General features: G+C 45.2%; 1 protein-coding gene across 1 annotated transcript; it reads left to right on the forward strand.

Moving 5' to 3' along the window:
* The first annotated feature begins 25346 nt into the window (after positions 1-25346).
* Positions 25347-53666, forward strand: LOC114690371 (aromatase). The gene is made up of 9 exons (XM_028865130.2): positions 25347-25714; positions 31965-32115; positions 38474-38628; positions 43149-43325; positions 46096-46210; positions 46779-46893; positions 47613-47775; positions 50454-50695; positions 52263-53666. The coding sequence occupies exons 1-9, from the start codon at positions 25570-25572 to the stop codon at positions 52512-52514; spliced, it is 1515 nt and encodes a 504-aa protein (XP_028720963.1). The 5' UTR covers positions 25347-25569; the 3' UTR covers positions 52515-53666.
* Positions 53667-72089: the final 18423 nt, after the last annotated feature.

The following is a 72089-nucleotide window of genomic DNA, read 5'->3' on the forward strand; positions in this document are numbered from 1 at the left end:
AAAGGTGTGTACCATGCTTAAGGAGTCAAACTTAGAAATTAAATATTTGAAGTCAAACTTTTGAAATTCTTGGACTAATCAAGAATGGCCCTAGTCACAGGGGATAGCTCCTAATCTCAGACTAATTTCTGAGAAAGCAATGGAAGGGGCATCGTGATTGGACGGAGGGAAGAAAACTAGAGGATGGCAGTATCATCAGATGTAAAGAGAAATGTGGGGTTTGCTACCTGCTTGGGTAGAATTGTAGGCGTACTGGCCCTCAAAGTTTGGATTTTGTAAATGTGCTTATCCAAGTAGGAATCTTGCTTGGAAACACTAAGCATCGTCTCCTCCCCTAAAGTCTCCCCTTCCATTTGGTTGACCAAGTGACTACTGAGAGAGTTCTCCAGGCTTTCCCACAGCCCATAGCCTCTCTGCTCAGTCTACGCTCGGAAACTGCCTATCTTCGTTTTTTACCTGGATCAGAGGGCATGTTTTTTTTTTTCCCTAGTTCTAAAAATATTAGTCTGCCTCTTGTTTGCCCCATGCATGTTCTTTCCTGACTTTGTTACATCTGGGCCTGCATCTGCAAGAATTACTAGAGGACGGGACACAAATGGACACCGTGGCGTAGCTCCAACGTCATATTCTCCACACTCACTAGTCTCCTTGGCACTCCTCAGGAGTTGGTCATGTTTTCCTTCTCTCCATCTTCAGAAGCTCCCTTCTTTGACAATCACTTCTAGAGTTTGAATGCTCCCAACCCCTCCACTCCCAGAGAAAAGATTGGCAAGAAAATACAATGCCTTCTACGTCCCTCCTCTAGCTAAGGCCAGGTTCTTGACACTGCCCCTCACTCCCTGGCTGGAGGCCTCTTCGGGTAATGATATACTTTGTAAATCTTCACCTTCTTTCTCACTACTGTTTTCCTGCCTTCGGCTCTTAAATATATACCAGAATCTTCTTTCTACAACAGACTCGAGCCAATAGACGCCCATCAATGCCACATCTCCCGCCAGCTGCCATGCATTCTGTCTCCTCCCACTTGTAGCTACTTTTCTGAGACTTGGGTAGAAATCAGTTCCTCTTAGCTTCCTTCCTCCCATCAGGTCTGGCTTCCAAGTCACCATATCAAAGAAGCTGATCTTGCTGCAGCCACTTGGAGCATCTTGCTTTAGCCAAATTAGCTTCGGTTCAGCCTTCATCTGACCTGCTTTCTGAGAAGCATTCATCTCCCTATCACACTTTCCTTCTAGAAGCCCTCTGTCTTTTTGCCCTCCAAGATAAGACACGATGTCTCACCTGTCCACTCATTTTTCCTCCTAATTTCAAACCCTTAAGTTCTTAGGAAGCCTTGTTCACACAATCTCCTTTGGCCATTCCATTTTCTCCCATGGCCGTAAGCACCATCTCTATGGTAACTGAGGTTAGGTACCTGGCTTAATCTTGGCTAAAACATTACCCTATCATATCAGTTATGTACTTACTTGGCTGTTTATCTGTGAAGTATTTCTCTCTCCTCTAGACTATTAGAGCCAAGGGCATGCACTGTGTTCTCTATTCACTACTACTACAAGCTGTCAGATCAACTTAGAAAGTAGGTGACCAAGCTTGACGACTAACTTCTGCTTGGTGGACCCATGGCTGTCTCCATGGCACTATCTAACCTAGGAGATGTCACGTCTGTGTTTTCTCTAGATTTAAGTGGGTGGCTGTTTTTATTGTAGAACAGACATTCGGATATTTCCTTTTGCTAGAAGTGGGGGACATTCTATATTAATGTTAAGAAAACATTACTATCAATTGGCTGTGTGTCTTCTTCAGTTTTAGGGTACCAAGAGGAGCTGCACAGTTTTGACAACTTGTCAGCAGTATCAGGAGTATTTGTGGTTCTGTTCCAAAAGAGGGTTGGTGGAAGTCTTAGGTCACAGGTGTGACTGATATTAGAGACGGGGACAGATGAGACTTTCCGAGATAAAAGCAGACTTCTGTGTGGGAGTGAGTTGGTAGGCAGTGATAGACTACCGGGTTCTCGTACCTTTCCTCCTTCTCCTCCAGGCCATCCATACACACTGCTCTTTCTGTTTGGAAAGGCCAGCTCCCCACCCTTCTCTTATTGGGATCCTGTCCCCCTCCTCACATCTTTATGAAGTTCTATGTGCCACACACACACACACACACACACACACACACACACACACACAGAGAGAGAGAGAGAGAGAGAGAGAGAGAGAGAGAGAGAGAGCTCTCCCTCACCTCCCAGCACTTTGTTCAAGTGGTTAATAAGAATCACTATAACTTTATGTTGACTTTATCAAAGCATTGTGCCTACTATCTGAAGTTAAATGGCTATTCCTAACTGGAACTGACGAAAAGACATCTTGTAAATCTAAGAAGGGATGCTTACTGTTGTTAGTAAATGACGGTAAGCAGATGATAGATGCATTCTTTCCCTTGATTTTAACACAACTTCTGATGAAGTCTGTTAATAATGCCTATTAGTCATTTCTCTGATTGTCATGAACATGCTCTGTCAGAAACAGAAACATGCTTATGTCCTACTACAATGTCAGAATTGGTTGAATAACAAGAATTTCACAAGCCACGTTTGTTTTCGGCAGCAATGTGCCAAGCAGTACCACTTTCTTTGATAGGTCAAGAGAAACATAGATTCTTTTATCCAAATCTTTAAAATCGTGTGTGTGTGTGTGTGTGTGTGTGTGTGTGTGTGTGTGTGTGTGTATGAGTGCAGGCTCCTGAAGACGTCAGAGGCACCACCAGATCCTTGGAGGTAGCCTTTGCAGGTATTTGTTTACCACATGACGTGGGTGCATCAGATGGATCTGAACTCTGGTCCTCTGCAAGAAGAGTATCTCTCTTAATCACTGAGTCCTCTCTCCTGTCCTCTTTTGTTCAAATATTAATTACTAAAATTAACTCTCACATCTTAAAATTACCTTTTAAGATAGTAAATATAATCTATGGATATAGGTTACAGAATAGCTACAAAGTGTCTAGAAGGTCACAGCAGAGTTCAAAGATGCCTGGGAGGCCGAAGTTGGGAGACCCATAGAGATGCAAAACAGTACTGGTGTGTGGGGGGCAGGGTGTGCATCTCCGGGGGTGAGAGTCAGAGAGCTACCTCTAGTGGGGTTCTGCTGTAAGCACCTCTGATGCTGATGCCGCCTTTGAGTCCTTTCAGACTCAGACTAGAGCTGCTCGAGTGAGGTGCAGTGCGGGCAAGGGAGTCTGCCTGCCTGGAGGCAGGGGAGTCCAAGGGCAGGGCTGGGACCAGGCAAATGAGCCAGTGGACCAAAGATTGAGATAGAGATGGATGAATAAGCAGACAGGCAGATAACAATCTGCGTTGGATGTATCAACATCCGGGAACCTCGCGGAGCTGAAGCCCTGGGATAGTAAGAAATTCTCTGTCAATATTCTGGTGTGCACACCAGCTGGTGAGATGAGACAGGTGATCGGGACCACGGTCATTGCCACGGCACGTGCTCCCTCTTTATGGGGTACCAGCGAGGGGCTTACACATTTTCCTCAGGCTGGTGTGCCTCAGGCCTGGTTTTCCTGATCTCGTTTTGGTACACCCATGAGCACATCCTATCGTCCCATGTTATTTTGATACACTTATAGAATGGCATCCTTACCGCTTTCAGGAGTAAGGTACCAGTCAATGTCATGTGGGTGGTGCTGGATGGATGGTGTTTTATGTGCCCAACAAGGTGTGCAGTCACCCTCCATCCTCAAAATAAAGACAGAAGTTGTCTGTAAGATGATCTGTGAGACAGAAGGCAGTGTGAAAAAGCAGTACTTTACACATTATGAAGTAATGTAGGGCAGGCCACAGACTGATCTCAACACGGGTGAGGTTAACATAAAGGCCCTGGGTGATCCTGGTCTTCAACTCTGATTGTAGAGTAAATCAACCAACTCCAGACTAGTCTGAGATACTACCCCTGAGCATCTAAATCGCTTTATATCTTACTAGGCTCACCGGTTTCCGCATTTGCCTCTCCCCAAGCCGTCTATGTATTCATGCTCCGGCAATCTGGGTAGCCTTTTAAATGGGACAAGACACTTAGTCACACCAGATGTATACTGTAGCATGATTCAAGTCAGATATGCTCTGGGTTGACCCAAGCAGATTCCCTGCGCCCCCTCCCCCCACTTCAAGCACAAGTTTGGTTCCTTTCACTTTTAATTTTTCTTTAGATGTCCCACTGTTGACTAAGGCTTTAGCAACTCTTCAGGACCAATGTTTCTGGGAGAGCACTCAAGATATGTTTTCATTTTTGTTCCACACCATCAGCATTTACTCTGAGCAGATTTCTGGTTCTTGTACACCAGGTAGAAAGTTGCTCAGGAACTGACTCTGATTCCTTTTGCCCTCCTCGGAGCAGGGCTAACCTGTCCATTGTTACTCTTTGGTAATTTGCATGCTTCCTTTCTTTGGAGGTGTATCACATAACCCTTGCTCTTTATTTCCCCTGGGCCTTAAAGCAGAAATAAGGCTGTCTTGTGTTGCTCCTCTCCATCCCCCGCCTCAATACTGGACGGTTGACACTCTGCCTCACACTTCGCTGGAGCTTGGAGTTCAAGAAGTGAGTCAATGAATCACAAACGTACGTGGTTTGGGCTATTTTTCTCCCTGACAAAATGCATCATTTGTCTTGCTCACAGTGAAAGTCCTCCTCCTTCTCTCTGCCCACACACCCTGGCTTCCTGTGGTTTCTGCCCATCTGCCTGGCATTTTCTTCTTACCTCTAAAGCTTTCCAGGCTCCTGTGGCCCTGGCACCTGCACCAGCGTTTCCTGCTTCTGGTTCATTTTGCAGCTAGTGAATCAGGTGGACCACAGAGTCGAGCGCTCCGTGTGTGCAGAATTGTCCTATTACTTTCTGTGCCTCGTGGCCTGTTATGGTCTCCCTCTCCCAGCCCAACCCATTGCACCTCCAAGAGGAAGCCTCTTACGAGCTGCTTCCTTGACGAAGGAGCTGTTTATCCTGGACCGACAAACCGATGTGTAATGTCCAATTTGCCCCTCCCAAATCTCCCCTGAAAAGGGACTGGAGCACAAGATGTCTCTCAAGTTCTTGTATTACATCATATTTCCTTGCACTTAGCCAAAAGGAATTATCCATCTCTAAGTATTTCTAAACAGAATGTACTCTGAGAAGCAATAGTTATGTAATAAACACACCATTTCTTTTTAAAGCAAGAAGGGAAATTTGGGGGCTTTGGTGATAGTATTATTTTTTTCTGTTGCTGTGATAAAATACCATGACCAAAAGCAACTTAAGTGAATTCTTATGATCCCGGAGGGTTAGAGCAGGAGTGAGGAGCCAGCTGGTCACATTGCAGGCACACACGGGTGACATCCTTCCTTTAGCAAGGCTCCACCCCCCTAAAGGTTCTATAGCTTCCACGGAGAGTGCCACACGTTTTGAGCACCACATGTAAAGAAGTTCAATAAGCACCTAGACTGCATAGGGACATAGGCATGGCCGAAATGTCACTAAGGATACATACACCAAGTTCTGAATTGAACTGTCGACATAGAATCTAAGCAACATGGCGTGGGAGAAGCTGTTGGTAGGCTGAGAGAATGCCAAGCTTTGTGGAGAGGAGACTGTGACTTGGAAAGTGGGCAAGCCTCCCTGGCAGGAGACAGGGCCCCTGGAGTACTAGTTAGGACCTGTCTGGGGAGCCCCCAGTCCTTCCGAGGTAGGAAGGATGTGAATGTGTGTCGGCCACAGTGCACAAAGAACAGGAAAACCAGACAAGAAGCTGCAGAGAAGAGAAGACCATGGTTCCAGATGCTCTGGGTCAGGCCTGTTCCGCTACGCACTGGGCAACTTTGGGCAAGCTGGCCTGAAATCATACCACCCACCTCAAGTCAATGTGAGAATGAATGGAGAGTACCGCTTAGAACTACAGCACAGAGTAAGTGCTCAACAAACAGCCGCACGGAGTACATGGGTGTGTGTACGTCTGCCACTGTGTACACACACGCACACACAAGTTGCCTTTTGTGATCCCCATGGGAAGCATGAAACTGAAGTAATGCTTCTGTTGGCTACCAAGTCAAGAGTTCCCAGGCCTACGCGCCTCAACCAGAGGTGTTACGGGAATTCTGCATTCATGGCTCTGGGATCCTGGGAGACAATTGGATTCCTTACTACGGGAAAGTTACAGAGTGGGTCTTATCACAGGATCACCACTGTACCATAGAAGTAACGCTGCCCCTGGCGTAGGTAAGGAGGTCGAGTTGTGAACTCAGTTGGGGGCAGCCACTACCATCACCACCCACAGCAGTACCCACTGCAAGTGGAGAGCTGGGGCTGGCCACTGTGGAGTCAACACCGGTGACTAAACCGCTCAGTGACAAGTCTGAACCAGGGCATTGGAGATTGAAGGAAGAAGCATTACTAGCAGTGCCGATTTTTGTCTTGCAGACTATCCATGCTTGTCTATTCCATGTTCACACCTCATCTGATCTCCTTTTTCAACGTTCTTGGTGAAAAAAAAATTTCCAGTTCAGTATCTTATTTTTTCTTTTAATTTTTTTTTTTTTTAAAGAGAGGGTTTCTCTGTGTTGCCCTGGCTGTTCTGGAACTCTTTCTGTAGACCAGGCTGACTTCAAACTCACAGAGGTCTGTCTGCCTCTGCCTCCTGAGTGCTGCCCCGCCCTTACCTCAATATCTTTCTTTTGAAGGGTACTATTTTATCATGGCTGTCAGCTGCCCCTTATTGGGGAGTAAATGTTCTAACCACTGTCCTGGGAGAGGGAGTATGTTAGCCACTGTGCTTGGTAATCCTCACGCTGTTGAGAGAGCCAGGTGCTCCTCTATTATATGGCAATGGGATCTAGAGATTTAGTAACTTGCCCACAAACGTTATAGATCTATTAAGTGGTGTATTTTTTAAATTTATTATGTGTTTATTTTAAATACCGAGTTCTACATAGGAATATGTTGGATCAGGATGTCTAGAGATGAGCCCAGAATGACTTATGTCAGGCACTCATCCCCACCCTTTCACTGCTGGAACTGGTGCCAGTATTTCTTTCTTCCCCATGTATACCAACTCTCCATCCCCCAGGTTAGGGAGGCAATGAACGATCATTGGATACCCTATATAATTTCAATAAGGAACGACAGCTTCATAAATGCATGCTATCGAGCTGGATGTGGTTACCCATTCCTGTGATCCTGGCGCTTGGTGGGGGAAAAGGCATTGGGATCAGGAACTCAAAGCCACCCTCAGCTACATAGCAAACTTGGAACAGTCCCAAGGTATACAAGACCCTGTCTAAAAATAAATAAAATAAAACAAAGGCTATTAAAAAAACGACCTGCTTCTGGTTTCTTTGAAAATGGAATCTTAAGATGATTTTTATTTTTTTTTTTGCCCAGGTTGGAAGATAGATGGGGAACCAGATTTCAAAGAGCTAGTGATTGGTTTATTTGATAAGTTAGGTATTGATAGATTGTGCAGAAATAGATCAGTTGTGCAAGAATGACCATTTTGACTCTGCCCTTGTGTTTGCTGGGGAATTATCTCTGTCTAGTTGTGTGTGAACAAAGATAGGGCTCTCATAGAGCTGGATGATGATACTGTGAATTTCTTATAGAGCTGGATGATGATACTGTGCATTGAGATGAACTGTTGGGCACCCTTTACGTTGTGGGAGCCACAACGTTTAGCACGGCAGTTTTCATAGTACTAGATCCAGCTGCATCCTGTAGCCCCAGAGCAAGCGTGAGAAAGAGGGCTGTTTGACAAACACACTGTCCATTCATCCTTGAAGAGCCTGTCCTATCCCAGGACCTGCCCCGAGGTGACCCCTATCCCTTCAACCACATCCTCCCTGCCAGGTAGCAGATTTACTGTATCGCCAGCAGGTTTTTTTTTTTTTTTCATAGTGACTTAAAAATGTTTATGGGTGTTTTTGCCATCTGTGCATGTGCCTGCATTTTTGTGTGTGCACCCCAAGTGTGCCTGGTACCCGTGGAGGCCAGAAGAGGGTGTTGGGTCCCCCAGAACTGGAGTTACAGATGGTTGTGAGTTGTCATATGAGTGCTGGGCATGAGAGTACAAGAGCAGTGAGTGTTCTTAACCACTGAGCCACCTCCCCAGGCTCTCGAGTCCATGGATAACACCTTCCCTATAGAATTTGGGATCAGTAGCCAGCAAGTCTCGACTTTGGTCTGGAAGTTGTGACTTTGGTTCAAGTTAGATATCGGAGACAGTTTCCATTCCAGGGTATCGGTGACCTAACTTGAACCTAGTTCTGAGTAGTAGAACATGGAAAAGCCTCCCTTCTGTACTCATAAGCATATCAAAGTGTCCTCAAATACTCTATTGAGTAAAGACTCCTTCAAGTTGCCTTCTCATTTTTTTTTTTAATGGTCTTCTTTATTTCCCATGTCATACCTATGAGTGAAAAATTGATGCTATCAGTCCAGGCCAGCTTCTCCACACAGAAGGCTACCTTTTCTTTATCCTCAAGGCCACAGACCATATGGAAATTTACTGCCCAGCTAATACAGGGACACTCAGGACAAATGAAATATGCTCTAATTGGAGTATAGTTTTGAAGTGGGGAATGCTCCTGCATCGGATGAGAGCATTGCCTCCCTCACCAACAGGCCCTTTGCCTGCTCTGGTCTCTCTCCATGGACTAAGCTAACTCTTTGTCATCCCTTCTGGTACACACTCACTTGAAGGCTCCATTTCCAGCATCTAGGCTCTGAGAGATTTTCTGTTACTCATCCTCTCCCCGCCCCCGCTGAGCATGGCGCCTGACTCTGAAGGCTCACAGTTAATGGATGGATGCTTTGGGGGGCTGTGCCTGGTCCACTGGCTGTGACAGGCAGGGCCTAGCATGAATCCCTGGGTTGCTTGCCTGGAGTTGGAGATGCTGTCCTCCAGAGGACAATACGTGGTGAACTTTTCCTCCTAAACTCTGGAAGAGTGAGCCTTAGGCAAAATTTTGCCTGCCTTTTATATCACTTTACGGTTTCATTTGTGGCTATTTCAATTAAATTTTCTCAAGGCAAAGAAGTTTTTCCTGCAGAGAAACTGGTCAGAGTGCTAAAGACGCACAATATGGAGCAACTTGGGTAGGGAATGACTCCCCGCTGGGCTATCTAATATCTAATGCAATAAACCTGTAGCAATACTGATTAGGTCTTACTTCCAGATTCAGGCTGGTCATAAAGCATGCAGAGTTTTAACCACCCTTTTCTTGAGACTTAGCCTCTTGGCACATTTATCCCGTGTTCTAGCTGAGCTTCCCGGTTGCTGTGATAAAACACAGACCCAAAGCAACTTGGTTTGTCTGGCTCACACTTCACATCACCATCCATCTTGTTAGGAAGTTCGCGCAGGAACTGAAGCAGGACCAGAGGCAGGAACGATGGGAGGAAGCTGTTTACTGGCTTGGTTTTCATGGCTGGCCCAGCTGCTTTTAAAAACAAGCCTGGGCTGTGCAGAGTAGGCTGGGCTTCCCACATCAGTCATCATGGAAATGTCCCGCAGACACGTGCACAGGGCCCATCTGATGGAGGCAATTCTTCTCCTGAGATCCTGTCTTCTCAAGTGACCCTAGTTGGTGCTAGTTTACAAAAACTAACCAACCGGCACACTCTGCTTTGTAGAACTTTGCTTCTTTTGTTGAGGCCAAAATCTTTAGCAGATCTCTTCTCAGGGAAACTATTTATATGTCTGTCTGTCTGTTTTCATCTTGTTTTCCCAGCTGGCTCCCTGGCTGGTCATGCCTGCTTGTGTGGGACTATGATGGTGTCTCTCCTTGGTAATGATCTCTGAACGTTTCTGTGTTCTGTATCTCGCAGGAGACCCTCACTCAGGAGAGGTCAGAGAACCTCAGTCTTTATTTTAATGATGTCATCAAAGCCACTTGGGAATCGCTGTTTGACCCTGTGGCACTGAAAACTTAATGTTTTCGGGGAACTTTTGCACCATTATGGTGAAGAAAGTACATGTGCCAACCTTTCTTCTCACTCCAAATCTCGGGGCTTGTTAGATTGACGTGTGTGTGTGTGTGTGTGTGTGTGTGTGTGTGTGTGTGTATGAGCGTGTGTGTATGTGTGTGTGTGTGTGGTGCGTTTGTGTGTGCGCATGAACATGTGCATGTATAGTGTGCGTGCGTGCGTGCGTGCGTGTGTGTGTGTGTGTGTGTGTGTGTGTGTGTGTGTGTGTGTTTATAGCCCTCTAGTGACCTTTAAAACCAAAAGAGCACTCCTTGGGGAATAAATCTTGGAAGCTTAACCGTAGCTGGAATAAGTCTGGTAAATGGACTAGATCAACAACATGAACACAGGAGAAAATAGGATACCCCAAAAGGGTGGGGCAGAAATCTAGCAGGGATCTGCACCTGGAAATGGGGGCTTAAGGAGTAGGTGGAAACCGGAGATAACTTCCAGGCTGGAGATGTGACTCCAGGAGCTCCTGACCACCTTCCTTCCTTTACCACACAACTGTCGTGGGAACTCTGCCAGAGAAACTGGCATGGGTATGGAATGGGTATGGAAGGGCGGGGCTGCAAGCCCAGGGTACGCCCAAGCCCAGAGCTCCAGCTAATATGTTCTGGTGAGTGGTGTCTGCTGCCCCTTCCAGAAGAGACGGGGATACACACTGGACATCATCTGCCTTCTCTTCCTTCCTACAAAGCGGGCAAGCAGAGGCAGCCAATGGCAATTCCTGACACGGAATGATCTCATAATTAGGCATCACCACATATTTGATTAGAGCCAAGAGAACAGTTGTGGGGATACAGATTTACTGGCCCCCTCAACTTAAGCCTGTAGAACTCACTGACTCACCATTAGTGACACCTCAGCAGATGTTGCATCCCTAAGACATTAGCAGTGGACGCTGCTAATATTGTGATCTTCGAAGTAAAATATCTGAATTGATAGACTGAAAGGCTCAATAAATAGCAACTAGCAAAACAAGAAATCAAATAAGAATACAGTACAAAGAGAAAATACAGGGAATGCAAGCAGCAAATAGGAATTGGTCCTTTGGAACCAGTGGAGAGGGTAGATGATCCAGCTCTGGCCTTCCTGATGAGACAGTTCACATAGAGTTCTGGAAAACAGCCCGGGATGCAGTTTGGTGACAGAGCTTACTTAGTGTGTCTGAAGCTTTGTGTTTGATCCCTGGCACCACTAAAAATGTGGAAAATATGACCCAGAAAACCAAGTGTGGGTAAGTATAGGTGAAGGTGAGCACTGTATTTGGATATCAATGATTCCATATTCTGTTCAGGTTATCCCAGTGTTTCCCGAGTATCCATCCTCAGTATATTAATGATATGAAGTCACAGAGCTGCAGGGAACTTGGAGACTGCCATATTCTGCAGTCTTTCTAGGTTCCCAAGTGAGGCATGGTTACATGTGATCTGTCCCAAAATTCACGTCTGCATAGTGGCCCCCAAGGACACAACTCCAGCCTGAGGTTTGTTCCCTCTGGCCACCCCCAGGACTGGTTGTTATCACCTGCACACTCCTTGATGACAGAGGACTAATATTAACCTTAAATTTTTCTTTTTAGATTTATGTGTATGAATGTTTTGTCTGCATGTATATCTGTGTACGGTATGTGTGCCTGGTGCCCAAGGAAGACAGAAGAGGGCTTCAGATTCCTGGAACTGGAGTTATGGATGAGTGTGAGCCACCATGTGGGTGCTGAAAATCAAACTCCAGTCCTCTGCAAGAGAAATGCTTTTAACCACTGAAGCCCCCTGATATTAGCCTTTAGATCTCTTACAATGTGCCAGGCACTCTGGCAAGGCTTTACCTAATTTCCTCCTCATGGTACCCTTATTAGGAGACACCCTTTCCTCCTGGTTTTTCTTTCCTGATGAAGAAACTGAGGCAAAGCACAACATAGAGGATGCACTTGAACACAGGGAAGCTGGTGGGAAGCGGAGGAAACAGGAGCAGCCGTGAGTTTCGCTTGTCAATTCTTTCCCCATTCTCTCAACTGCATATGCCTTTTCCCCATCTTGGTAACTTGGAAAAATAACACCCTTGGCTCTCTGCTCACAAGGCCATGCCCCACCTTTGTAGGAGCGTGACCTTCTCCTCTCTGTCCACACTTGCTTAGTCTACCCTACTGGACACATGCAACCAGACTTTTGTTGTATTTGTAGAGGTGATATTGTCTTGACTAGATTAATTCATTAAGGGTATAACTTTTTGTGTGCTTATAGTCTAGAATAATGAGTAGGATGTAGCAGATCACTTACTTTTTTGGAGTGAAGACGTCTGAGCCAACATGGGCGTTCCATGAGCTGGGCTCTTCTGTGGAAAAAAAGAGAATGAGAAGGATCCTCAGAGATAAGTGCAGCCCTGGACAGTGACAGATTGTGATGGGTCACAGGGTCACAGGTGGGGTCTTGGGGTTTCAGACATGCCCTTTACTCTATCCTTAAGTCATTTTACTGGCTCCATGGGTCAAATAATCTGGAATTTTATCAGGTCATCCTCTGCAGATTTGGGATCTAGTTAAAAATGAGCAATCTCTGAGGGAATTTCACTTACAAATTGGAAGCAATACTCAGTTGGTCAGTGGAGGTGGTTTGGATCTGCAAAGAACCTCTAGGATGTTGGACATTTGAAGCTGATAAACAACCTTTGCTAAGAAGTTGTTCAATGGAGGCTAGTTGCTGGGCCTCGGAGTTCAGAAACCTAGCATTGCATGTTGATTCCTGACTGTGTTGCTCCAGAGAGCCTTCAGAGCATCAGAATGGGCCTGGGGCCAACGCTTCATCACCCTAACCTTCCCCATCCCCAGCTTTCAGCTCTGGTTACCTAGGCCTTCAGGTACCACTGTCTAGTATAAAGTAGTAGTTCAGAAGAGAAGGAGGAATAGAGATGGAGAGGGCCAAGGCACTGAGAAGGACTGCAGAAGCTAGAGAATTAGGACAAGGTTAGGAATGTTGGGCATCAGGACTGTGGAGTCTTGTGGTCCAACCCCCTTGTTAGTAGATAAGGAAATAGAGGTCCAGGGAGGTTAAGTAACCCCAGCACTGGGGTCATTCAGTAGTTTCCTTGCCAGAGAGTGGCCCTGCTCTAGGACATCTCTGTGGCCTCACAGTTTGTTCATTAAACAAGAGATAAGCTCACAAGGAAAGACCAATAATGCTGCTGCTATCTGACTGTTTGGGTGGTAGCTATAGGGCCACTGTGCTATTGGAACTTGGCATTTGTAATCACAGATAGGACAAGGAAAACATTCTTCTGGGAATATGTGAGTATGTTAGAGTTGGGTTTTGTTGTTGTTTTTGACACCTGACCTAAAAAGCTTAAGATGCTAACCATTTATTCATTCACTTCATTAACATTACTTGAGCATCCATGGCAGCCTCTTTGGAGGCTAAAGACAGAAGTAAGACGTGAGATGTAAGGAGGGACTAAGCTGTGATTATGATGAAAAACGATCCTGCAGAGGTAATTGGCTATTTGGATGGGGTGGAGTGTCCTTAAAAGAGCCTATCATATTCAGGTCAAAGAGTAGACCCAAGGCCACCTGGACTTCAAGGTGATAAATCTTGGTGACCAAGGCCCAGGTATGGGTATGAATCTTGCCATAGACACAGATTCAGTGGTATCTGGACCACCCTAAGAATTGTGTATTCTCTTGGGGACCTTTTACCATTGCTATCATGGGATCACATACCGTTAGTTGTCATGGAGACTAATGTAAAGACCAAGGAATGACAACCAACACCACAGGTGTGTGGCTTGCCAGCCCCACCTCCCCCATCTCAGTTACCTTTCACAGTGGAGAATCTACTTCCCTGGCCAGAGCTTAAGCCACCTGGAAAGTGAGTGAGCTCATGGGGCTAGTTAGTTTCAGAGTTGAACTCAGGCCTTCTGACCCCAAATCTTTATATGGTGTCCTTTCTGCCCTTTCCTCTTTCAGCTTAAAAGCCAAAATTTGAAAAATTCTGATGAGGCAAGCAAGAGAAAAAAAACCAAGGGGCAGGAAACAGACAATTGTGTGTATTTTTTTTTAACTGTTCTTTTCCTCCTCTCAGGGACAGATCAGTGAGAAAAATATGGTTTTGATGTCAGACAAGCCTGATGTCTTAACAAGTCCTAGGGCCCTTGTTAAGCCTCTGGTCCCCCAAATACTCACCAGCCTTGTCATGTGGCTCAAAATGCCTTTAACTGCCAAGGTCTCAAAGACTTCTAGGTCAGTCAACTGCTGACATCCAGGGGAGGTAACACTAGGTACCACAGTGGGAAGGTAGTGGGTCACACACTGAGAAACAAGAGGCACCATCAGGGGCACAGATGAAGTCGGAGCGAAAGGACGTCCTTGCCCTGGGCCTGCTGGAGGTGGATGGGCAAGCTGTGAAGAAAATAGGACTTCAGTGAACCTCTTGTGCTAGCTAGCACTGGGCCTCAAAGATGAGTGAGAAGCCCCCAGTGATAACTGATGGGCACTGTGAAATGACTGAAATGTGGGGTGGGCAGCGTGTGCCTTTCATGGACTGTCAAGTCCTCCTGTGTGAGGAACCCACTGGGAGGGGTGTCTCAGTGTGCCTCTTGCTCCCCCATCCCCTTTCTGCATGTCTAATCAGTCTGAAATTCCAGTGGAAACACTGGGTGGGTCAAACCCTTGCCCTGAAGTTGGTTCCAAGACGACCGACCACATATTGATCTGAATTTCCTTTGTGAAGTCTTCATTTTCTCTCTCTTGTTAGAGAACAAGTAACTCCTAATTGGAAGCTTGCTGAGAAGGATGGCCAGGCCCCCCAGGTCAATCGCTAGTAGAGAGCAGTGGCAGGATGTGACCACGGCTAAACCATCTCCACTTTTAAATGACCCTGAATGGGGGATCTTGCTTTGCCCAGGCCCCGATAGTGGCTTCATTTCTAAAGGAAAAGATTATTGCCCCTCAGCCCATTCCCAACGCTGAGAACCTTGCAATTCCTCGCCGGAGAAGATCCTGGGCAGCTAAACCTGTGTCTCTAGAGCATCTTGGCGGCACCAAGATGACCCAGCCCCGGTATTTTGGCTTGTTTGTCTTACTGCCTTCATCTCTAGACAGAGAACCGGATGTAGCAGCTTGTTAAATAGTATAATCACATACATATCCAATAATATACTTTGGTCATTCCTCTCTGTTCTTATTTATCCCCCTCCCTCTCCAGGAAAGTCCCTTAAGTCTTTGGTGTGTGTGTACACGTACGTACGTACACGCACGCCCATCCCACTGCATGAACATGGGTGGAGGGGGCTATTCACCTGAGCATGGGTAACTTAACAATGGCCATATCACTGAGGAATGTGATGCTTCTTCCCCCAGCAACCATTAACTATGCCATACTCCTTAATGTTTGTTTAATGAAACCCTCTGAGACTTTTTATGTAGTGTCTTTCCAATTTAAAGCCAGAGTGCCCTGGGGCCCATTTCAGAGAGTTTTTTGTTTGTTTGTTTGTTTGTTTGTTTGTTTGTTTTTTTAAAGAGAGATTTGTAGCAGACAGGAGATAGTTCTGGGAAAGGAGGAAGCTGGCTTCTCTGAGGAGGGAAGACCTGAAAGAGCAGGGAGACATGGAGGTGGAAGTGGAGGGGGAGCAGAAAAGGGAGGAAGAGGAGGGGGAGGCGGGGAGGAGGAAAGGAATCAGCAGGTGGGATGTTTATAAGTCAAGGAGACTGACTGTGAGTGGAGATCAGCGATAACCCAGATGAGGACACCTTTGACACCCTTACAGCCAAGTAGAAGCGAGAAGGATTTTTAGCAGCGCATAAAAGTAAAACTGAGCCAGAAACAATCTAGCCTTAAGTGTGCAGGACAGAATGAAGGGGGAGCCTGAAAGGAAGGCCCCTGGGTGGCTGCGGGGAATGAAATAGGAACAGACTCAGGCCACTGCAGGTTTACTGTGAGCATGCCCCCGGAAGACTGTGGATGTGGTTCAGGAAGTGGGATATAGGTGTGAGGGAGAGAGGCACAAACTCCTGCCTTTGGGGAACTCACATTCGAGAAGAAACAGAAGCAAAGACACAAAATTTAATCAGTTAACAACTCCATTTTACTTTAAAGAGATTTAAGCAGTTTCATAGTAAAACACGCAAATCTGAAGGCTAAGTATAGATAAATGATTTTGTTATTCTCAACATCTTCTCTGCAGATAAAATAGTTTCACAGAGCTGATCTTCTGAGGGTCAGTTACCATCTGGCAGCCAAGCATGACTAAATGAATTTCAGAAAAGATACCACCAATTAGACCCCATCATGTGGTTCTGTGAAGGTTGCAGTCTTTAACTTAGATAATGAGCACCAGGAAAGGCTGCAGGTAGGCTGGAGTGGGCGTTGGACTCACAGACAGATACTTTGACATTGTACCTGGTATTTTAGGGGAAGGCTGTGCTATCATGCTGTGTGGCTATCAGTCCATGTCCCTCACCATGCATGTCACCTGCGCAGCCCCTGGAGGCCTGGAGGCTCCCAGGAACCCTCAGAATTTTCACAGGAGATTTTTTAAAAACGAGTCCTAGAGAATCTAGAAGGAAGATACAAATTGCATTCAGCTGACTGCTGAGAATACCTGTTCATCGTGAACTGAGCAGAGACACTGTGAGGAGCGATTATACAGTGAAATACAGTTAAATGTGTTCTCTCTCAGAGGGATCTTTGATGCTCTGTGCCTTGGGTCTTTGTCAGAAGGAGACCTGGGTTTGAGTACCAGAAACTGGGCAAGCATGAGGATAGGAAAACAAAACCAGTACCCTACCTTTCCCTTGAGCAAGCTTGGCTGGGTCCCAGAGACCCAGGACCCCTGGAGCATGAGAAATTGAATCTCTCCCTGGCACAGAGCAGGTGGGGTTGGGGTGCTAGGGAGAAGAGGACTACAGAAAGAAGCTGGGGAGGGCCTGGGCGACATAGGCTTAAAGACTCGAGGATGAGTGCTGTAGGAGTAGAGAGGGGAGACTCGGCTCTTACCCACTAAAGGTACCAGAGAAGGAACTCCACACCCCCCTGGGCATGGCGTCTGACCCCCAGGACCCAGGCCCATGAGGGGAACTACAGGGAATGCCTGGTTTATACTGCATTGGTTTCCCTCTCCCAGGATGCTGGCAGTGGTCCCAGCCAGACTCTCCTCCTTGCAGGGCCTGGGGAAGGGCAGCACCTGCCAGCCCGATGATGCCCTGTGTGTGCACAGGGGGAATTCCATGACTATTACCTGCTTAGGAATAAAGCAATCTGTTAAATCTGTTGTTGAAACATGAAAAGTTGCCTTTCTGGAGATGTCAGAGCCAGTGATAACTCTTCAATCATTAAACATGTCTGTACTGATAAAAAGTAAAATAAAATACGGCCCAGAAGGCCAAGGAAATGAAAGAGAGTACCTTTCATTTTAGGGCCAGGGCATTTGGGGGGAAATATCTCGCAGTGGCTGGACATGGCGGGGCTAAGATAGGAAGGGTATACAGGTTCAAAAGGAAGGGGAGGAGAGGGTGAGAGACACCAAGATTCTGAAGCTAACACAAGGAGGTTTGGGTCTGGAGGTCTGAAGAGGCTTGACAAGTCTGGGTTTAACACAACTGTGGAGTCATGATGAGGCATCCGGATGGCTGTGTGTACAAGGCAGCTGGGGCTTGAGAGACGGGCGGGCAAGGGCCAGGAGGGAATGGAGGCAGTACCCACAGAGAGGTGAAACCCCGCAGCTGGGAAACGCGATGAGTGTTACAGCATGAAGCATGGCAGACAAATACTTCAGCTGGGGCTGCTCTTGTTTGGAGGCCCGAAGGACAGGCACAGAGGAGCAGGGCAATGGAAGAAACGGGAAAGCTTGCTCCGAGTCATAGAGCAGGTGTAAGGAGGAGTGGTTCGCGAGTCCAGTGCCGCAGGAGGTGCGGGTGATGGCCAAGACTGTTTTTTTCCAGAGGACCCAAGTTTGGATCTCAGCTCCAATGTTGGGTGCCCTCTTCTGGCCTCCAAGGGCACCCTCACTTTATACCGATGTGTGTGCGTGTGTGTGTGTGTATCTGTGTTTAGAAAGAGGATAAAGACACAGATGGGACAGTAGGAAGGTCATGTGCCATCACTAAGAGGCAGGCATCAGTGGTGTGAAGTAGAAATCAGGAAGTGTGTCAAAAAAGACGCAATGGGCATGGGTTATTTGTCATGAAGAAAAAGAAATTATGGTGTCAAGAGAGCAGAAGTTGGAGGTGAAGAAAGCGAGGGAGGAGAAGCTGGTGTTGTGGAAATCATGAAAACGAGTTGCAGGTAGTAGAAAGAACAAAAGTGTAGTTAGGATAGAGAGTGAACTTCCAAGTCAGGAAGGTTGATGCTCGGCTTCTGCCTTCACTGCTGGCTCCCACACAGCCTCATCTCCCCCGCACTCAGGAGACTGAAGGAAGAGGGGCATGAATTCAAGGTCAGCACGGACTATACAGTGAAGCCTTGTCTCAAAAAAACAAGCAAAAATCAAGATGAGGTACAGCATTGCGTATATTCTGTAAGGCCATTGTGACTATTGAAACAGTTCATATGCCAACTGATGGGACATCCCAGAAGAGAGATTGGCCATATCGGGGTCCCAGTAACACTAAGTCAACACCATTTACTCCTTTAGTAAAACTGGGAGGAAAAGATGCGATCATCTTTTTTTCTAATTATCTTTTTTTTTTGGTGATTCATGCCTTCTGCACACACACCAACTCTTGCACATCCATCACATCTCCTCGTTCATTCAGGATGCCGGCGCTTCATCTGCATCCACTGGTCCCCAGCTTCTCCACGCGTCTTCTGTACAATCATTTCTTTCCCCCATGGTCTTCCCTTTTCTATTCTGTCATTAAATTAATATTGGTGTCCTCTGAATGTCTCAGTCCGAATGGCTTCCTTGTCCAGTGCTTTCCACAGCCCAGAGGTTAATTTGGAACCTACACGTCAGTTCTGTCTTTGGTTGGCTCAGAGCTGCTGCCTCCCCACCCCCACCCCACCCCCGCCCCTCGAGCTACTAGACATTAGCACTTGGGTGTTTCAGCAGTTCCCAGAACTCACATTTTCTGAACATTGATGATGAGTTTCCCACACCTTGGAAATGGAGGAGGAGTGGACCTGGGGAAGAAGGGAGGGGGGGTGCACCGGAAGGAGGAACGGGGTGGGGGGAAACTTCAGTCACCATGTAATCAATGAGAGAATGATAAAAACAACGAACCTGCCTCCATCTCAGAGAATGGCACCACCATCCCTTCATGTAGAAGTTTCCAGTCTGGCAGCTTAGGGGCGGCAGTAGTATTGAACACTCTTGTCTCGTCAGTTTCTGCCACCCGCAACCATTGCTCTCCCACCCCTCCCCTGCCTACAAAACTGTGGAAGAGAACCAGCTTGTCTCTTGTCAACTTCAACACTCACTATCTCCACAATATTCTTTCTACTGCAGCCAGAGTGTTTTAAAATGGCGGAAAATGTGATCTGACTGATTTTCTATGATTGTCCTTGGATACACAGGACAATCCTTCAAGCCAAACCGCCCGCATCTCCATGAGTGCATCTGTGCCCACTTGCAAAAGCTCACCACAGCTGGACCTGTAGGCTGGAGGTGCAGGAGGCTTGCGGGACCCTCACTTGAGTATCCGGGCGTTCCTCCTAACCAGTCGCATATGCCATTCTGCCCTGATTGCGTGGGAAGCCAGGGAGGGGCTGCAGTACCTAACGTGGGAAGGCCTAGGGAGGGGTTCATCTCTCTATCTACGTGTCTACGGGGAAGTTTAGAGCCATGCCGACTTCCCAGTGAGGCTGGTGCCCCTGTCCACAGTCTTTCACCCATACCTCTGTAAGGAAGCCTAGTGAACTCACCGGCTCCCCAGAGGGAGCTGTGGTGGAATCACACCTCCATTGTCTTCAGGACCTTCCAAGGAGGGAATAGTTTCTATCTTCCCTGGGGAAGATATTGTGACAACACCCTTCATCTCTTCCCATGTCACACTTGGTCAGCTTCTCAAATCCCAGCAGCTTTATCACCGTCTATGTGAAGGTGTCCAGCCCAGCGCACCTCACACAAGCCTTTGGGAGCTCTAGGTCCTTAGCTTTCCCTGTGTGTTTTGTTTTAGCTGATGGTTATTTCTTCTTATTGGCATCAAGCTTTCCTGCCCACCTCTACCCTGTCTACTACGCAACGGTCCCTTTACCTCTAAGAATAGAATGTTCTCCAGCCAAAAAACTACCCTCTACTCGAAGTTGTCACTCACTTGAAAAACCACCCAATAAGTGTTTATATGTTCCTAAGACCCTGTCAACCCCAGGGAGTCAGGGTTACATCTGTCTTGCTTCTAGCGGTAACCTTAGGAGCCATTCCCTCGGGAAGAGTGCAAAGAAAGGGGTGCAGCAAAGGAACTAACGTGGCTGGGTGATGTTTCTTCAGGAATGAGGGACATAAAAGAGGGAGCCTGAGGATACTGGAGAGAAGGAGAAAGAAGGGAGACGTGTACTCATCTCTCAGACTCAGAACGACCAGATAGTCTCCCTGGTGGACAGACCACTGTCAGCTGAAAGGTCGGATGTAGTTAGGTCTGGGCCGACCTGCACCCCTTCCCTGCAGAGGCTTTAACCAGGTGATCCAGGGATCCCTAATGGCACCATGGGACCTAGGGCTGTGTCCTAACTCCAAGGTTGCCAGGACACCAAAACTGTACTATGTCCCTTCAGGTCTTTCCATGGACCAAGCTGAGGACTTTGCATAGAGTCTTGACATTTCCTCACCCTGAGGATGGCAGGGAATTAAAGAAAGGCATTTGCTGCAGGCCACAGGAATATGAAATAGAGATTCAGCTATATATGATAAAGCTCTACCTAGAAGGATCAAGGAATCCTTCTGGAGGAGAAGCCAAATATCAAAGAATATTTGATGTTATTTGGCTTTTAATATATCAGCTGTTTCCTGCTATCAATTTTTTGTGCGCTCATACGCCTAGGCCACAAAGACAAACAGTATAAGTTTCTCAGACCTACTGCTGGTCTGAACTAAGGTAACATCCTTACAGAGACAATGCCTGTCTCCTAGGCCTAGGTGAAGGAGGATTGAGGCAGAATTCCTAGCTCCCATCAGAGCCATGTGGCCAGAGAAGAAAGTAAAAGGCAGAGTTTTTGTAGATGGGAGGGATTGGGTCACATCGGGAGAGTAGGAAAGGAAGGAACGAGTATGGATGGAGGAACTGAGGACGAAGAAGAGACCGATAGCTAAAGAGCTCAGTTAGGGCTCTGAGAGGACAGGAGGAGAAGGGACAGAGAGAAGCTGGGTGTGAGAACAGAACTGAAGCCATGTGGATAGAATTTAATCTCAGAGGAATAGAGTAACAGATGTAAGAACCCAGTGTCCATAGATTCTTTTCCCTCAGAGTACCCCACATCCTCCCCAGGACTCTAGGAGAAATCTTCTCAGGGCAGGCCCCTAGGAGAATTTCAATAGCCATTAGCCAGGACACCTGAGGTAGACCTGGAGAGATGAAGTGTCTGGAGTCCTGTATCAGGTGGGCCCAAGCATGGGATGCCATGATAGGTAAAGACTACCTGAAAATAGCAATAGAAGATTCCAAAGTGATGACCCTCATAAAGCCAGTGGAGACTCGGGTAGTAATATTGCTCTTGACAGCGCTAAGCACTTGAAAGTCGTGTGTGTGTGTGTGTGTGTGTGTGTGTGTGTGTGTGTGTGTGTGTGTGGCTTTTCCTGAGGAAATGTACAAAAAATTACTTACCGCTGACAGGCCATTGACAACAGATTACAGGTATAATTCCTCCCCAATCTAGCTTAGTGGGACAATGAGTGTATTGGTGTCACAGGAACATAGGGGAATCAAAGGCAGGCGCTTCACCAAAGGCCCACCCAAGCCTGGGTTGTGTGTCACAAGTGTGACGCTCCAGGAGCTCTCTGACCAACTTGTAGGCAGTCCCAGGGGAGAGAGTCTCCTCTCCTCAGCAACTGTTCCCTCTTCTACCACTCTGGAGAGCGGTCTTATGAGTGGTGCAACATTCTGAAGAGACTGAGCTTGAGCCTCCCATCTGCCTCCAGGAAGAAACAGTTCAACTCATGGCAAACAGCTAGGCATGTGGGCTTTGGGGTGAGAGCATGGTGTTGCCGGCAGGGGACTTGAAGCTACCTCTTTGAAGTTCCAGGGCTTGTCTACATTCCTGTACTGCTATTCAAAAGATTCTGCTCAACCAACCCAGGTAGCTCATCAGAGTTTTCTGCCAAACACAAAAACCAAAGATCGGTGAGACAGGACTCAGGGGAACGCTCCACCTGCACCATCCAGACATCATAAAAATTCTATCCTTCAACAAGCTCTTTCTAAATAACCTACCCCGTCAATGATGGGAAAATACCCACATGTAGAGACACCAAGACTGTCATAACAAGCAATAACATGGCACAAATAAAAACATGGGCATAGGAGAAGACCACGTGGGTGCCAATCCAGGCTTTGCCATACAAAAGTTGGGTACCCTGGGACAAGTCACAAGTCACCTGACCTTCCCATGGCTCAATCTCTTCTTGTAAAATGGGGACAATCATACATTGCTCAAAGGGTTGATGTTGGAATAGTATCTGACATACAACCAGTGTTTTGAAAGTGTTACAAAAATTCTTATTCTGTTTTTCTTTATGTGATGCTTTCATGGGGGTTTGACATGCTTTTGGGAAGCTGGGCTTCTGAGTCCCGTTTGGATCTAGACATCAGCAGCCTCTGCTTTGAGTGGTGGTTAACTACTGTGAACATGGCCATGCAATTGGAAATTGCACAAAACAGTCTTGAAACTTTAGAGAATATTTGTTATTATTCTATGACCTCTAGATTTTCCTGGCAAAACATTACTCTTATCACAACTTATACTTCTTAGAAAAACAAATAATAAAATAAATATTTTTGTACACAATAATTTAAAACAGTTCAAGTCTTAAAGTGATTTTCTTTATCTTCTTTCTTTCTTTCTTTCTTTTTTTTTTTGAGACCTGGTTTCTTTGTGTGTTCCTGGCTGTCCCGGTACTCACTCTGTTGACCAGGCTGGCCTCAAACACAGAGATCCACCTGCCTTTGCCTCTTGAGTGCTGGAATAAAAGGTGTCTGTGAACATTGCCTGACTCATGCAAGGTTCGTAAGCTGGGCATGTTGGTGCATTCTCATAACCCCAGTACTGGAGGTGAATGCAAGGTCCAAGTCAGGCTGAGCTATATAACTTGCACCTTTCTTATTTTAAAAAAAAGTTATCAAAAGCATTTGAACATGCCTTTCTTCCTTCTCTTCCATTATTTAATTTGTTAATTTTTATTTAATGCGTGTATGCGTGTGTGTGTGTGTGTGTGTGTGTGTGTGTGTGTGTGTGTGTGCACATGCTCAAATGCTTCAGTGCCATTGTGGGAGTCAGAGGTCAGTGTGAGAGCTGGTTCTCTCCTTGTACCGTATGTGTTCCAGAGCTCAAACTCAGGTTGTCAGACTTGGCTGAAGGTGCCTTTACCTGCTGAGCCACTGCGTTGGCCTGCTCTCTTTTTCTAGTGAGCATCTTTTTCTCTGCAAAATAAAAAGCCTCAACCCGTTCAAAATAGCTGCTCATTAACAAAGGAAGCAGCTAAGAACAGTGGCCGATTCTTCATTCTCCACGTAGATCAACTGGGAACCTGTTAACAATTGAGCTGTTCGACATATGCAGGGGCATCTTCAGTGTCACACACATAATTATTATTTAAATGATAGGGTAATAAAATGAGTTAGCAAAATGATGAGCGCACTAAAGGAGTTCAATTGCGAAATTTCTATACTTACTAGAAATCAAAGGTTGCATAGAGATCAGGGAAGAAATATTATCACCAAGTGCCTAAGAATCTGGTGAGAGTTATGGCCTTTCTCTTCTCAAGAGTGCATGTGAGGGCTGGAGAGGCTGAGAGTGCCGACTGCTCACAGAATGCCCACATTCAATTCCCAGCAACTCCCAAATGCTTGTATCCCTAACTCCAGGGCTCCTGATACCCTCTTCTGGCCTCTTCAAGCATCCACACGCATGTGTGCATACACACATGCAAACACATACACATAAATAAAAATAAAATCTTTTGTAAAAAGTGTATGTGAAGCCAGGTGGTGGTGGTGCACACCTTTAATCCCAGCACTCAGGAGGCAGAGGCAGGCCGATCTCTGAGTTTGAAGCCAGCCTGGTCTACAGAGTGAGTTCCAGGACAGCCAGGACTACACAGAGAAACCCTGTCTTGGAAAAAAAAAAGTGTATATGAGTACATACAAGATTTTCTGTAGTATATATCAGGGGATCCACACCGCTCCTGACATCCAATTTGAGCTCAGAGTTTCAGTATGAGGTAACAACACCCAGCCAGTCTTGGTGAGTCTCCTAAACTTCTGTCACTTCCTACATAAGGGTAAAAAAAACATGGAGAGTGTCACCTGCCACTGGAAAATCCATTTGATGATAATGCTAGGAGTGTCTTCAACTTGGCTTCTGGAGCCTCTGCCATCCATCCCTACAGAGCCTCCCCATGAGTAGAGTTGATAAAACACCACTGAAAGACCCAGCAGCACACTGCTGTTGGAAACCAGCTCAGCCTGAGAAGGACACACACCATCACTGGGACCCGCTGGCTGCGTGGCCCCCGAGCCTGCTGCTGGGGCGAGCTGTTCTGCCGATTCTCTTTCTCCACCCCCTTCATTTTGTTTCTCTTCTCTTTATTCTCTGTCTCCCATCTGCCTCTCCCACCCCCAGCCCACCTCTCATGCTTACCTCCAAGAACATTGTCTAACTGGTCTGGGGTTCTACTTCTCTAGATCCCCATTAAAGCCACCAGAGAAAGACTGTCATGTGTAGCATGTCTTGATTTCATAGACACCCTAATGAAGACCCAGAACACTTGGATGGTGTCTAAGAAATGCATTCTTTCTGTAGAAATGTACAATCTGGAAAAGTAATTTTGATCAAGGGAAGGGATTGGGACATTGTGTGTATTGGTTTAATTGTATCTCTTTATTTTTGTATTTATATATTTACATTGTGTGTGTGTGTGTGTGTGTGTGTGTGTGTGTGTGTGTGTGTTCGTGCATGCACATATGTGCGTGTGCATATGAGTCCCGGGGGCTGGACTCAGGTTGTTAGACTTGGTGGTGGGAGCCTTTACCTGCCCTTGATTTGTTTCATTAATTGAGTCTGCTTTAAAGGAAGAGGATTGCCTAAGTCAAGCTGCTGCTGAAGTAACACCGTGTTTGTTCCTCTGGAATGAACTTCAGAGAGTTGACTCTCAACTGAGCATGTACGTCACTCTACACACTCAAGGGCAAGATGATAAAGTTCTATCAGACCAACCGTTGAACAGGACCTGAGTCTACCAAGGCCATCCTTGTTTTGACTTGTAACCACAAATTTGTCTTGTCTAAATGTCCAATCACTATAAAACAAAGTGCCCCTCTCTCCTTTCTAGCATCCCTAGAAGAGGCGGGAGCCGTAGCCAAACCCAGTGGTTTAGTTTCTGACTCCACCACCGCTTTGTTCCTATAGAACTGTGAATTTTTCTTCTGAGGCCAAAGATCACAAGATGTTCCTGGAAATGCTGAACCCCATGCACTATAATGTCACCAACATGGTCCCAGAAGCTATGTCCATCAGTGCCATGCCGCTCCTGCTGATCATGGGCCTCCTCCTCCTGATTTGGAATTGTGAGAGCTCATCTTCAATACCAGGTGAGCCACTTTTTAAGTTCTATACCTAAGCAAAACGTTTCACTGGGCTCTCTGGTCCATGGCAACAAAAATATTTGTTTGTAAAAAGACAAAGAGCAAACCTCAGAAGGTTTCTGAAGTCCACAGCTGTGCTAGCAAGTGAGCAGTAAGATGAGAAATGTTAAACTGATCACCTGCACGTGGCAGATGATCACATCATAAATGCCGTGTAGATGCTTCCTCTAGTCTGCGTAGTGTTTTTGGAAGGTTTGATTTGGCACTGAAAGTACCTTAAAGGCAAGCTTGAGATGGAGTGGGGCAAGGTAACATTCTAGAGATTTTGCTAATTAAAAGAAAACCAACAGATTCAAATCCATTCCAGTTCTGCTCTGCAGGTGGAAGTGTCTCTGTGCCTCCCGCCTCCCCCTCCCCTGTCTGTTTTCTCCCTCTTTCTCTCATCCATACCTTCTCCCTTCCTTGCATTTCTTCTTTCTCTTAATCTTATCCTTCACTTTCTCTTATTGGCACATGGAGACGGGGACAGTGGCATCACCGTAGGGCTGACTGGGAGCTCAGTGGTGGGGGAATAGGGACTGGAACCATTCTCTGGGAGCATCGCATCCTGACTGAATTGTCAACCAGGTCTGTGTGTCAATCATAAGTAGAGACTGATACAATTATTCTGATCATCCCAGTGAAAACTTTTGCCACTGCTGCTGAAGTGATCAATTATCAGATTAATTCAGAACAAACAGAAAGCCCAGATAATGTCTTTAAATTTGGGTGCGAATACCTCACGGTTATCACTAGTTTCTAACACCATAAGATAGCCAACAAGGTTTGCTTCAACACCCTAGTGACCACCCATTCACAGACATGCCAAGGCTCTGCACAGGGTGATCAAAAGTGGCAGCTAGACTCGGGAGAGCGGGGACAAAATGCTGTGTCTGGATTCCTTTTGAAGTATTCCAGAGAATCGCCCATCTCTCCGATTCAGCCTTGCACTTCGGGTTACTTGAATTTCCAATTTAGCTGAGCATTGTTGAGTTTGTCCTCTTCTCCCTGGTGGGGTCACCTCTGGAAGAAAAGGTCTGGGAGCTGAAGGAAACTCCTCCATGACTTTGGCTTGGATGCTGCCTTCCACAGATTTCCTTTCCCATGGGGAGGTCCTTGGTCAGAGTAAAGGAAAAATTGAAGTTGAGACTGAGGGTAGGGTGCAGTACAATGCTTTTCCTTGTTTGTCCTGTCATAGGCTCAGACACTCAAGTCCAAATCACCTGTGTTATAAGAGCATCTTGCAAACAGGCCAGCACTGGCCATCAATCAAGGAAGCCACACTCTGTCAAATTTCAGTATAAGAACAACCAGGAAGGTGGGAGTATGGTAGCTGATCCTCAAGCCCTTCCCTGGAGAATTTGAATTGCAATGCCCTTAAAACGTTCTCACTATGTAGCTCTGGCCATCCGACTGGCCTGGAACTTACTGCGTAATGTAGACCAGGCCTGTGCTGAACTCAGAGGTCCACCGGCCTCTGCTTCCTGAGTGCTGGGATTAAAGTCGTGCACCACCACACCGGGCTAAAACATGTACTTTGAAAAGAAGCAGAGTGAGAACTGACAGCCCCCAGGCCTGAATCAGGAAGCTAGGTGGCACTTATTTGTACCTACCACTTCTGGGCCACGGATATGGTACTGTCTGTCACCGGTGGCAGCCACCTAGACTGTACAGTGGTCCTCAGCTCTGTTTGAGGTAGGGCCTCCAGGATGAGACTCTCAAACCTTCCTCGGTGTTTCGTGAGCAGCCAAGGTTGTGAGCCACAGAGATAAGTCTAACTCCTCCATGTGATAGCAGGGGAAAGCCCCTGAGAGATGATCTGTATTGCCGGGTAACGTGTTATGACAGGTAAGAGAAGGCAGAAAGTCCAAACAAAATAAAGGATTAAATCCTGGAGGAGGGAAATGGCCTGCTGATGCCAAGCTGGAAGGAAGAGAGGAGCCCCAGCAGAGGGCCGGGAGTCTCTAGTCTCAGCCCGTGAGTTCCTACCTACTTCCATGCTTTGCCTTGGAAATATGAGGTCTGGTCTGTTCTCTCCAGGGGCACAGCCCAGGATTCTCGGGTTCCTGTCAGGCCTAGGAAATAAGAAAACTGGCAGTTCTCCCAGCTCCTCTGTCATTGCTCTTGAATCACGGCTCTCCAGGCTCTTTGATTCACAAGTTTTAGGGTACTCTGGGTCCTCAAAAACCTTAAGGGAATTCAAAAGGTGTCGTGGTTAAAAGCCCTTACTTAGTAAGTTCCCGTTACAGCAGCTTCCTCTCTGTCTGGTGAGGTTGGTGGCAGTGCCCTTTTTTTTTGGAGACAAAAATGGCCTTGAAGAGGAGAGATTTGACCCAGTGTGTCATGGCTCAGGGGCTCAGGTGTAAGCTGCTTCATTTATTCTTGCTGAAAAGTCCGGCTAGACCTGGTGCTTGGCGACTGGGGTTGTGTAAAGAAGAAAGGTGTGGGTCCTGACCTGGAGAGCGGCAAAGATGGGCTGAGGAGGAGGGGAGGGGCCTGCACGTGCTGAGGAGTAAAGACTGGTTCCTGTGGGAGGTGGTGTCGCTTCAGTTCTGAGAACTATCCCAAGCCCTCTGATCTCCGGTCAGGACTTGTTGTTAGGCACCTGGCAACCCTCCCCACCTGGAGGACACACTGCCACTCCAATCTTCACATTGGTCTTCTCCCTCCAGATAACATTCTTCCCTGAGCATCACATACCCAGAGCAAGGCACGAGGAAGCGGACATGACAACATGTCCCTCTTTTTCTCTTAAGAGAATAATTCACAAAAAATGTACAGGGTGATGACAGATTTGCTGTCAGAGTCCTGCACAAGGAGCAGGAGGTTAGCAGTGTTCCAGACGCTCTTGACGTCTCCCTTCTCCCCCTCTCCCCTTCTCCCCACCCATCTCTTCTCCCCTCTCTGCCTCCTTCTCTTTTCCCTTTGGTCTCTCTCAGAGGTAAACATTTTGCTTGATTTTGTAACAATTACTGCCTTGTTATGTTACAATTTGGGACCCAATTTCACATTCCTAGACAATATAGTTTATGTCTTGTTTTAAATATTTTAGCAATAAATTGTGTATTGCTTGTCTTTCTTGCCCCTTCTGATTACTGTATGTAAGTTCCATCCTTGATGGTGATATCAGTGGGCTTCCTTTTCACCATCATATAGTTTTATATGTTATGCATATCTCATGGTTTATTCATCAGACAATGTCTCCAGTTGGGTTACTGTGGATAGCATTGTTCTAACAGTGTGTGCCTGGGGCTCTTGAGGGTATATTCAGAGGTGTGAATAGCATTCTCTGACTAAGAGAGCTGCTAAGTGTTCCTAGCCGCTAGCTTTTAGGGAGCAATCTGAGCAGATCAGTGTACAGTGAAGTATATACTTCTCCTGGAGCAGGTGAGGGGTCTCTCACAATTATCCTATGCCTAGAGAAGCATTCCCAATCTGAGAAGCAGAGAGCTGCCTAATGTGGAAGAGACTAGAATACTTCCCTCATATTTCACCACCTAGAGTAGCTTTCCATCTGGGTGTAGTACAAGATTTACATGTAGATTCAAGGAATATGTGCACACACACACACAGACACACACACACACACACACACACACACACACACACACACACCTATACTGTGTTATAATTACCTGCTTTTATAGTTTTCACATCTTCTCAACTACCCTGAAGAATATAGAATTATTATACTTATCATGGAATCTCTAGACCCTGACTTGGAACAAATGTCTACAGTAGGGCCTCCATACATGTTTATTGGATAAACTAAGGTGATAGACAGGTGGTCATTAATGACTCCAAACTCCACTTCTCATCCTGGTAGAACCCTCAGGTTCTTAACCCACATACTGTTTAGCAATCTTCATTTTCCAGTAGATACAAATATCCATTGCCATATTTTTTAAACAAATGGTTCACTTTGGTCAGGCAAGGTGGCACACATCTTTAATCCCAGCACTTGGGAGGTACAGGCAGACAGATTTCAGTGAGTTTGAGATTTTGTGTTAGTCTTCTTCTTCTTCTTCTTCTTCTTCTTCTTCTTCTTCTTCTTCTTCTTCTTCTTCTTCTTCTTCTCCTTCCTCCTCCTCCTCCTCCTCCTCCTCCTCCTCCTCCTCCCCTCCTCCTCCTCCTCCTTCTTTTTGGTTTTTCAAGACAAATTTCTCTGTGTAGTTTTGGTGCCTGTCCTGGATCTTGTTCTGTAGACCAGCCTGGCCTCAAACTCACAGAGATCCTCCTGGCTCTGCCTCCCGAGTGCTGGGATTAAAGGTGTGCACCACTGCTGCCCGGTGAGTCTTCCATTTTTGATCAAAATGTAAGTACAACCTAAAGTACCCTAAGGAAGAATAAAAATTGCTCTTATTGCATTTGAAATATTTACTTGTACGTGCATGTGTATATGTCTGTATATGTGTGTGTTCTGTGTGTATGTGTGTGTCAAGAACAACATTCAAAAGTTCACTCTTTATATTATATGCACATACCTTGTTTATTTGAAAACATTTACTAAGTAAGCATCTGTGATGTACTAATTTATAATATAAATGGTATTTTGTTTACATCACATTTTAATAGATTAAAAGTTGATACATCTGATATTTTGAAGAAATATATATTCAGCCAAATCTGCTTGTTTACATCTTTGAAAGAACATAAGGGAATTATTTCGATATAACATCAGTCATCTATGGGATAATGTAGTGCTGCTAGAGTTAGAAGATTGAAAAACTTTGATCCTATTGCTCTTTTGATTCAAAGATCTTCTCTTCAAACAGGGGGAAGAAGTCTGATAATTGTATTAATAGGAACTTGTTACTACAAAATGAATGATTAAAATTGCTAAATTGGGAGTAAACATTCAGGTCAGATGACTTAACTGAAATCTTACACCATCTAGATTATCATGTCACTCTTGTTGTCTCATACAAGTATACACATTTGGCTTTATAGTAATGTTATTGACAACACTAAATTTTAAAAAAGATTTAGAAAAATTATTTTACACGGCAATTTTTTAAATATTGAATTCTTTTCATCTTTTTACCAGTCACTAGTAAAATAAAGTCTAGCAGATTTGATTGGAATCCTAATACTTGGGAAACTGAGGCAGGAGAATCTTGATATTCAAGGACACCCTGAGCTAAGTAGTTTAACCCTGTCTCAAAACACACACACACACACACACACACACACACACACACACACACACACACACACACATACACACACAAAAAAAACCAAAGTATACAGAGCATATGTGTAAAAATGCTGGAAACATAATGAAACCCATTACTTTGCATGCTAACCTAGAACTTTAACAGAACAAATTCAAGCTCCCAGTTCATCTTGTGATATAAACCACATGAAGCTTCCTACCTTTTCCCCAAGTTCATGCTCTGAACGCTGCTGCCATTGTCTGTGGAAGCAAGGCTATAAGCTGGCTGTTGCTCTCCCCTGAAACTGGATCCTGGTACATGAGCTCTGGCATAGATAATGAGTTCTCAGGTTTGTGTTACCTCGTGAGATTTTTGCTCAAGACTCCCCTTTGTAAACCAAGCCTTTTCCAGGCAGTGGATGCTCTGAGATTGGACATTATCCTTACAGACCTTGTCTCTCATGAAAGGAAGCCATGCTCAGTTCTAACCCATTCATTCTGTCAACTGGGCTGTTCACAACCAAGAACTTCCGGATAAGAGCAGCAGGAAGCCATACAGTTCCTCAGCTTGTCACCTATCACAGTTTCTATGCTTATTAGCAGACAGATCAAACGATTTTTATTCATGACTCTCAGAAATTAGCAAAGAGCCTCCTGTTTAGAGGAACTGAAATGACAGACCAAGAGGAATTAGTGTGTAGCCATGTGCTTCTCATTCGTGAAGAGGTAGAGTCTTGTGTTTTGTTCTAAATCATACTGAACTCCCATATAGACCAGAAGACGTAAAAAATTAAATATGAAAGAACTGGGACTGGAGAGATGGCTTAGCAGTTAAGAGCATTGGCTACTCTTCCAGAAGACCCAGGTTCAATTCTCGCACCCACATGGCAGCTCACCACTGTCTACAACTCCTATTCCAGCAGGTCCTACACCCTCACATGGACCTACATGCAGACAAAACACCAATGTACATAAAATACAAATACATATTGTTTTTTTAAAAGGAAGAACAACTCTTTTGGCATTATTAAGAAGTTCACCATCGTCTCACGATTGTTGTAGGTCCTGGCTACTGTCTGGGAATTGGACCCCTCATCTCCCATGGCAGATTCTTGTGGATGGGGATTGGAAGTGCCTGCAATTACTATAATAAGATGTATGGAGAGTTCATGAGAGTCTGGATCAGCGGAGAGGAAACACTCATTATCAGCAAGTGAGTCTGTGAATAAAGGGGGCTGGAATGGCTGAGGAGGGTTACCTCAGCAAGAATGTGCGCTTAGTGTGTGCCGGGGCTGGGTTCAATTCTCAGTACAAACGCCACTACCACTCCGAAACTTTTCCTATTTTTTTTAAACAATATTGAGTTTTTCCTACTAAAAAACCCATATTTTGGTAAAGCTTCATCCCCCCCATCCCGCCTCCTCTATCCCCCACCCCCTCATCCCCCACCCCCACCCCCGTGGAAATGAAGACAGAAAAACGGCCATGTAGCAGTCTGATACCGTGGAAAAGCAAAATAATTGAAAGTTTCTTGAGTCAAAGCCAGAGACACGTAGCACCATAGAAAGTTGGGAAGTCATTCAAAATTTCTCTGAGTAGCAAATGTGGAAACTCGGGGTCCAGATGGTTTTGGCCAAGCATGCTTTAGGGAAAAGATAACTTTTTTTTTCTGCTTTCCTGAGATTATTTCTACAAGTCAGTGTACAAAAAAATAAAAACCAAACCAAAACAATCCACCTAATCCTTAAACAGCAGCAAAAAAAGAGGCTTATCTTAGCGTGGTCACCCTGCAGGCTCCTGGACATCTCTGAGGCGGCAAACAGCGCAGAGGGAAGTCACCAGCTGCTGCCCTCTGGCTCGGTGCTGGCGTCACGGCTGATTCACCTGAAACCAATCAGGATCAGGAGTGCCCATTAGAAACCAAAGCCCTCCCTCCCTCCCACACTGTCGTACTTTGCTGGATTGCATCCATCCTAGGATTAACTAAATATGAATCGACTACTAAGAATGATTAAAAGAAAAAATGAACTGTTTTCTTGTTTGCTAGTTTTCTTGTCTATTGATTTGAGAAGATGGAGGAATTAAAAGAAGGCATATTCCACTAGACTTCCAGCTATCTCAAGTTAACTTTTTAGCAAAGTTATCTACAACCACCATATCATAAATATTTTAGTATTTATAACCCTTGATAGAACTTTTCCCGCAAGCTAAAATCTACCGAGGCGTTTTACTGATTCATTTGATTATATATATATATCATTTTATCAAAGCTAATAGTATCCTGAAGCCCAGTTCTTTGAAGTAAATACTGGAAGGGACACAAGGGAGAAAAACATCCCATAATTCCAAATATTTCAATATCCCAGTGGTTTTGTTTTGGATCTATACAATTCTCAGTTTTGGCCTGAGGTTTCCTTGTTTCATTTAGTCTGATGTTATAGCACTTTGAAGAATGGCTAAGGCAGACCACATCTACACAGTCCCGAGCAGCTGTGGGCGGAAGTGTCAGGCTCCTCACGGACCAGCGCTGAGGCTTCCTGGCAGGATTCCGTCAGCAGCAACCACCACAGAGCTCAGAACTCGTTAGAAATGTACATGCTTGTACTCCACCAGGACCTACTAAATAAAAATCTGGACTAGGACCCCATGGTCTGCTTTGACAAGTTTTCAGACGGTTCAGAGGCCGCGCTCCAATGCCAGGATTACAATTACGCTTTGATTTGCTCTGTTATGGTCTACTGAGCTCTGGCCAGCCTAACTCAAGCTGATTTGATACATTTTCCTGTCTTCGGTGCTTCAGTCACTTTTCAATTGGTTAATTGTCTTAGAAAATGTCTTGTAACTGATGCCATTTAGGTTTGGGGGTGGGGACAGTCACTTCCGCTTTTTAGCACATGGATTGGCCTGCTAGCTCTACTCTGCTTGGCATGGCTTCCTTTCCCCTTCCCCTTGGCAAACAGGTGAAATAAGCCTGGGGATATTTATCCAGAAGCACATCTGCCTGAGCAGTGATTCTCTCATGGGCGAGTCAGCCAGGGAGCAGTTGGAACCCTAATGCTTGGGCTCTGTGACCAAGCCTGGGTGTGGACAGACGCCAGTGCTGTTTAAGCCCTGGGTGATTCCAGAGAGCTGCGGAACTTGGGAAACTCCTACCTGCGGAGCTTGGAAAAGGAGGAAAAGGTTGTTCCTGGAGCCAGAGTGCCTTCCTCTGGGACTAGGGCAAACAGCTAAGCAGCTCTGGAGTAGTTCTCCTCTTACTGCATTACCCTTGAGGCTAGCCAAGGTGGTGGGTCTAAGACTAGATTTGAAACGAAGAATGATAGATCGGAGAACTGAGTCCTAGGTAACATTGCTCCCAGAGAGTGGACATTTAGAAACTTAGGTTGCCAGACAAACCCATTGGGTGTCCACATACAACTCCTAAAGTGGGGTCCTTGTCACAGTCAGGACCATCCTACCCTTCCTTCTCCATTAGGGAAGCAGCTTTAGAGACTCTGGCCAGCACAGTCACGGAGGCACGGACACAGCCTCCCTCCCCTCCCCCAGCTCCTCCAGCTCATTTCTTGCTATGTTCCCGAAGCCCTTTCACTTGTTGGAGCCTTTGTGATCTCCTTAATTGCCTCCAAGCCCTCCATTTTGTTGTTAAAGGCTGAGCTCCCCTCTGGAATAGGACGAGTTTGTCCCTGTCTCCCTCCCTTCCCTGCTCTTCAGGTCCTTTCCAGAACTACCTGTACCTCTTCAAACAAACCCGCTGGACCTCAGCAAGATTGTTGTTTTGATTTGAATGGTTCGCCAGATCTCTCCTCCTTTTGAAAAGTTTGAGGTGTAGAGTCCTTGCTACTGTGGAATGACTGCAGTCCAACTTTTCCAATCAGCCCGGTCCCAAAGGATCAGAGGCTGCAGACTTTCAGGGGAGGCGGGCAGGAGGGGTGCTGCTTGCATGCTGCCCGGACATCCTGGAGACTTTGAGGTAAGGCTCTGAGATGTGAGCGACGATGGAATCCGCCAAAGAACAAGCAAAGAAGTGCCCTCCGGCCGTTCCGCTCCACACCTACAGATGCTATACTATATGTCCAGTGTGTGTGTGTGTGTGTGTGTGTGTGTGTGTGTGTGCGCGCGCGCAGTTCATTTTGTCACAAACACAAAAATGAAATAATTTAAATGACATTCGTAAAGGACAATTCACGATTAATATGGCAAGGAAAGTTTCATTTGCACACCTGTCTTAATTATGTGTAAATTTACAAGGAATTCATTCAACTTATATTAAGAGCGTATGTACTAATTGTCAGCTCTCCAACCCTGAACAAATGGCTAACTGAGGTGCCTATTTAACATATCAAAGTGGACCTGGCTGCCAGGTTCTCCCAGCATTCCTCAGCCCCTACCTGTTACAGGGTATGGCTGGCAAACCTTGCCCCCGACTTTAAACTTCTCCAGCCCTGGGGCTGGGCTGCCCTTCCCTGTATAATCAGCCATTTTGGTTACCTGGCTCTTTTAGCCTCTCCATTACCCTATTGGCCAGTCTCTTGGCCCAGGCCACGCATCTTGGTCAGCGGCTCTCTCCTCTCCCCTTCCCCTCTCCTCACATGGCCCAGCTCAGTCTGGCCATGTTCACTCTGGACTCTCCCAGATGTCTCTATCTCCATCTCTGCCTATGCTCTCCCTCATTCTACAATAAACTTTCTCCTCCAGCATACCTAGGAGCAGTATGTTAAATAAGCACCTCAGTTAGCCGTTTGTCCCAGGTTTGAGACTTAGCACTAACAGTACTATTTGGCTTTGTATTCCTTTGATAAATGAGAAGATACTGAACACCAGGTTCTACTCTAGGAACACAGCGGTATTATATTTGGAGAATAAAAATGGCTCAAAGTTCCCACCATCGTGGGACAACATACAGTTAGTATACTGTGAATGAACAAATGAAATGTACGGTCTAGTCATGCATTTCTTAATGATGGATGCATTCTGCGAAATGCATTCTGCAAAATGCATTCTGGGAAACACATTCTTAGGCTATTTTGTCAGTGTATGAGCATCACATAAGATGGTCACTATTGTAATTAGGTGACATAATCTCATGTGGCCACATTGTTAATTGTGCAGCCCATCTGTAATGGAAGTGTCATTATGTAGTGTATACATGGTGGCCAACTGTTCAATTTGCCTGAGATGAGGGGATTCTCTAAGCTAGGGAACTTTTAGTGCTAAAGTTGAGACGGCCTCAAGGAAGCCAGGTAGATATGTACTATACGGGGTGGGGGGATCTTAGGGGAGGACTAGTTGTGGGGAGCATAGTATGTATAATTGTGAGTGAGTTGGTGGTTTGGGGCAGGCCTCATTGATGGCAGACTTAAAAGGAGGGCTAGGGAAATGCACCAATGAATAAGGTGGAAGACTGACCAAAGATGATTCCTGGCATCAACTGAAGGCTTCCGTGTCTACACTCACACGCGTCTGCCTACATAGATGTAGACATAGGTACACACCACACACACACACACACACACACACACACACACACACACACACACGGAAAAGGAAAGATAAAATACATCTTTCAAAAGACTTGAAGCGAAGACGTGATCCAGACAGAGCTTTGGAAAAAAGTGCATCGTACAGAAGGAGCAGCAGAAGCAGGGGCTGTGAGGCAGGCGCAGGTCTGAACCATTCAACGAACAGCAACGATGGCCCAGAGGCTGAAAGGAATCGTGGCAAAGACTCGACTAGAGATAAAAAGGCATCTGGTCATGTGCCTGGGAGTTGTGGTGGGAATGGCGAACTACCAAGGAATTGCTAATGAAGAAAAGGGGGTGCTATGTGAAATGTGAAGCTGTCTCAGGGACATGTTGGGGGACTAGTCTTGAATAAGGACATAACATTTCAACCATAGCAATAGGAAGGAAGGCCGAGCGTAGAGCATGGGTCCCAGGGATTGTCTTCTAGCCACTACTCTTTCCTCAGGAAAATCTCTGAAGTTTTAGTTTGGAGACAGGACTCACAATAGAGATTGAGAGGACGGATGAGGGAGACAGAGTAGAAATACCACGCTGGGGGTGGGGGTTTTGCCCATTTTGGTGATGTCTTAACTTGAGTCATGTTTAAAAGTATGACCTCTGACCTCAGTGGCGTTACACTGTCCACTGTCTCTTCCGAACTTGGGGACTCTGCTGACAAATATTCACTCTCCCAAGCAGGACGTTTCCCTCAGCCTGGCTTGGCTTCAGGGTCAGGTCTCTGTGAGGGCCAGGAGGAGCGTGGCCTGGGGCCTCTCGTCCTTCAGCAGTCTTCTCCCTCACTGTCCAATTTCCTGCTTTATTCATTCCGCCTCACTTTGGTAAATGACCTTGCTTGAAACGGCTTTTCTGCGGCTGGCATTTTTCCTTGATGGTGTCTCTGCTTGGCAGAACTTCAGACTGAAAATAACTGGGACGATAGCGCCCCCTAAGGGACACATGGATTTTTAACCCGTAGCTAACGTTCAGTAGGGTCCACAAGACAAATGTAGTATACATAATCCTTGGGAACCAGGGCAGAAAAAAACAAGGCTCTGTCCATCCCTCAGGTACTGAAAATCGTTAGATACAAGATTGTGAACGAAGAATGCTTTACTTGTAGAGTAAGCTAGGAAAAGGTAAGGGAAGCTATAGGTCTTATTTAATTGTCAGTAATTTCAGTCTGTTTTATAGAGTGATAATTCTACCTAAGTAAAATTTGAAATGCCAGGTTAATTTCTTGGCATTCAATTTGAACCGTGTGAATTTTTGTTTTTGCTTTTAGAAAGAAAAATGTGTCAAAAACTTGAGTCATTTTTAGAATATTATTGGAAATTAAATTGGGAGAGTTTATTTTGATAGCTTTTATTTTAAGATTTTTTCCTGAAATAAATGTCAACTAAATAAGTTATTTCTTATCATTATTATTATTTTAGAGTTTTTTTCCTTATTTTTAAATTAGTTCCAGTGGAATAAACCACGGGCATCCCCCTCGTCCCTGAAACTTAGCACGTTTATTATGTGAGGTTGAGCAGGGAGGCAGGGTCATTGCATCCAGCTGAGCAAGGACTGGGGCTGTTACATACAGATAAGGAGGCAGGGTTTATGGTATACAGCTGGATCAAGGTGGCAGCGTTAGCTAATCCCACTGGGAACAGTCTCTACAGGGGAGCAGTCTTCAGGCTATAATATCTGGGGGAGAACGTGATGGTGGGTGTTTTCTGTATGCACTGTCAACATCCACACGTGGACCAGAAGGGAAGGCTCTGCCGTTTTCTTCTGATCACTGACATGGCAGTGCCCTTGCCAACAGCGCATATTCACTCAGGACTCCCCTCAGGGCTTCCCCCTCTCCCTACAGCGATACGTAAATGATCAGAACGTAGAAATGGTTCGATTGAACTAGGATGTTCTCAGGCTTCCCAGCATGCTTACTCAGCCTGAATACTAGAAACCATACTTTGCATTTGGATCAACATGCTTCTGTTAAGAAAGTCACCACACAGTCTGAATGAACTGCCATAAATCCCCTCCCCTCCGTCGGCTTAACACCAAGGTTCGCTTTCTTTACAGGTCCTCAAGTATGTTCCACGTCATGAAGCACAATAACTACATCTCCAGATTTGGCAGCAAACGTGGACTGCAGTGCATTGGAATGCATGAGAACGGCATCATATTTAACAATAATCCCGACCTTTGGAAAACAATTCGCCCTTTCTTCATGAAAGGTAAACAGGAATGCTACGTTCTTTTCTTAGGTCTATAAATGTACTTCTTTTTTAAAAAATTATGACTTAAGCCGGGTGGTGGTGGCGCAGGCCTTTAATCCCAGCACTTGGGAGGCAGAGTCAGGCGGATCTCTGTGAGTTCGAGGCCAGCCTGGTCTACAGATCCAGGACAGGCACCAAAACTGCACAGAGAAACTCTGTCTCAAAAAAACAAAACAAACAAAAAAATTATGATTCAAATTTTGCTGCCACATAATTTTGAAATAATATGGATAAAGCTTCTTTATACCTTTGCTTATGCATCAAACATCATCCTAGACACTTGACATTGTAATTCCACAGCAACCTCATATAGAGAAATTTCATATCACCTGCATTTTATAGGTGAGAAAACAAGTTTCAAACAGGTTAAATTACTTGCCCGAGATTACAACATTAGCCCCCAGAATACAACCCCAGAGTCTATGATTATAGCCAAACCGAAGAGATTGACCTGCCTGAGGGTCATTTCAACTAAGAATGTAGTGTTTTAGCTCAGTGTTTGATCGAAACATGACTACATAACACACTGGCAGACCAGCTCTCTGACAGGCCACACATTTTAAGAGAGAACAACGAGAGAATCTTACAGGGGAAGACTCTGTGTGTGACTTCATCTGGCCTCTGAGTTTTGTGGTTGAAGAAATGAACTCCTAGAAGGCTTGAGATTTGCACCAGCAGAGCAAGGCAGAGGTGAGCAGAGACTCAGTTCCAAGCCCCCTTATCCAGCACTTACCCTTTACTGTATCATTCGGAAAATGAAGCGGCTGAGGACTACATAAGGCCATTTTTTGATGCTAAATCAAGCATCGGAAAAGATAGCCATGCCTTGGCAACCTTGCCAGAGATGGCATCTGGAGCTACACGGATTTTAGGTATGCCCGTGTACCATCCAAATTCTTCTTTCCATGCAGGCTCTGCAGGTCTCTTAAGACCTAGCCACACTGCTATAGGAAGCCAAGGGCTTCCTCTGGCTGCTGTAATACACTAGACAGCTTGGGGTGAATGACAGGCTTGCTATCTTAAACTTCTGCCAGTCAGAGGTCAGTCGTGGGTCTCAGCAGGCGATGGCAAGCCTGTGGATAGGAGGGGTCATTGATCTCAACTCTTCTGGCTCCTGGAGCCCCACCTTCATTCCTGTCTGGGGGGGCAGATTTGCTCCTCTTTACACTGCACACCTCTGCCCCACCTTCGCTTATGACCTCAGATGGGAAAGTTTCCTCACCAATGACTCTTGGGATTGGTTTGGGCTTACCATGATGACACACCATAATCTCCTCTTCTTGAGGACACATACTTGAGTCATTTTGGGATTAGGACCCCAGACAACTTTGGAGAGGTTTTTTCTTTTTTTTTTTTTTTTGTGTGTGTGTGTGTGTGTGTGTGTGTGTGTGTGTGTGCGCGCACTACTCTGTTGAAGCAGATCCATCTCCCTGTGCCTTACAAGACTGACGCTGGGTTAGTGGAAAGGTACACGTCTCAGGGTGATAGTGGGCTCATGTCCCAGCACTGCTGCTTACTGCTTACAGGACTTCAGCCAAGTCAGTTAGTATCTGTGTGCTTTCTTTATCCACGGAGATTGATGAATATTATAGACCTGGGGCGTGAGCTGTTGTAAAGAACACATACACATGTCTGACGCCATAGAAACATAAGTTGTATTTTACTTTGTCATTTGACCCAGGTTTACTAAGAATATGCCAATTAGCATTTAGGAGTAGTTAACTTTCACATACCAATATCCTGTACTCTTAACATTCAAGAATTAATAGAATCTCTAAATTCTATTAATTAATTTTTTTATATAACAAACTGCTGTTCTCATCATTGTATTAGATACTAATAATACAATGATAAGAAAGACTTGGTTCTGCCCTTTGAGGACCATGTAATGAGAAGGCTGGGTAAGGTGGGCTTGTGTATCACCAAATACTGTCTAGGTGAGGTTGCACTAGACTGCAGAGACTAGACACATGGGCCACCTAAAGCCACCAAGGGGCCAGGAAAGACACTTTAGGACAGTGGATGCTTATGATGAATTTTGAATGAAGTAAAATCTAACAAAGTGTAACAAAGAAAGACACTGTAGGAGCAAAGAATGGGATATTTGACAGCGGAGAAAGATGGAGCGTCAGGACATATCCAGGAACCCTTCATGGAAAAACATCAGGCAAGAGAAAGGCAGGTCCAAATCACTCAAGACACTTCTCATTAAATCAAGGACTTGAGCATATCTCAAGAGTTACAAGGATTCACTAAATATTTCAAAGAAAATGATATGAACATTTGTCTGTGTGTCTGTCCTCTGGAGCAGGTGAAAGTTAAGGAGAAGGAAACACAACCATGAAGAATGAAAACATGTGGGGGTTACTGAAGTGACAAGAGGCAGACAGAGGAGAGGTCATGGGGACAAGAACTGTGGAAAGGGGGGCATTTTATCCGAACTTGGAGATTTACCAACACATCTTGGTAGATGTTTTAGACTAGCCCTGTATATATGAGATCAGACTTTCTAATAAAATGTTATAAAATTAGACCCCAATTAAATTCCAAAAACAGTAAGCTAATTACTTACTAAAAAGCATACTGCAGTGACTGACATTTTTATAAAATTAATGAGAGTCCTAAGCATCTCCATAACTCTTCTTTTGGAGTTAGAGTCTAAGTCAGTAACATCACGAAGTGTGAATCTTGGGGTGTAGGGAAGCAGGGAAACGCAGCTGTGGAAATGGTGCATCCTGGGAGATGGGGGAGAGGGCGGTGGAGTGGAGAGAAGTTGTGTCCTGAAACTGCCAAAAGAGCTACTTCTAGATGAAATTTGACTACTTGCTGATTCTTCTCTTGACCAAGATGAGAGTGCTTTTAAGTACATTTATGCGTTAAATCATATCTACACACACTAATGCCCATAGGCCATCATATTGCACTCTCTGGTCTGTGAAATACGGCTTCCAGTTCTTGGTCATAGAGGCAAATCCTGCACTCACCTGGAAGGAAGCCTTGGGTGACCTGTGGAGCCGCCCCTTCTGTACCAAGAGCTGAGTCATTAAGGGATAATTTGTCCCTCTCTTGAATGTGGCCATTACCCAGAGAACAGAGAACACCCAGGTAGTTCCGTCCTCCACTTGGAGGAAGGCTCCTACGTCAGCCTTCTTTAACACATTTGGGGATCTTTAGTGTCCTTAGGCTGGTATCCCCAGATCTCTGCTACTCCATTTTCCCTCCCTTCCCTTCCTTCTCTCCATCCTCCACCCCCAACACACACTGCCTACCACATTCTTTCTTGACAAGATCCTACTCTGTAACCTATACTGGCCAGAAGCTCACTATGGGGCCCAAACTGGCCTTGAACTTCTAAGAACCCTTCTGCCACAGGCCCGAGAGTGCTGGGATTATCGGTGTGAGCCGCCATGCTGGCGAGCTTCCTTTCTCATTTGCTAAGTCGGCCTTCAGATACATGTTTCTCCTTTTTGAGAGAATGATCTCCTGATTTGAGAGAATGATTGCCTTCAAGGTACCCCCAAAATTTCCATGTCGTTTAAAGATCTTTCTCAGCAAGTCTGAATAACAGAAGACATAAAAATAGAGAATAGTCCGAGGGAAACTTAAGAAACTACCACGATGGGCTACCAGGGCCATCCAGCAACCAGAGGGCCAGGAGCAGAGCAAAGGAGGGCAGAGCCAAGTCACTCTACCTGTATTCATTCATTCATTCATTCATTCATTCATTCATTCATTCATTCATTCACCCATCCACTCATTTGTCCATCCATTTACTCATTCATTTATTTGACAAACATGTGTCGAGGACCCTCATGTAAGATTGGTTGAAGGACAATGCCGGGGAGTAGTTGTCACCCTCTTTGAGGAGTTCCTCGGTCACTAAAGCCTGCAAAGCGAATGAGCAACTGCTCTGCCTGCCTTTGCTGTGTAAAATGAATCTGGAGCCAATCTGAAGAGCAGCTAAGAGTAAGAGAAAGGCTCACGGTCAGTGTCTCTAAGACTCCATTGCACATCTGTGCCAACCAGGACGCACCTTAGGTGAAGTGGTAAAGGACCAACCTCACTGATTCTGTAGTATTGTCCTTCCACATCCTAAAACGTAAAAGAAACGTGACCCTGACCAAATCCAAACCATCACCTCAAGGGAAATACGTACAGTAAGTGTGAAAAAGCACCGTTGGTTATTGTACCCAGAAAAAAAATGACTGTTTCATCTGCAGCCTCACAAATGATTAACTAGGGCTTAAAGAAAGGCTTGAATTTGAATCATCTTTTAAAATTAATATTCACTAATTTTTAGTCAAAACGATAAGCACTTCTTACAGAAAATCAGGGTAACTCAAGAAGGTATGGAGAAGATTATGAAAATTCTCATCCTGTTATTGAATGTGAAGGTGCGGGCAATTGCTCCTGACATAAAAAGGCAGCCTGCTCGTGTGTGTCCTGGTGTTTGTGATGGCCAAATCTCTGTCCTTCAGCTCTGACAGGCCCAGGTCTCGTTCGAATGGTAGAAGTCTGCACAGAGTCCATCAAGCAGCATTTGGACAGGCTGGACGAAGTCACCGACAGCTCAGGCTACGTGGATGTGTTGACCCTCATGCGGCACATCATGCTGGACACCTCTAACATGCTGTTCCTGGGGATCCCTCTGGATGGTACTGGATTTTGAATTCTCATGCCTCCTGCCCCCTTTTAAAAAGGGCACGTGGGGACAGCACACTGAGGCAAAGAGCTGCTCTGTACGTTGCTCGTGGTTAAGTGAGCGTCTCTAAGTATTCCGCAGGGTATTTCCCTGTAGTGTTCCTCCCTGTTCATTTCTAGGCTATACACTTTCAAAGCAGAGGTCAACCTCCATCTCTTCTCTGCCTCCTGTGTTGCTCTAGGACATAACATTCTACTCTAGGCAAAGATTATCGGCTAGTGTGGTCATTAACATAGAGCTGGAAAACTGGATGTATTTAACCATTTCCAATCATTCTTTTGGGCATGATACATACCCATGCAACTATTTATTTATATGTGTACATACTTCTTCTCTCAAAGGTACTCTATATGAGAACTTGACTGTATATGATAAAATGAGATAACAATGCTGCCTATAATGCCAGAAATGATAACATCTGCCAGTAATTTAGTATCTATTATATACCAAACAATATGAAAAGACACTTTATGTACATGTCTGCCATTTAATATTTATACCAACCTGACATCTCACCTTCTCCACTAAGCTACAAAAGATGAATATTTTTAAATTGTGCACATTACTACCACCACCCAAAAGCAAACAGTTATTTGGATAAATTCCATTCTGCCGTTGATTAGTATGAGACTTTTCTAAATTAATTTATAACCATGTTCATTGGTTCATCCATTCACTCAACAATATGTATTGACTGCTATTCAATGTTTTAGGTTCTGAGGCGAGCCAGGGAGATGGGTACAGTTTTCACCTTTGGGGAGCTTATATTTCAGTAGGGGTGTATGGGTAGTAAAACAAGTGATTACCAAATTACATATTAGGCAATAATAAATGCCTTGAGGCAAAACCAAATCAGTGTAAAAGATCAGGGACTGAGGCGGGGTAGCAGTGTGGGCATAGTCATTACGGAGCTGAGTGGTCAGGAAAGATCTCTTCACAGAGGACATTTACACACAGCCTGAACAAAGTGAAGTCACAGCCATGTGCAGAGCTGAAAGAACACAATGTGGGCAGGAGAATGATGCCATGCCCTAGCATTTGAGGAAACCCTTCTGAGTCGTCCATGTGTCTGTCACCTGACTTCCCACAGTTGAACAAGATCAGCTATGAGACCTCCCTTTCTCCCATGGCCAGGAAGAGATTGTCTTCTCTAGTGGACTGTTCCTCAGGAGGGCTATAGAAACTTGACCTAACTATGCATTTACTCTGGAAGGTTTTTGTGTCACCTTTTGCCTGGTCTGCTTCTAACCTCCCTGCATACATTTCTGCTGAAGTTAACTAGACACGCTGATCCCGCCCCACTCCTTGGGTTCCCCCAGGCCTGGATTGTCAGGACGGGTTGTGTCAAGGGAACTGTAGGTCTCTCCCTTAGTCAATGACTGGGTCCAGACTGGGTTGCCATAACACCTGTATAACCCATGTGGGTTACCTGTGTTTCCCTTTATACTGAATATTTGTTAAGCTCCCAAGCTGACCTGCTGGCCATACCGGCTGCATCCTTAATTTTTATCAGTTGTACTTTATTTGCAAATCAAAGACACTATCACTCCCCTGGCAAGACTATAAGGATTAAACTTAAAAGCTCTGTAAAGCAACCTAGAAGTGATTATCGGCATTTTGGCAGTTGAGAGTAAATGTTGATTCCTTTCCCATTTGTATATAGGGCTGGTGTAATGTGAAAAAAAAAATAAGCAATGACTTTTTTTCTTTATTATTCAACTTAACTCATTATCATTTATCTGTTACTAACAATGCACGAGGCTCAGGACAATGCATTGGAGAAAGAAACATGAACTCTGCACTTTGATCCAAATGTAGGTCAGTATGAAGGCTGTGTGAAGAGCGCTATGACGTGAACATAGCACTGAGAAGTGAGACACTGAGGCACTGTTAATTAGGTGGGCAACCCCAGCACATGCACGGTCCAGCTAATGTCTCACCTAACTCCAAAATCAGCTGGACGGAGCAGGCAGCACAATGGGCTCGGGGGGCGGGGTTAAAATTAATGTCATCTTCATTATTCACATGTGCCACTCTGTATACCTGTGGTCAGGGGGCAGCTCTGGAGCTATTTTCTCCTCCCACCTTTATGAGCGTTCCAGGAATGGAATTACGATCATAGGGAAGCAAGGACCTTCACCCACTGAGCCATCTTGCTTGTCCAAATAACACCCCTCCAGGTGGCAGGAGCAGGGATGCGATAACTAATCACTCCCCTCTGTCCAGAAAAGTCGGAGTGGGGGGAGCTCAACCAGAAGGGAGTGTGAGGCTGGGCGGTGGCGCACACCTTTAATCCCAGCACTCGGGAGGCAGAGGCGGGTGGATCTCTGTGAGTTCAAGGCCAGCCTGGGCTACAGAGTGAGTTCCAGGAAAGGCACAAAGCTACACAGAGAAACCCTGTCTCAAAGAAACACCACACACACACACACACACACACACACACACACACACACACACAAAGGCGCGCGCGCGCGGGGGGGGGGGTGGGGTGGGGGGTGGGGTGTGAGAATCTAGGCTGTGGTCTGAAACACAAGCTTGAAAACTGGCAACTCTATGGACAACTCAGTCAATTTAGAGGCCAAGTAGGTAAATTAATAAGAGATTTGCCTCCTAGTATTATATCGCTGGACCATCACTGGTGACTCGTAAAAGAATCTGTCCAGAGTTCTGCTCAGAGGCTCATATTTTCCTCAGTGAATTTCTTCTTGTTTTTGCCTCAACAGAAAGTGCCATTGTGAAAAAAATCCAGGGTTATTTCAATGCATGGCAAGCGCTCCTCATCAAACCTAACATCTTCTTTAAGATTTCTTGGCTCTACAGAAAGTATGAAAGATCCGTGTAAGTAGCACAGGCCTGGAGGGCTTTCAAGCGCGGTCACACTGCACACACGGGTCCTTGTGTCTCTGCTGCTGTTGGCCACTTTGGTATGTCCGATGCTCCCCAGAGTGCAGCGGGGCGTGTTGGCTCAGTGACATGGGAAGCATCCATAGCAATGCGGCTGCATTGGGACAGACCAAAGACTAAAGGAACCCTTGGCCAAGAAGCTGCTCAAGAAGGAGCCGAATGTGCGGTCCGAGGGCTCTCTGGAATAAGGGCACTGCAGTAGATTATGAGTTGACAGAAAAGCATGGGCCACCCTAACAGTGACACTGGTCAGGACTTTCTGCAGATCTAGAAAAATGGAAACGTAGAATTCAAGTCACAGCTTTGAGATTACTACCAGTGTTTTAGAAACCACAGTGAACTCTGGTACCATACAATGATGCAAGCTTCGTGTAACTTACGTATATTTGTGAAGAAATGAAATACGAACTCACTTACTCACGAGTGCCAATGGCTTTAAACCAAGCAGAGTCTGTTTTGCAGGATGTCTAAACTAAGAAAATTTTGACGTTTTCCCCCACAGCAAGGACTTGAAAGATGAGATAGCCATTTTGGTGGAAGAAAAAAGAAACAAGGTCTCCACAGCAGAGAAACTGGAAGACTGTATGGATTTTGCAACTGATTTGATTTTTGCTGAGGTATTGACCTGAACGAACCCCATTATGATGGTGTACCATAATTTAAAGAATCCTTTTTAGAAATGCGGCATGGTCTCTCTTTAAAAATTCCTCTAGCAGACAGTCTTATGATAGTTCACCAAAATAGCCTAAACACCAGCCATTTTATGACATTCATCATTCAAATTCTTCTATATTATAATATAATATGTGAAACCAGGAAGAGAGGAGACCTAAGACACTAAATAAAAGCATCCCTCAATATCTGGAACTTTTAATTCCAGAACCCTCCCCAGATACAAAAATCTAAGAATGTGCAAATCTTACCTCTACCATGCCATAGTGCATGCATATACTGTGTCCTCCCACAGGGATCCACTCACCTCTGGATTGTTTATAATACCTAATACAGTATAATGCTATGCTAATAGTTATGATATTGTATTAATTTAGAGAAAAAGTCAGTATCCATTTAATAAAAACACAACAAAAATATATGTGATGCCAGTTAGTTAAATCTATAGATGTGAAACTTGAGTATATGGAGGGTTGATGGGACACAGGTAATTACTATTTGTTCATCTTTAAGCAGAGTGTTAATATGTAAAAATGTTGGTACTAATTACAGAGACCTGTAACTTTATTTTGTTGAGATTGTTGATACTGGAGGGTCACCTCCCCTCATTTTCTGAAACTTGGATTCCATCTTCCAACCTTTTCCTCTCTGTTCAATTCTTCAGAGACGTGGAGACCTGACGAAAGAGAACGTGAACCAGTGTATACTGGAAATGCTGATCGCGGCCCCCGACACCATGTCTGTCACCCTGTACTTCATGTTACTCCTTGTGGCAGAGTACCCTGAGGTCGAAACAGCAATACTGAAGGAAATCCACACTGTTGTTGGTAAGCTGTAAATTATAGTGCTTTAAAAAACCCCTTCTGAATGTGAATGTCGGTGGCTTCTCATGTTTAAGAATCTGATGATAAACATAAAACCTGAAGGAAAAATAAAGTAAGTAATCCTGCCACATCTTGGCTATGCTGAGTAGGTTAAAATGACTGTCCCTATTTGTATGTTGTAGAAATTACAAAAATAACGCGTGCTTATTGAAAACTTCAAACACCAGAGCAATGTGCAAAGCAAAAAGTGAATGTCCTAATTCTCACTGTCTTAGAGCCTCATTCTCATCCACTACTACTTGTTTTATGTGTGTTCTTTAAGGGCTTTTTATTGTGTGTGCGTGCATGCGTGTGTGTGTGTGTGTGTGTGTGTGTGTGTGTGTGTGTGTGTGTGTGAGAGAGAGAGAGAGAGAGAGAGAGAGAGAGAGAGAGAGAGAGAGAGCGAGAGAGAGCGAGAGCGCGCATGTGTGCGCACACATGCCACAGAGGACAACTTGTGAGAGTCAGTTCTGAGTTCTGGTTATGAAACCCATGTTTTCAGTCTTGGGGTCATACATTTACCTGTTGAGTCATCGTCTGGCTTGAGACCTCGCTCCATGTGCACACAGATGTTTGTCCATCTTCAAACATACTAGAGTACTTGCACATAACCTGCTTACCACCTCCCACAGACTAAGTCAACTCTCCGTTGTTTATAATACCTGATGCAATGTAATGCTGTATAAATAATTATGATACTGTACAATCTGGAGAGTAACTACAAAATAAAGGCTGTGCATGTTCAGTACAAACACACACAAAATTTGTTTAATGCTCTTAGTTGAATCCATAGATGGGGAACTTGAGTGTATGCTCTGCCTGCCTTGTGGGTTACGTAAATCCCTTTGGCTATCTGTTGCTTACACGAGTGTTTGTGGATTTCACTGGGTGGCAGGAGGAGGAGGGGAGGGGAGCAGAGGTGAAGCCATGGGCTTCCTTCTCCGCTGCAATCCAGCGATGGCGGCCCCTTCCTCCCCACTCTTTCCTTGGCAGAGAAGCCCCCAGGGCCCCATTCAGTTCTCCCACCCCCATTTTCATGGCTCTGCCCCAGCATCATCCTGTCCCCACCCTGCTTTAGAAACACAAAATCAGAACTATTTTCTGGGAGAAACCAAAAGCTTATCAGGTTTTGCCTTCACCTGGCTGATCTTTTTAGGAATACCTTACTTAGCAAGGGGAGAAGACACAGTATGAGATCGACTTTCCCGGCTTTACGCAGCGCTGGTGCAAGAAGTTATTGGACATGGAACAGCACCTCCTTTAACAAGCAATTTTACAGCTGCTAGAAATAGTTGACACTAAGGAAAGGCTGCCTTAGTTCAAATGTACTAGAGAAGGGTTCTGTAGGGGCGTCGGTAAAGGGGGAGGAGAACAAAGAGACAGGGTAACATTGCCCCAGATCCCTGAATGCTTTCAGGGTCTGTGCAGAGGTCACAGCATTCACTGGGGAGGCTGGGAGGCTGGTGGGAGAAAGAGAACTCAGTTGTAATGGAGCGAAGAGAGAGGTAGGAGGATGGAGGAGGGGGAACTGATTTTGAGAGCGCGCTTTTTATCAGACCTCTAATACAAGTTCCTTGGGAGAGAGCCGCTGTGTGCTTGATGGCTGACTCCATCAGACTCTGCAAAGACAGGAACACAGGAACGCGGCAGAGCGTGTGGCAACATGCTCCCTCTTGTGGTCCGCACAGGGACATTACTTCCCAGCAAATACCTCTGTCTTCCCTCTGCCTCTCACTCTGTCTGGTCCTTGGTTACAGAGCACAGTACTTAAAATGCAGGCTCTCTTCCCAGACTCTTCTGACCCAACTAGACCTTCCTACACGGCTTGGTTTGATTCTGTAGAAGTGGTGGCTCATTTGAGGGTACTTGGAAATCTTGCCATATCTGGAACAAATCTAAGCCTCTTTGACCAATGTCAGGTCAGGCTGAGGCAGTGGGAGCCGCATCCAGGGCTAGGTGGGGCCCTGACTTTTCATGATGGGGAGTAGTAAGCGTCTTGCCATTTTCCAGGAACAGTTTGTTCATGGTCAGATGTGGCGGGCCTGCCAGTGACATGTGTGGGAAGGTAGCTGCACAAATGACTAGGGAGTGAACATTATAAAATGGACTCAGTTGATCTCCCTGACTCTGCAGCGTCCTGTGCACCCTTGTTTGGGATGGTTATTGTGCTAGTTGGCTCACATATGAAGAGACAAAGTAAATGTTCCCTAGAACATGCAGTAGATGCAAAACTCAAAGACTTGAAGTGCACAGATAAGAGGAATATGAGATGTGGAGTAGGTGTAGCCGACATGGAATTACAGAGTGTATGTCCCTCGGAAGGGGTGGCTGCCCCCGCCACATTCTGCCCATTGTCTGCAGGTGGGAATGTGGATCCAGCATGAGCAAATTTTCTGATATTTTTAGGAAATCTTTTTTGTTGTGGTTATGAAAATTTCCTGAAATGATTTCACGTCTGAACTTTTATAAAGACCTTTGCAGACCAAATATAACACAACTATTTCCAGTGGGTGGTATGCACTAGAATTACAAGCATTTTTTTTTTTAACCAACTTCTTCTATGGAAAAAAAGGAGGAGCTACAAGCGCTTGTCACATGTAAAACTATCATTGCTGTCTTTGTCCTTCCTGTCTGTTCCACAGGTGACAGAGACATAAGGATTGAGGATATCCAAAATTTAAAAGTGGTAGAAAACTTCATTAATGAAAGCTTGCGGTACCAGCCCGTTGTGGACTTGGTCATGCGTCGAGCCCTGGATGATGATGTGATTGATGGCTACCCAGTCAAAAAGGGAACGAACATCATTCTGAATATCGGAAGAATGCACAGACTCGAGTATTTCCCCAAGCCCAATGAATTTACCTTAGAAAACTTTGAGAAAAATGTAAGAGCTCCTCCTTGGACCTGAGCATGCTGTTTCTGGTGGTGTGGTCAGACCTGCTCCAGTTCTGTGCTTGGGCTGGACGTCCTTAGCACCCTTCACTCACCCTTCAGCGGCTTCATGGGAGCACCTGTGTCCTATAGCTTAGAACATGGCTGACACATTCATCCCAAGCCAACGCTATTGGTGTGTGTAAAAATCTCTCTGTGTGTAAAATCTTATAAATTTGCCACCCAGGAAAACAAAATATGAAAAAAATCCTCAATTGGACAAAGATTTATTTAAGGCAACTCATCTCTTCTCCTCAAATTTATCATTTAATTTTTCAAATTATGTATATGAGTGTTTTGCCTGCATGCATGTAAGTATACCATGTATGTGCCTGGTACACACAGAGTTCAGAAGAGGGCATCGCATCTCTTGGAACTGGAGTTATGGATGGTTGTGAACCACCATGTGGGTACTGCAACCTGACCCTGGCACCTCTGGAAAAATCAGCCAGTGCTCTTAACCACTAAGCCATCTCTCTGGCCCAGAATTTATCACTTCTTCTATAATAAAGTAAAAATTAAAAAAAAACAATAAATGCATCACTCTAGCATCATCTAGCTTCAACTGTTCCACCAACTAAGCAAAGGAAATCCATTTCTGCTTTAGATAGAAATCAAATAAAATTTAGTTTTATCACTGCCTTTATTCTATCAAATGGCCTCAAGCAGTGGGTCTTACTCCAAATAAAACTCAATGATTAAAAGCACCAGCCTTCTTCTTTATCTAGCTGGAATATAGGAGAGATTTTTGCTTCATTACATCAAAACAATGTTATTAGGACAGAATTTTCCAAATAGCTCCCTGTCTCCCCTTTTCCTACTTGCATGTAGCATAGGGACCCAGTGTTGATCTGGCACTCTAATTAATGTTTCTAGACAGGAAACCCAGACAATGCCTTGTCAACTGGTCAATAAATTTTATTTATTTTGTAGTTCTAGTATGTCTAAGCCATGTAAATCTAGATTGGACAAGACAGACAGACATGATCCACATTACTTTTCACAGTAACTAAAAGTGGTTAGAAGACCTGGTGTAGTGACGCATTCCTGGAATCCTACACTCTGAGGTAGAGGAAAGAGGACCAGAATTCTGGGGCCATCCCAAGCCACAGAGATCCCTCCGCTCTCACATACACAAGAAGCTTGACACTAATAGTCTAGAAATCCATATCTTTTATCTTCAAGTTATCCACCACATGGGTCACACAAAAACAAACTTTGTCTCAGTAACTTGCCAAGCACTAGGAAAGCCGAGTTTCTGGATAGCTAATATTGCCCATATGGTGACTTGCCCTGACTTACCCCAGCTTACTGACATGTACAGCCAAACCAGGGGCGATCTGAGGCCGGGACTGTGTCACAAGAGAAGCACAGTGCCTGAGAAGGGTGCTTCTTCAGCCACAGCTGTTGGTCTCAGGGAGGAAGCAGGGTGGCTGAGAGTCAAGCCAGGGCATTCTGACTGACAAGTGTTTCCATAGACGGTTGCGTGACCCTGCCTAACCATCTGCTCGTTTTCATAGGTTCCCTACAGGTATTTTCAGCCATTTGGCTTTGGGCCCCGCAGCTGCGCCGGGAAGTACATCGCCATGGTGATGATGAAAGTCGTCCTGGTTACAGTTTTGAAGCGATTCCATGTGAAGACATTGCAAAAAAGATGTATTGAAAACATACCGAAAAAAAATGATTTGTCCCTGCACCCAGATGAGGACAGCCAGCACCTCGTGGAAATAATTTTCACCCCGAGGAATTCAGACAAGTACCTCAAGCAGTAACGACGTGTGGTCAGTATCTACTCTGGAGCATTGCTGTGTCAGGAGCGACATGGAAGCCATCCATTTTAGAAGGCGGGTGGTGTCAGCCTCACAATGAACCTGTGATGGCTTGAAGCGACTTAGGATCATAGTTCTTGTGGCTTGTCAGCAAGATGGGCGTCCATCCAGAGAGTCAGTATGCAAAGGAAAGGAGAGAGACTGACGACTTAAAGGACAGAGCCTACAAACTCTACTTTGGGCAAGACAGGCTGCCCGATAAACCTGTCTGGTCTCCTGCCAGAGTCCTCAATGCTGCTCTCGTCAACGCTGCTCTCGTCAACGCTGCTCTCGTCAATGCTGCTCTCGTCAGCGCAGCTAACGCCTCTGGCAGAAGGACTCCAGTTGTTAGAAAGGCCAGGCAAACCTGCTACTGTGGATAAAGGGATAAAGGCGTTCTCGTGTGTATGTGCATGTGTGTTAGGAAGCAACAATCTAGACTCTTCCCACAAGTTAAGCCCAGTTACTTCTGATGGACCCACATGTAAGCTGTTTGGGGCAAAAGTTAAACATGAAGCGTATCCTTTCACACTCTCAATTCATGCTCCCAGACATGGAGTTTGACCGTAGTAGGCATAGATTCGGGTCAAACGGACCCAATTAATACTAGCTTAAGTAAAATAGAGTTAGGACTCTGTATGTGATGTAGGGGGAAAATCACACGGTGCACTTCAAATAAATAAGTCTTTGTTTTCTATTGTTTGCATTGTTGCTTAGTTCCTTTAGTTCAGTTTGGGGAAAGGAGAGCCCCCTGTGTCGACATCTAATGCAGCATCCCAGTGGGCCCCAACTATTTGACATACATTCTTACCATCCCCCCCCCACTGCCATGACCCCATTCTTTCAAAGAACCAAGGTCAAACCTTTGTTTACAACCTTTGCTGCAAATCTTTTTTTTTTTTTAATCCTATCTCAGATTTAATAGTTACCTTAGAAATTTAGCAAATAACTGGCCCACTGAATCACTATAGCCGTAGATCAAATGTACACCATGGAATTAGCACTCCAGAAGGAGTCAAATAAACGATTAATTTTCTCTATATCACTTTGTGTTCTAAAGTCACTATAAATATATGTAATAGTCAGTATTCGGTAACTTAAAAACTGAAAGTTAAAGCTCCCTTACGAACATAACATGTTTCCATCCAGCTGACAGCCATCCTGCCCTGCATGGACATTCTTTTGCCTTACCGCTTAGTAACAAGGCCACCGATGGGTGTAAAATACACGCAGGACCCTTAAAGCGTGAACTGTCTTTTGTCACCCACCTCAATCTGTCTCCCTTTCTAATCTGACTTTCCTTATCCACTGCCAAGATCAGCTCAACAGAGACACACTTGTTCATAGATGTCCTAAAAGATTCAAGGATGACCATTGTTAGGAAGGCCATATTTCAGCTTGATGTTATATGGTTTAAGGAGAGGTAGTGTATAACTATCCACCCAAATCTGTCTGTTTTCAGGTCTAGATAATCATCCAAGTAATTTTGACTCTCATGGTCAAGGTGAGGGGCAGTGAGTGAATCAAGCTAGTTCACTTGATAATTCTATTGCTAATTATATCAGAATATTCTAATTATAATAGAATAATATATTGTTCTAATTATAACAGTCTATTGATCATTATTGCTGTCTCTGGAGCTGTGTGGTTGAAGAGACTTCTTACCAGTATTTTTCACTTACCTAATTCTCCTGGAATATCTACTTTGATTTGATATGTAAATATGCATCCGGGCCTATCTTTTTATAGTGAAGCAGGAAGTGAAAGAGTTATATCTAGATAATGTGGACACAAAGTGATGTTGGGGAAAAAAAACCAGGAGTTTGGAGTAGGAACCTGGACAGGACAGAAAGAGAAGTGCTGGGTTGATGGAGGAAGGGTCTCTCAGAATCAAACCCCTGGTTAATGGTTGTACTTAGCCTCTTTAGACGAGCACCACGTGCTCCCACAGGGTTGCACGGTGCAGTGGTGTGTGCTGATGGACACACATTTGAAAATCCTAGTATCTCTTCAAAACTCTTGTGTATTGTGAAGCGCTTGCTACTCTCGAATTGTGCCACAGATTCCGTTGTTGTCAGTTTCTAGACTGTGTGTGTCCCCAGTAAAACCCGAGTGTGCAAGTTCTGTCACTGTCAAGTTGTGAGCGCAGATACGCCTTCTCTCTGTGTGTTGATCGCCTCCCTTCCCCCAGGTTTCACCGAGATGGTATGTTTCTCTTTCCAAGTGGGAATTAACCAGGCTCCAAAGGTCTTTCTCATATTGGGAAATGGCTGTTGGAAATTACCATCCTGTATTTCTAAGAATCACTTTTCGCCAGGCAGTACATGGCATGGACGTCCTGAAATAATGCTAGTTACACACTCTCTTAGTCTCTTGTGTCAGTCCAGGGGCTGACCTTTGGCTAAACAGAACTTGGTAATGAATTGGAATATGTGATACTTTCAGTTAGATGCTCAACTGAACTTAGGAAGTTACTATCTCCATTTTATGATGCATCCCTTTTACCTCCCCATTTTCATTGTTTGTTACCTACTGACCGGAGATTCCCTCTTCTACCTGCACATAACCCATCACACATGGGAAATGTCCAGGTTCTGTTAGTAAGAACTCTCAGTGTTTAAACTGGATCTCTCTCTTGAACATGGGACTCTGTCGGAAGCCATGTCTTCCGAGCCTTTAGCTCCTCTATCTTCTGCCTTCAGCCCACACTGAGTGTAAAATCGCCAGGACAGCTGCTAGTCTCACAGAGCCTATGCTAAGACGGTATTACTTGTCAGGGCATAGGCTCCAATTCGGAATTCAGGCAATACACCGCTCCCTAGAAAACCGACGACGAAGCTCTCCCAGCGTCACTGCCTTACTTAGGAGGATGTGCTGTCAAGCTGGGAGAGAGAGCAGCAATGCTCCAGTCAGGCACCGGGGCAGACATGGCAAAGGTTTGTTAGTTCGGAAGTCGGGCAGCTTCCAGCAGAGGGGAGTGCAGCCCGCCCAAGCTTCTGGCAGTCACTCCCCACATGTTGGTATCATTGTCTGGTGAATGAAATGCCCCTGAATATCCATTTATTTTGTCATTTCAGATTCCTTAGAGATTGGCTGTACTAGTTCACTGGAGTTTAAATCAGAAACTGTCCACTGAGAGCTATGACTTCTGGAAAGTTACCCCCTGAGCTTTGCTCTCTACATTTGAACACAGGGGAAGCATGGCGTCCACCTGCTGGAGGTGTGACACACTGGAAACTACCCGCTATCTAGTGAATTTTCAATACATATGATCCAGGGATAAGAGGAACTTGTTAGTTTAGCCTTAAAAATATTTATAGACCACACTATGCTGGGTGTTCAAGAGAAATAATAATAAGACAGTCTCTCAAACCTATTATAAATATTATTTTCAAGGTTCAGTCTATTGTCCTGATAATAGCAACACTATAATCTATCATTTCTTTCGTTACAAGGAAACTCAGCCCAACTCTGAAACCCCTGCTTCCTGCTGTTTCCATCCCTTTAGTTGTCTGACTCACATTCTTCTTTCTGGTTGGCTCTCACAACTGTTTATGCCTCATACTTTACCAAGTCAGTGTATAAACCTTTGACCTGACCTGCTTCAACTAGAGATCTGTGCTTTACCCTTCCTGGTGGAAAGTCATCGCCAGGCATTCTGGGAGCAGGAGGGCTGCCAATCTGGAAACAGAGATTTCAGGTAAGGAAATGACTAAGGGGGCCTGAGGGGAAGGGGAGGAAACAGAAACCACCAATGATCAAAACATCTCAGAGAAAGACAGGCTGAATCCACAGCACTGGACAAACAATGGAAGTAAAGACCTGGACCCAGTCCAGCAGCCCCTGTGTGGGCAGAGGAGAAAAGGGAAGAGGCTGTGAGGTGAGGAGAGAAGCCATTTTCATCCATCTTAGGAGCAGAACAAAGCAGGAGGGAGGCTGAATAGAAATGCTTTTCAATCAGGATTCAGAGAAGAGGAATACAGGAAGCATCATCTCCACAGTGGGAAAACTGAGTCTGAGGGAAAACAAGTTACAGGGTCAACTGCTGAGTTCTCGAGGTCCTCCCGGGGACTGTGAGTCTGCCCAGGGAAGCTGATACTGCTCTCTGCGGATGTGGATATGAAGAGCTGGTCTTGTAAACATTAGAGCCATAATGGGACCTTCAAATGGCATGGCATCTTTGACCCTAACAAAGGAAAAGTCCAAAAGAAAAGTTGCTGATAGTGGTGAAGGACAAATGAGGTAGACCCATCTGTTAAGCCCGAGTCAAGACAATGTCTTTCTAAGCAACTCAATAACTTAAAAAAAATTCTACAAAAATATGGGACCCTGTGGGCCCACAAATTAGAACCTTCTCAAATGTCTGCCCATTATATAAAAGATAAATTAATTGTGTCTTTATACATCACTGGGAACAAACAAATCAACTACATTCAACAATGTGGATAAATCTCACCGACAGAACATTGATGGATAAACACCCCCCCCACACACACACACACACTATGAACTATCAACATTCTCTATGCTATTAGAGGTCAGGGGAATGGTTGCCCTAGGGGTGAAGACTAGATTCCATGTGAGGTGGTCTTGGGGTGCTAGCAATGTTCTGTTTCTTGATCTGAGTGCTCTTGTGTGTATTTGTGTGCACTATGTGGAAATTCACTGAGCTGTAAGTATATGTCAATAAAAATTACAAATAGACAACAAGAACCTGAAAAATAAACACACAAATAGATCCTGAAGCCTGGACCCAGCAAGGCCTAGAAAGAGCAATGAGCCACGTACCTATGCCACAATCCAGTGCCAACTGGGCACAGAGATCAGGTGAAAGAGAGATGGAGCACCAGTCTCATAGCTGGCCCTTAGCAAGGACAGTCAAACCAGTTCATGCAAAGACTGGCAGCCCTGAGCACAGCAAACAGTAACGGCCCCACATGACATCCCAACTCCAAAGAGCCCGACCCTGGTCCAGGGCAGAACTTCCAGGGACCTCAGTTCCCACGAATGTAGAACAGAGATGGTAGTGTGTTGAACAGATTGCACTAGGAATCGTGACTCGCACAGGGTCAAAAGATCAAGAAAGTGGTTCTGTATCACTGCTTGCCAGACACTTAGGTCCCCACAGTTCTAGTAAGAGGGGGATTTACCCAGGTGATCTGCATGAAGCCACATGTTAGCAATGCTAAATGGAGATTCTGACCTCAAGGTCTGTCAGCCTTGAAAGTCTACAATCTAAGACTTCCAAAGGATAAATGAAAACTCATTCCCGGGGTGGAGTAACTAACAGAAATATCCCATGGGAAATCACTCATTTGCAAGGAAACATTTAAGAGTTTGAGATAAGTAAAGGTGATTACCAATAGCCTTTTAACGGGATGTTGGAACCTTCCCAGGTTATCTGATTCTATAGGAGCTCTGACTTTTATTGCCTTGTGTTATATCACTGTAAGTTATCACAGAAATGTAATTCATGTCTGTAGACCTGTAAATAATTTTTGTCTTTCCCAAGTAGTAAAGCAAGCTCAAAGCCCATATTAAAAAAGTCATTTCAACATTCTTTTGTTCCACATGAGCCTGTCATTTCGAATGAGCTATAACATCTAACACCGCCCTCTCAAATTCAGTTAATGACTTAGATCTTTACTATGTGTTCCTTTTACAATTCTCTGAGAACCACGGGGAGAGGTCAGATTTAGTTCCTGTGGCCCTGAGTTTCCTGAGGAAGGCTCACTCTGCTGCAGGAGATCTCAGGGGATTTCACAGAGCAGGCGCTAGCCCAAGGCCCAGGTTTGGCCTTGTATTCTGCTTCCTGGCCAGGGTTGATGGGGACATTGGCAGGACAGTTGGACTTTGGGAGGAACTCTGTGCAGCCTGGAGGCATTTAACAGTAGACAGATGGGGGTGGATGACTAGACCAATGGAGTTTGATAGTGAGAAAATTAAAGGGGGTGATGCTGGGAAGTTATAAAGACTGGATTTTGGAGTTAGATTTAGGGACCTTCTGTGCTTATATTCTAGTTCTGTGGTCTTGGCAAATTACTCAAATTTCCTACCAGAGTTTGGGCTTTAATGACCCACTCTCCACCACCACTCCATGAATTTAAAGGCCCAATTATTGGCATAGTACTAATGGAAATGGCAGTACCTTTAAGAAGCGGGTTAACTAGAGGTCTGCAGGTGGTCAGGGGCCATGCCATGGGAGGAAGCCCTGGGACCCCGGCCCTTTTCTTTTGTTCTCATTTACTCCTTGGGTATGAGGTGAGAAATCTTGCTTCACTGCAGTATCCCTGCCATGATGGGCTGCCTCACCACAGCCCCAAGGCAACAAAGCCAACCAATCACTCACAGCCTGGTTACCTCAGGCATTGCCGTATGAATGAAAAGATGCCTACTAAGTTCTCTAAATTCTACTTCTTCCTCTTTAAAGTTTCAGAGCTGCCACAATCTAATGGGGAGAGGGAAGTGTGGGAATGAGGATGCAGTGATTAAATGCTGGTGTGGAAACTCCTGAGGACTTTCCTTGGAGGGGTGGGTTCAACAGGAGAACAGGATTTATTTCTAGTATTCCCGAGCACAAAAGAAGAATCATAACCCTTCCCAAGTGAAACGTAACCCAAGCGAAAGAGAAGTCAGGTTCTCATTAATCTGTCCAAGCAAGAAGTGCGTATGTTTTGATTCTTAACTACATCAAAAAAAGGTGATCCAAGGGCATTTTGAAAAGCAAACCATGAGTGATTAAGGATAGCAGTAGTGATGGTGATCGCTTGTTGAGTGTTTGCTCTCTCTTCCTGGGGCTTCATGACCTGTCGTTTTTTTTATCCCTCACTGAGCACAAGCCAATAGCAGTCTCATGAGGTGGGGTGTGCCATGACCCTTTACTAGCGGGGAGGGGAAGTGGAGTTGGAATTTAAACCCAGGCTAAGTCAATCAACCCCACTCTACTGTGTGTGTAGATTCCAGGAGGTCTGATCCTAGATCCCAAGGAGCGAGGGTCGTCTAAGGCACTGGTAGGACCTTCAGGTGATGCTACTCATCACAAATTGTAACAACAGTATGATGATAAGGAGAAGATAAATATTTTATGCATTCCACAAAAAATTTATGAAGGGCTGTATATCAGGAAAAAATAAAATCTTGTCTTCATAGGGCTAAAATTCTAGTGGGGCAGTGGAGCAGGTACACACTAAAACATAAGTGAAATATAAAGCGTGTTCGTTAGGGACACTTTTCATAGAGAAAATAAAGAGAAAAAAATGCAGAGGGCCAGGGGTAGACAGAGGACTGAGATGTACCTGCAGTATTTATAGGAAGTCCTCACTTCACTCAGGGCTAGTTATAGAAAACCTGAAGGAGATTGGATGATGAGTCACACAGCAACCTGGGGAAGAACCATCTAGAAGGTGGAAATAGCAGCACAGGGGCCCTGAGGTGAGAGGGTCCTTGGCATGCTCGCAGAAACAGAACAAAACCCACAAAGCAGTTACCACAGTCAACCCACAACAGATAAGGGCAAGTGTGTTGGAGACAAAGCTAGAGAGTAGGTGTTACATACAAGGAAGTCCGTCAGTGCTGAGTGGGACGGAAAGGGTCTGAGCAGAGCATGATTGGTTGTCTGCAAAAGAAACACCCTGGCCACTTTCTACACAGTGAAAAGAGTGGAGATCACTTAGTGGTCAACTGCAGTAACTGGGCAAGAGATGGTGGCGGGGAAAGAGGGGTAACTGGATGCCTCAAAATAGGACTAGGTTCTGTACACATTTTGAGGGGAAAGCCAACAAGTTTGGTAGTCCTTGGTACTACCGTGGTAGCTACTCAGACCACCTTTAGACAGTGTTCCGACCTGGGCTCCAACCCTAATTACTTAGTCAGTGTTCAATTGCTGTGATGATCATCACATGACCACAGCAACTCTTCATTTTATTAATAAAATTTTTTATTCCACATTTTTCATATCATGTATCTTGATCCTATTCAATCCCTGTCCTTTTGCATCTGCCCTCCACCCCTGCGCCCCCCTCAAGAAAACAAAATTCAAGAAAAAAAAATGAAAATAAAATGAGAAAAAAAATTAAAAAGAAAAGAAAAAAAAGGGGAAGGAATTAAAAATCTCATAGAAGCTGTAGTGCGACCCAACAAGTCACACTGTATATTCCTTGGTCCGTACATCTCTACTTGAAGTATTCATTGCAAGGAGTCACTGGTCTGGTTCGAGGCCCTGGTCTCCACTCCACAATCAATGCTGGGCCCCCACTGGGACTCTTCTTGGACATCCCACTGCCGCCCTGTGTTGTGGAGATCCTTCAGCTTTGGGTCTGTGGGTCAGGTCCCTTCATGTGCTCCAGCAGATCATAGATGGGGTGGATGTTGGGAAGGCCAAGAAATAACCCTGGGTCTGGGCCTGGGCAGCTGTAGCGTTGGTCCACCAGATGAGAAATGGGGACAGCTGTCCTATGCTCATGATTTCAGGGGTGACTCACCCACACCTCTGCTAACAGGTTTAGATCTGTTGTGCTGCCCTGGCGGGGTGCAGGGCCTGCTCTCCCAAGTGTTATAGCTGGTAGGGGACCACAGCAACTCTTATAAAGGAAGGCATTTAACTGGGGCTTGCTTATGGTTTCAGAGGTTTCGTTCATTATCAGCGTGGTAGGAAGCATAGCAGCATGCAGGCAGACATGGTGCTGGAGGAGCTGTTCTACATCTACCCCAAAGCCACTTTTAGTGACACACTCCCTCCAAGAAGGCCACACCTTCTAATCCCTGTCAAGTAGTGCCACTCCCTAATGACCAAGCATTTAATACCTGAGCCTTTGGGAGGCATACCTATGCAAACCACCACACCTACTGGGAACCCTTTGCATGTCTCTGGGGATAAGGGAAATACTGTCTGTGTGAGGAAGACTTCCTGGAAGGCTAAGCATGAGGCAATATGACAGATTTTCCTTTCCATGAGAGAAGTCTGGGCCCACCTCTGAGTTGTGGAGTGCAAGGAGAACTCTACTGAGTATCAGGAACGCTACTGCTTTTCTCTGGATAAAAGGAAAGTGCTATTAGAACCAACATTTCCATTTCTACTGTGGCATTAAAACTATCCCCAAACATACTGTTGTTGTTTTGCTAAACGACTGTTGTCAAGTTGCCTTTTTAAAATTTATGCTTATACCCATAGATCTGTGTTGCCCTCAACTTTGGACAGAGGTGAAAGCAGAGGTGTGTGATTATCAGAGGATGACACACCTGTGAGCATGTGGGCAGCACTAATTGAACTCAATGGTACATAAAAAAAATTAAGAAGAGCACTTGGGGGCTGGAGAGATGGCTCAGAGGTTAAGAGCACCGGCTGATCTTCCAGAGGTCCTGAGTTCAATTCCCAGCAACCACATGGTGGCTCACAACCATCTGTAATGAGATCTGGTGCCCTCTTCTGGCCTGCAGGGACACATGCAGGCAGAATACTGTATACATAAGTAAATCAATAAATCTTAAAAAAAAAAAAAAGAAAGAAAGAAAGAAAGAAAAGAAAAGAAAAGAAAAGCACTTGGGAGGCAGAGCCAGGCAAATCTCTGTGAGTTCGAGGCCAGCCTGGCCTACAGAGTGAGTTCCAAGACAGGCTCTGAAGCTACACAGAGAAACCCTATCTCAAAACAAACAAACAAAACAACAACAAAAAAAAAACACATGAAGTTTGGAAGTGGACCTTCAGGGCATGGGGAGACAGGGAGGATTGGATAGGGGAAATGGTGGTTGGATATGATCAAATACATTATATCCATGTATGAAAAATTTAAAGAATAAAAAAGAATATATATATATGTATATATATATAACTTTTTTTCTTTGTGTGTGTGTGTGTATGTGTGTGTGTGTGTGTGTGTGTGTGTGTGTGTGTGTGTGTGTATGAAGGAAAAATTCCAATTTCCCCAAATCGGATACTGCAGGTCCACAGTACAGTAAGGCACTAAGGCTCTATATTAGTTACTTTTTGTTGCTGTGATAAAATATCATGATTAGAAGCAACTTAAGGAAGAGCAGGCTTAGCTTGGCTCACAGCTCTAGAAGAATAAGGATTCATCATGGCCCAGAAGGCAGAGCAGCAAGCATTCATGTCAGCAGGAGCAGGAAGCTGGCTAATCTCATTTCATCCACACGCAGGAAGCAGAGAGAGAGGTGAGGAAGTGAGGTAAGACTATAAACACACCAAGTCCGCCTCCAGTGACACACTTCCTCCCCCAAAGCTCCACCCCCAAAGGTTCCATAGCCTCCCCAAACAGTGCCACCGCCCGAGGACCGAGTGGGGGAATGATGTTAACAGTTGACAAGGAAATCTCTGAGAGATGAAACAATGATTTTGCTATAAATCTTCCCTCTTCTGTTAGGTTCTAGAAGGCATGAAGCCAGGGCCAGCTATGAGATATGTCTCATAAGTTTTCTAGGGCTCTGGTTATTGACCAGTGCCCACTGTTTGAGGCTGTCTGTTCGTGCCATTCTGTTTAGACTTGAATACCAATCATACCCTTGGGGGCTTTTCACATGGATGGCCTCTTCATCTGCTTCCTCCCATCTCTCTGCAGCTGAGAAAATCTCCCAGCAGGGACCAACATTGAGACGAATCCCTCTTTTGTTCTTATCCATTCAATGTGTTTATTTTTCAAGATTCCATTTGTGGAAAGCATTTAAACAGCATCATTTAGAAGAAAACAAAAGTCACCAGATGGAAAAATAGAATAAGAAACACATACACACACAATACACACACACACACACACACACCAATTCCCCAAGCAATCTAGGCAGGGTAGCAGAATTATTGTCCTGCTGCTGTGGACTGTGCAGCTGTGTTAGATAGAAATGCTGTCTGCTTTGACAGCCTAGAATTTTCCAGAGAGAACGAACACAGGCCAGTGGAATTCTATGCTACAGTGCACTTTGGGAATCTTTGACAAACCTGTCTCTGGTGAGAGCAGTTCCTGGTACTACCAGAGGTATTGAAGTGTGAAGTATGGGCAGCTTTGTCTTAGAACAATGCTTTCAAGTTGGCTCCCAGCTTATCTGGGCAGGCCTGGTTCTCAAGAGGCCAATCAACACTCTTAGCCACTACTAGCAGTAAAGCCAGGATGATGAGGTGCGGATGTGGGGTGGTAGGGGTGGGGGAGATGGTCCTGCCCTGCTCTGAAGGAAATCAAGAATACCAAACTGCTCCCTGCCCCCCACGGACAGTAAACATACCATTTTTGTCCAAGTGAGGGGAAGAAACACTGTATCAGTTAGCCACAGGTTCAGGCAGAGTGACTTTCATTTACAAGTAAATGCCAACTATCATTTTCTTTCTTTTTTTTTTTTGACATTTGTTCTCCAAAGGGGCTAACGAGAGAGAGAGAGAGAGAGAGAGAGAGAGAGAGAGAGAGAGAGAGAGAGAGAGAGAGAGAGAGAGAGAGAGAGAAGCACAAGGTGTTCACATCTGGACTTCTTAATGCTCCTTTTCCCTAGACTAATCTGCGCTGGACCCCCGACCTCCATACACAATGTGTCTGGATATAATATGCTCAGAAAAATGCAGGATGCTCATAACACTCATAGGAGAATATTGAGCCCTATATTCAGACCATACACCCCAACTCTTAGCCACTCTGTGATACTCAGTGATACATTTAACTTGTGTAAACTAGGTCTCTCCAGTTCTAAATGGCAGCTCCTGCCTCTCAGGAGGACCCTGAGAATAAACAACAGACTATAAATCGAGAGCTCCCGGCACACCATCAGCTCTATAAACAGCAACATGGTAACCACTGTGGGGATGTGGCTGCAGCTTTTTAATACCGTGGTGAGGACCCGGTGACAACCGCTGCTTCCAGGGGCTGCTAGCAGTATTGTAACAAGGGTTCTCAAAACAGTGACGGCTGATAGATACCATGCTGGGACTTCACATTAAGGGACCAATCACATCAAGGCAAAGAGAGACATGGAGAGCTCAGGGAGACGGTTAGGTCATCAGAGGAGCGTCAGGGAGAAAGGTAATTGGCAGACAGATGTTTTAAAATTTTAAGGGTCTGGCTCACATGATTCTGGAGACTGAGAAATCCTTTTATCTGCTGCTACAGGAGAGCTGGGGACTCGGGAAAGCCAGTGGTTCCATTTCAGCTCTGATGGAGTACGTACCAGTCACAGGGCAGGACAAGACAAAATGTCTCAACTGTCAGCCAGGGCTAGAACTGAACTTCTATACTCTCCCAGCTCTGGACACCAGGTTGACTGATCGTCACCGACATCGGGGAAGCTCATCTTTACTCAGTTCAAGAATGTTGCTGGAGGGCTTCTCTCCAGGTCCCACCAAGCCCCGCAGTCCCACAACCCATGTATAAAATAATCACTCAGATGCTTATATTACTTATAAACTGTATGGCCATGGCAGGCTTCTTGCTAACTATTCTGATATCTTAAATTAACCCATTTCTATAAATCTATACCTTGCCACGTGGCTCGTGGCTTACCGGCATCTTTACATGTTGCTTGTGCTGGCGGTGGCTGGAAGTGTCTCCCCCTCCTTCTTCCTGTTCCCCCAATTCTCCTCTCTCCTTGTCCCCCTGTACTTCCTGCCTGGTCACTGGTCAGTGTTTTATTTATATAGAGCGATATCCACAGCACAAGAATTCTAATGTTGATCTCATCCGGAAATAGTCTCACCCAGAAACCCCCAGTAGTGATTAAACAGGTATGTGGTCATCCCATGGCCCACATCAAGCCAAGACATAAAAGTAACCACTGAAGAGACAAAAACCTGTTCACAGAGCACGCCACCCCTTGCCTCACACCACAGCCTCTGCACACGTGCCTCCATCTTCCTCCCTGGCTTTTTTCATTAGTTTCTGCTCAGAATGGCCTTTTCTCATTTCAGATCTGATTAAGTCCTACTCATACATGAAGACTCAGGTTTAACAATTGCTCAGGATGGGTCAGCGGCTACTTCTGAATGCTCCCATAGTGCTACACTCACCCCTACCCTCTGCTGCTCTTATATCACACTGTGTATTACCTATCACAGTATATCAATGGCCCTGTGTGTGTCTACCTACAACATCCTGAAAACTTCTAGAAGTCTAAATCACTTCTAGATTCTTATAAAATCCATTTTAGATTCTACAAGAGTACCTAGCAGATAGAGGATACACAACAAACATGTTCTAGGTGAGAAAAGGGCTACTTAAGTAAGTGAATATATAATATACATTGCATAGTGGAACATTACCCCAATCAATGCATTTCATATTCTTAATCTATAAGTGTTGGTCTCAGGCAATATTTGGGGTTTCTTCTAATTTTCTATACCTAATGCTGGTTCTTAAACCACCAGACTCAGGAGCAAGGATTTCATGTTACTTCATTTTATCTCACTCAACTAAATTGAGCTTTGACAGCTCTCCAGAATGGTGAGAAATTCAATTTCAGTTACATTTGGGGGGTGTCAAAGCATAATCTTCAAAATTCTAAAAATATAATTTTGTATAAATATATAAGGAGCATGTGTCAAAAGATTTACATAATTCATTAATGAGGGAAGGCAGAGTGAAAAAAGTTGGCTTAAAGGATGACACAAGAAAATGGTAAATAGTTGGTCAGTGATTTAAAAGGAACAAAGGAGTAGTTGTTAACTTAACTATAAGACCAACTATAGTTAGTGCTATGCCCAGCAGTTAAACCATCACTTTAGAGGCTACTAAAGAAATATTCATATTATAACTAGGTGAGAATCATTTACTTTCTTTGAGGTTTGTGTAAGTGTAGTGATGTGAACAGCTCCTGTTTGAATGAAGAATGTTTGAATGCTTGGTCCCCAGGTGATGGAACTGTTTGGGAAGGATTGGGAGGTGTGGCTTCCTTGGAGGAGGTGTGTCACTGGGGGAAGGCTTTGGGGTTTCAAAAGCCCAAGACAACCCCGGTTAACCCTTTCCGCCTCATGATGAGGATCAAGATGTAAGCTGCCAGCTACTGCTGCAGGACCATGGCTGCTTGCCTGCTGCATGCTCCTCGCCGTGGTAGTCATGGCCTCTAACTCATCCTCTGAAGCTGTAAGAGCCAAATAAACTCTTCCTTTTCAAAGCTGCCTCGGTTATGGTGTTTTGGCACAGCAACACAGAAGTAACTAAGATAACAAACTAACAGATAATTCTACAAATGGTCCAGTGAGCATGTGAGAGTGCCCTTCGCCCAGAGAAAACAAGCAGCCTGTTCTGGAAACAGTCCAACTAGTGAAGAGGGTAAAGCGGGAGCTAAGTAAGCCATGGAGATCAATGTAAAACACAGATCAAATTAGATTCTGGCGAAATGTGTGTATGTGGCAGGGGTGTGGTAAGGAACAAAGTGACCCGGTAAATAAAAAAAACAATAGATTATAACAGGGACATTGGAGCCAATGCAGATGCAAAAGAGAAATAAAAGAGCTGCATTTTTTTTCAGGCCTGAGCAGCTTCTTGAAAAGACAAACAAATTGTGTTGGTCAACTATCCAAGATGTGTCCTGATAAAGTATAAACCGCAGAGTCTGCTGTAAGTTTGGGATGAGCATCTGGCTGCTTCCCTATTGGTGTCTCTACGAAGAGAACTGTTCACTTAGGAGAACACTACAAGCTTCACATTTACTAACAGTTTAGTAAAATCCCATTGTGTCTACTTGCCACATTTTCATCCTCCACTCTTCTGAGGATAGACAAAATGACAGCACTAGAAAGCATTCTGCTAAATGAGGTGATCCAGTTTCAGAAAAAAACAAAAAACAAAACACAACAACAACAACAAAAATCTTGTGCCCCTTCTCATATGCAGATCTTAACTTTTAATGTCTGTCTGTGCATACGTGTTTATAAGAATGGGACGAGACCGTGAAACTAGATAGGAGACCACAGAAGTCGGGGTAAGAGGTGTTGAGAAGTTGGGGAAAGTGTCACAGGCGACAAGAAAGTGGAAACGTTGATATTTGGAGGGGGAGAACATGCGGGAAGGTTCTGGTTTTATTAATCTATTTTTTTAAGTTGAGTTTATAGCTAGAATTTTTTCTTTTTTCTCTTTTTTAAGTAAAATTTTTTATTAAGAGATTTTTCTATTCATTTTATATACCAACCACAGATTCCCCTGTCCTCCCTCCTCCCACCCTCCCAGCCTTCCCCCAACCCACCACCCAGTCCCACCTCCTCCAAGGCAAGGTCTCCCATGGGGAATCGGCAGAGTCTGGTAGATTCAGCTGAGGCAGGTCCAAACCCCTCCTTCCATAGCTACAATTTTTTAAACATAACTATTTATTAATTTTTTGAGAATTTCACATCATGTACCCAATTCCGCTCACCTTACAGTCCCTCCATTCACCCCTCACCCCTGCAGCATGCCTTTCAAAGAACCCCCCCAAATTAAAAACAAAATGAAACAAACAAACAAACACCCCTCGCTCCTCCATCTTTCCAACACCTCTTCATTCATCCTAGTGGATTTGTGGGCCATGGTGTATCACTCGGTGTACCCCTTTGTCCAATCAGCCCCACCCACAAAACGTTCATTGCCATGAGTCACTGGTCTGGCTCAAGGCCTCTGGCGCACCTTCCTCACTGGGCCCTCACTAAAACTCCTCTCTGATATCCTGCTGTTGCCCCGAGTCATGGAGACCCTGTGGTTATGGTTCTGCAGGACCAGTCCCTTCGCACACTCCAGCAGGTCCCAGATGGGGTGGATGTTAGGGTGGGCCACCCCAAGGCCCAGGATGTGGGTCTGGGTGGTAGCTGAGCTGGTTGGTCCGGGCCACTGGGACCGTCTCCCTCAGGCAAGGGTCAGAGCCAGCTCTCCTAGGCCATGCCATTGAGGCCAGCTCTCCCATGCCCATCCCATGGGGGGTAGGACCAGCTCTGTTGCAGTGTCCAGCAAGGGGCAGGGCCAGCTATCCTCAGGTCAGGGAGGAGGAGGACTGGCTAAGCATGGCCCTCGGATTTCAACATGCGTGGTTCCTATGACCCCCTGTGGAAATGTGGGCCATGGACATCATCACAGATCCCAGGTACAGCAGAACACTGACCCAAACATGGCCTTGGGCAGCAGCTCGAGCCCAGATGCCACCATGCCCCAGTGGCGGCACAGGCCACCCAGATCAGGATGGCCTGGTAGCAGCAAGGCCCCTCGGACACCAACATGTCTCGGGTGGTTGTCCAGACCCTGGTCATCTGCACAGTCCCTGGTGGCAACAGGAGCCATGGACATCTACCCAGACCCTAGCTGCTGCTGGACCACAGGCCCAGACATGGCCCATGGCAGCAGCCTGGTCCAGATGACGTGATGGCCCTGTGCAGCAGTAGAGGTCACCGAGATCGGGGTATGACCCCAGGGGTGGCACAGCCCTCAGACATCAACGTGCCCATAGGTTGCAGCCCAGACCCTGGGCATCTGTGTGGCCTCTAGTTGTGCCATGACCAAGAGCATCAACATAGAACCTGGCTGTGGTAGGGCTAGGGACCCAGACATGGTCCTTGGTAGCAGATGGCTATAGTTTGTTGGTTTGTTTGTTTTTGCAGCACTGTATAGATTTTTTCTTTAAAAATTATTTTGCATGCTTTTGCTATAATTCCAAAGTCATCCCATAGTTCAGAAGATCTGTAATGGGCCAGTATATTACTAGACGGACAGTATTAAAGTGAGTCTTTTCTTTGAGGGAAGAATGTGTAGACTGCAGCTGGGGTTTTTTTCCTCATGGTTATGCCATTTTAAACCAGGAACAAGGCATGAGAAAGCTGGGTAAGCATGCTGCCTCCACCATGTGGATCCAGAGTAAGGGCTTAGAAATGTGGATGAAGCCACCTTAAATGAGCTGAACTTACCTATCAGTCAACAAAGGAGAAAGTCAAGACACTATGAATGCTATGCTTGAAGGGAAGGATGGGCTGAGCCTGCATCCTAACAGAGACTCCTGAGGCATGGAAGTGTTTCCTCAGCGAGGCTAGAGAGGCTACATTCACATTACTGTCCCCAGCTGATTCTCCACGGAAGAAACCTCCTTCTCTACAGAAAACCAAAAGAAACATCTGTCTCTAGTCCATCGCCCTAACCAAATGAAGACTTTCCCTATCCTTGGCTGGACCCAGACCCCTGGGCTGGACCCAGACCCCTGGACTGGAGGATGGTGCTAGTTAAATGAAGCAATCAAATTGGCTGTTTTCAAAGGGCCAGATAACACACCAAGCTCCTGAAGAGTCCAGATGAGTCCTATTAAAATCAGCGCCGACCATGACACAAACCTATTTGTCTTAATTCATGATCTAGTACCAACTTCAACACCTTAGACACGTCACATAACATCTCTGAAGCTGCTCTGGTGCCACCTGTAAAATGCAGATAACACCACTCAGGGATGTAGCAGGTGTATTGAACGGACACACAACACAAGAGCAGTGTGGAGCACCAAGCACACTCACAAGTCTGGCAATATGTTGATGCTAGCCTTGAACAGTTTGTATTACTTTCTAAAAATAAAAAAAGACTGCTAAGGAAAATTTATGAAAATTCATCTTTTAACTCATATAATTTTCATAAAAACTCTGGAAGTGTTAGCTTGTAAACAATGCCAGATACTCATTTTCTTTATAAATATCTATAATTGAAATCAGCTTTACAAAACAGAACAAATGCAAGTAAATTATATGCATGTGATTAATTACAATTTTTTGTCTTATTAACAAAGGCTTATGGTAATCTGAATTAGGAATGTATAGAGCATCCTTGAACTTTGTGATCTATTCCTTTGAGTTTAATTCCAAAAAACCTCAGGAACCACACTATTCCCACTTTGGAGAAACAGAGCAGAAAATGAGCCAAAACCAAGACTGGGGAATGCTTGTGCCTTAAAAAGCCATTAGTTATCAAAGAAATAGAAATTAAAACTACTAGAATGGCTAAAAAAAAAAAAAAAAGAAAAAGAAAAAGACTGAAAAGAACAGCTATTTGTAAGACATGAAGCAGCTTGAGCTCCCGTCCACTGCTGGTGGGAATATGAAATTATATAACGATTTGTAAATGCTAGCATGAAAAACAACAACAACTTGAACACACACCTGCCCAAAGACCCAGAGCCCTTGTACCCAAGAGGAATAAGAATGCACACCACAGAAACACTAGCCCAGGATTTGTCCGAGCTTGGTTTCTGTTGCCACGATAAAACACTAACCAAAAACAAGGCGTGGGGCACGGGGGGGGGGGGGGGCAAATTATTTCATCTTACAACTCCCAGGTCACAATCTATCATCAGGGAAGCCAAGGCAGGAACCCGGAAGCAGGAACTGAAACAGTCCGTGGAGAACCACTCACTGCTCACTGGATTGGCTTTCTCCCAGGCTCACACTGGGCTTCCTTTCTTGGGCAGCCCAGGCCCACCTGCCCAGGGATGATACCACCCACAGTGTGCTGGATGGAACCTCTTCCTTCAATTGGTTAATTAAGAAAATACCCCACAAATGTGCCTATTCTGATGGAGGCAAATCCTCAGTTTAGATTCTCTCTGCCTGCCCCCCCCCCCGCCACATATGTCTAGATTTGCATCAAAAGCCATGACAGGAATATTAATGACATCTTCTGTGCTGGATAAGTTTTAATGTCAATTTGACACAAGTTAAAGTCACCTGAGAGGAGGAAACCTCAATTAAGAAAATGCCTCCACATGGCCCAAAGTCAGATGCATGGATCTCCCTGGGAAGGGGAACTAGAAGAGATCTGGAGGGTGAACTGGGGGTGGGTGGGGATGGGAACATGAGGGATTGGGTTGGAGGGCGGATGGAGGGGGAGAGCACTGGAAGAGATGACTGGAAAGGGAGGGTATCATTTCCGGGTCAAGTAGAAACCTGGGGTAAGGGAAACTCTCAGGAATCTATAAGGATGACCCCAGCTAAGACTCCTAGCAGTAGTGGAGAGGGTGCCTGAACCGGCCTTCTCCTGTAGTCAGATTGGTGACTACCCTAATTGTCATCAGAGAGTCTTCATCCAGTAACTGATGGAAGCAGATGCAGAGACCCACAGTCCAGGAACTAAGACTCCTTGGAGGAAGGTCTTGTGTTCTAGGCCTGGGGCATTGAAAGCCCAAAGTATACTGTAGCAGAAACTAAGTAGATTCTTTTTTTTTAAAAGAGTTATTTATTTATTATGTATATAGTGTTCTGTTTGTATGTATGTCTGCACACCAGAAGAGGGCATCAGATCTCATTATAGATGGTTGTGAGCTACCATGTGGTTGCTGGGAATTGAACTCAGGACCTCTGGAAGAGCAGTCAGTGCTCTTAACCTCTGAGCAATCTCTCCAGTCCCTAAGTAGATTCTTAACAGGAGGTGGAAAAACTCCAAAGGGCCCTGAATCAGCTTCAACCATGTCCACCGGTCAAATCCCGGCCATTGGAAAATTGCTGCTGGTCCATTTTATTCCACTGTATAAAGCAAGACTCCATGTGCCCACAGTTATAACCACAAACACGTGCAAACGTGCCGAAAGCTCTTCCTTATAGAAAACTCAGCTAATAAACAGAGGAGG

The sequence above is a fragment of the Peromyscus leucopus genome, chromosome 7 (genome assembly GCF_004664715.2).
Source record: "Peromyscus leucopus breed LL Stock chromosome 7, UCI_PerLeu_2.1, whole genome shotgun sequence".
Classification (NCBI taxonomy): Eukaryota; Metazoa; Chordata; class Mammalia; order Rodentia; family Cricetidae; genus Peromyscus; species Peromyscus leucopus.

Coding starts and splice junctions, on each gene's coding strand:
- LOC114690371 (XM_028865130.2), top strand. CDS start 25,570: ATGTTCCTGGAAATGCTGAACCCCATGCACTATAATGTCACCAACATG. Junction 38,629..43,148: donor TCGCCCTTTCTTCATGAAAG/GTAAACAGGAAT, acceptor TCTGTCCTTCAG/CTCTGACAGGCCCAGGTCTC. Junction 43,326..46,095: donor CCTGGGGATCCCTCTGGATG/GTACTGGATTTT, acceptor TTGCCTCAACAG/AAAGTGCCATTGTGAAAAAA.